This window comes from Anomaloglossus baeobatrachus, chromosome 5 (genome assembly GCF_048569485.1).
Source record: "Anomaloglossus baeobatrachus isolate aAnoBae1 chromosome 5, aAnoBae1.hap1, whole genome shotgun sequence".
NCBI lineage: Eukaryota > Metazoa > Chordata > Amphibia > Anura > Aromobatidae > Anomaloglossus > Anomaloglossus baeobatrachus.
This window is the reverse complement of record NC_134357.1, coordinates 366,671,621-366,743,709: the sequence shown is the minus strand read 5'-3', so window position 1 is coordinate 366,743,709 and position 72,089 is coordinate 366,671,621. Positions and strand designations below refer to the sequence as shown.

At 44.8% G+C, this 72,089-nt stretch overlaps 1 protein-coding gene across 2 annotated transcripts; it reads right to left on the bottom strand.

The window, feature by feature from the left end:
* Positions 1-19,532: 19,532 nt before the first annotated feature.
* Positions 19,533-70,423, bottom strand: CCDC200 (coiled-coil domain containing 200). 2 transcript variants are annotated; one of them, XM_075347597.1, is made up of 5 exons: positions 70,374-70,423; positions 44,412-44,499; positions 29,847-29,925; positions 29,657-29,754; positions 19,533-19,645 (listed from the first exon to the last, which is right to left on the bottom strand). In XM_075347597.1, exons 1-5 carry the CDS (start codon positions 70,400-70,402, stop codon positions 19,619-19,621), a joined length of 321 nt encoding a protein of 106 aa, XP_075203712.1. In that variant the 5' UTR covers positions 70,403-70,423; the 3' UTR covers positions 19,533-19,618. The 2 variants fall into 2 exon arrangements, with proteins under 2 accessions (XP_075203712.1, XP_075203713.1); XM_075347598.1 differs by lacking the exon at positions 70,374-70,423 and adding an exon at positions 44,647-44,723.
* Between the last annotated feature and the right edge of the window lie 1,666 nt (positions 70,424-72,089).

Genomic DNA, 72,089 nt, shown 5'->3' with positions numbered 1-72,089 from the left:
AGTAATCACGCACCCCTCATTACTATGCTGGCAGCAGAGCGCAATGGCATCAGGCGGTATTTATCTTGAAATGTCTTGGAAATAAGAGTCACACAGCGGCTGAGTTGTGGGCAGCTCTGGAGACTGAGTTTGGTAAATGGTTGTCTCCACTCAACCTGCAGCCTGGTAAGGCCGTGTGTGACAATGCTGCAAACCTGGGTGTGGCCCTTCGCATGGGCAAGGTGCCACACGTGCCTTGTATGGCTCACGTGTTGAACCTTGTTGTCCAGCAATTTTTAACACACTATCCCGGCCTAGATGGCCTTCTGAACAGGGCACGAAAACTGTCTGCTCACTTCCGCCGTTCAACCGCCGCAGCTAAGCGACTTGCATCGCTCCAGAAGTCTTTCGGCCTTCCGGTTCATCACCTGAAATGCGATGTGCCGACACGCTGGAATGCACTGGTCAATACGTCATGACGTATAGCCTGGGCCAACGAGATGCAGAGGTGGGGCAGATCACCCTGATGGGGTGGTCTCAGATCAAGGACCTATGCACCCTTCTGCACAGTTTCGACATGGCGATGAATATGTTTAGCGCTGACAATGCCATTATCAGCATGACAATTCCAGTCATTTACATGCTGGAGCACACGCTAAACACTATTCGGAGTCAGGGGGTGGGACAACAGGAAGGGGAACTACAGGAGGATTCATATGCGCAAGGGACAACAACATCACCAAGGTCCAGACGTTCATCATCACCAACGCGGCAGGCATGGGACCATGGGGGACAGGGATCAACAAGGGTGCATGGTAGCAGGCGAAATGTTGAGGATGGTGCGGGAGAACATGAAGAAATGGAGGACGAACTGTCCATGGACATGGAAGACTCAGCGGATGAGGGAGACCTTGGTCAAATTTCAGTTGAAAGAGGTTGGGGGGAGATGTCAGAGAAAGAAAGAACGGTTAGCACCTCTATGCCACAAACACAGTGTGGACTTGATCCGCATGGCTGCGCAAGACACATGAGCACCTTCTTGCTGCACTACCTCCAACATGACCCTCGTATTGTCAAAATTAGAAGTGATGATGACTACTGGCTTGCCACACTATTAGATCCCCGGTACAAGTCCAAATTTTGTGGCATAATTCCAGCCATAGAAAGGGACGCACGTATGCAGGAGTATCAGCAAAAGCTGTTACTCGATCTTATCTCGGCTTTTCCACCAAACAACCGTGCAGGTGCAGGGAGTGAATCTCCCAGTTGTAACTTGACAAACATGGGACGGTCTCGTCATCTTCAACAGTCTACCCGTACCAGCAGCACCGTATCTGGTGCTGGTAACAGCAATTTTATTGAATCTTTTCATAATTTTTTTAGACCATCCTTTGCAAGGCCACCAGAGACAACAAGTCTGACACATAGTCAACGGCTGGAGAGGATGATACAGGAGTATCGCCAAATGAACATCGATGCCATGACTTTGCAAATTGAGCCTTGCTCATTTTGGGCTTCAAATCTTGAAAAATGGCCAGAGCTCTCCACTTACGCCTTGGAGATCTTGTCGTGTCCAGCTTCCAGCGTTGTCTCTGAACGTGTCTTCAGTGCTGCTGGGTGTGTGCTGACAGATAAGCGCACGCGTCTGTCCAGTGACAATGTGGACAGACTATCGTTCATCAAAATGAACAAGTCATGGATCCACAAGGAATTTACTACCCCTGTGTCATCATGGGGATAGTAAATGCTTGTGGATTTTGAATGTGCTTGATGCAAATCTACCTGTGAAGTGTACAACTGGGGCACAAGTGCTGCCACTGAAGGGGTGTCTGTGTGGCCCAATTTTTGGAAAAAAGGGAGACTCCGCTTTGAGTCACCTTGCGGTGTTTTACATCATTTTAGAAGGGCATGCCATGCCTATATCTGTGTCTCCTACTCTTTTTCCTTGTCCAGCTCTTTTGTTTTTGCATGAGTATATGTCCTTGTCACTTTCTCATGTGTTTGTGTTGTGTTGTGAGTTGTTTGTCACCTTTTGGACACCTTTGAGGGTGTTCTATAGGTGTTGTTATGTGTTTGTGATTGCCTCCCATTGTTTTCTATGAGTTCGAGTGGTTCGCTGAACCGGACTCGAAGTAGACCTCCGTTCGACGAACCAAGCTCGAGCCGAACCGCGACCGGTTCGCTCATCTCTAATTATAACATATGGAGGGCTATAGAGGCTGCATTATAATATATGGAGGATTATGCGGGCTGCATTATAATATATGGAGAACAGTGGGGTGAATTATAATACATAAAGGACTATGGGGTACAGTATAATATATGGAGAATTATGGGGTGCAGTATAATATATGGAGGACTATGGGGTGAATTATAATACACAGAGAACTATGGGTGCAGTATAATACATGGAGGACTATAGGGGTACATTATAAAACATGCAGGACTATGGGGGCTGCGTTATAATATATGGAAGACTATGAGGTGAATTATAATACATGGAGGACTATGGGGGTGCATTCTAATATATGAAGGGTTATGTGCAGGGGTGGGATTCAGCCGGTTCTGTCCGGTTCGGGCGAACCGGTTGTTAAAATAGCAGCCGTTTCCCCGAACCGGCAGGAAACAGCTCCGGCGATCCGGTTCTCTGTATTCATTTGTGTTAGTGTCTTTAGGACACTAACACAAATGAATCCCCGTACCTCCGTACTCGCTCCACTTCCGGGTTCAGTGGAGCCTGTCTGCTCCCTGACCTGGCATGCAGTGATGCGCTAACGCTGCAGAGGTCACGACAGTGTGGTGAGGTAGCTCATCCTCCTGCCAGTTGCCAGCATCAGTGTACAGAGTGCCGCGAAGGAAGACAGAGGAGAGGCCGCCGGTGCTTGGAGCAGGTAAGCGCTCAGTGAGCCAAAGATGCAGGGAGAGGAACCGCATAAGATGGGAACTATATGGGAAAAGGAGCCATATGGGACAGGATCTACAGGGGAAAAGGAGCACATGGGATGAGATCTGCAGGAGAAAAAGGCCATAATGGGATGGGATCTGCAGGGCAAAGAGGCCATAATGGGATGGGATCTGCAGGGGAAAGAGGCCATAATGGGATGGGATCTGCAGGGGAAAGAAACCATAATGGGATGGGATCTGCAGGGGGAAAGGAGTCACATGGGATGGGATCTGCAGGGGAAAGAGACCACATAGGATGGGATCTGTAGGGGAAAGGAGCCACATGGGACGAGATCTGCAGGGAAGATGAGGCTGCATAAGATGGGAACATTATGGGAAAAGGAGCCATATGGCACAGGATCTGCAGGGGAAGAGGAGCATATGGGATGAGATCTGCAGGAGAAAGAGGCAATAATGGGATGGGATCTGATGGGGAAAGAGGCAATAATGGGGTAGGATTTGCAAGGGAAAGAGGCCATAATGGGATAGGATCTGCAGGGGAAAGAGGCCATAATGGGATGGGATCTGCAGAGGAAAGAGGCCATAATGGGATGGGATCTGCAGGGGAAAGAGGCCATAATGGGATGGTATCTGCAGGGGAAAGAGGCCATAATGGGATGGGATCTGCAGGGGAAAGAGGCCATAATGGGATGGAATCTGCAGGAGAAAGAGGCCATAATGGGATGGGATCTGCAGGGGAAAGAGGCCATAATGGGATGAGATCTGCAGGGGAAAGAGGCCATAATGGGATGGGATCTTCAGGGGAAAGAGGTCGTAATGGGATAGGATCTTCAGGGGAAAGAGGCCATAATGGGATGGGATCTTCAGGGGAAAGAGGCCATAATGGGATAGGATCTGCAAGGAAAAGAGGCCATAATGGGATGGGATCTGCAAGGGAAAGAGGCCATAAAAGGATGGGATCTGCAAGGGAAAGAGACCACATGGGATGGTATCTGTAGAAGGAAAGGAGCCACATGGGATGGGATCTGCAGGGGAAAGAGACCACATGGAATGGGATCTGTAGGGGGAAAGGAGCCACATGGGATGAGATCTGTATGGGGAAGGTCATCTGTTCCAATTTTATTAGGGCTCCTTTAGTAATATTTTTTAAAAATTGTAGAAAAACCGTTTAATATAATATGACTGACAGTGACTGGAACAATTGGTACTGAACAGGAGAGTGAAGGTATAAGCGGGTAAGAAGAGATTTTACTTTAAATTATTTGTATTTTTTGGTTGAGGAAAATGTGTGAAAATGGGTGTGGTTTTGAAATGGGCGGGGTTTACAGAGAACCTGTTAAAAATGTGAATCCCACCCCTGGTTATGTGAGACCCCTTATACTATATGGAGTGGTATGTGGGGGCCATTATAGTATTTGCAAAGCTATATACGAGGGGGGGGACAAAGATACAAGCATGGGATGGGAACGTTTTGAGGGTTCTTCCCTCAGCACCCAGCTTTCCCATGCTCTGCTATACATCTTTCCCTCAGCACCCAGCTTTCCCATGCTCTGATATCATGGGAAAGCTGGGTGCTGACAGAAAAAGGGATTTCAGATCATGGGAAACCTGGGTGCTGAGGGAAAAAGCCCAGTGTCAGCCACACTATCCCATACCCCGAGTGTCAGTGCCATTATCCCCTACCCCGGGTGTTGGTGTACGGTTGGGGGGGGGAGGTGAAGGTCCAAACTTTGCATCAGGGACCATCAAACTCTAGTTACGCCACTGGTACTATGGCAACGATCTGCACCTGCGATTATCATTGCAGGTGGCCGATCCAGCCAAAGGGGGTCTTTTAACCCATTTTAACCTCTTAAATACAGCTGTCGTGATTGACAGCAATGTTTAAGGGGTTAATCAGCCCCGGTCAGTTCCAAACCAGTCAGGGCTCATGCCCGTGGGTGTCAGCTGACATGTATAGCTGTCAACAGTGGGCGGCGCTATTCACTTATTCCTTACTGTCGTTTTAATATAGCAAAAAAGTAACCCAACAGCCACTGACTTAACATGTATTTGTGGTCGCTAAAGGGTTAAATAACAGCTGCTGCTCCTGCTGATGGTCACGGAATGTTGAGGTTTATGACATCACACATGCATTATGACATCACACACATTGTATAAGGAGCTGCAGGGCCCACATTCCATTTCAGCTTTGTTCCTAGGGAAGAAAGGTAGGTCTGCTCCATGTCTCCTCCTGTTGTGTCTTTCATTCTCTTCTATCATCCATTTCTCTTTTCTTTTTATTCATTAAGGAGTCTTTATTCTATGTAATACAAGCAGGGCCAAACAAATAGTGACACCCTGAGATTAGGCCACATCCGAATCTTACAGCAATTCTATCAATAGTAAAGAGATAAATCCCGTCACATCCTGTATATCCGAGTGCAGCAATGACAATCATTTACCAATTCTCCATCTCATTTTATTGGTTTCTGCAATCCCATCAAGTTAGGTCCACCAGCCCTGAATCTGTCTCTTCCCATCCTACCCCTGGTATATGGGCAGAGCCATCTACCCCCGGGGGAGGGCGAATTTATTGTGGAGTGAACGGTAAACCCCTGATCACTCCAAAAAATAAACCAAGAAGAGACGGGATGACAGAGGCACCATCACACCTCAGGCCTCTGCCCATGCTGGACAGGTTGGAGAGCTGAACTAGCAAATAAAGAAATCAGTTACTAGAATGGATGGAATAGTTAATAAAACAATTCATGCTCTTTATGAGGCGGTTGCTCACGTTATGGAGGCAGCCCTTCAGGACAGAGTGGCTCTTTCCCTGTTAGCCATTGAAGGTGGAACTTGTGCTGTTCTAGGTGAGGAGTGCGGCTCCGGGGAGTGATGGATCCCTTCTCCTGGATGCTCTGTCACAGTTTGGTTACACAATATACTCTCAACTTTGCTAAAGCCCAATGATTGTATTGTATTGATTTTGATTGCTTGAAAAATATTAATGTTCTATGTTTCTCATTGCAGAAAATGAATTACACATTGGAACCACAGGAAGAATGACAGCACAGCTACAGAGTCGACGTCTGGACACGCACATACATTTATTCACGTACAGTCATATAACAATCTAGATCATCAATATAACTCTACAAACCCTGTGTGTGTCACCAGGTGTTTGTATCTATCCATCTATCTATCTATCTATCTATCTATCCATCTATTATCTCTCAGTCCACACACACGCACATACATTTATTCAACTATAGTCATATTGCAACATCAACATAACTCTACAAACCCTGTGTGTGTCACCAGGTGTTTGTATCTATCTATCTATCTATCTATCTATCTATCTATCCATCTATTATCTCTCAGTCCACACACACGCACATACATTTATTCACATTGGAACCACAGGAAGAATGACAGTACAGCTACAGAGACGACGTCTGACAGCAGAGTTCCACTACTCATCTCATAATAGGTGGGATGCAGGTCTGGACAGCAGTCATCATCCTATTAGATATACACGAATGAATGTATGTGTGACTGTGTATGTATGCTTTATTAAAGATGGGGCGAATGCCCAGGGGTCTCAGGGCTGGGTTGAGTTATGGTAAGGACTTACCTTAGATAACAAATGTCCACGGAGTGGTTCTTGTGATAGGACCCACGACTGGACAGCTGTACTCACCCTATTAGATATATAGATAAGAATGAATGTATGTACCGTGTTGCTCCAAAAGATGGATGACGGCTTATTTTCAGGGGTTGGTTTAACTGCAATCCGCAATTATTCTTGAACCAAAAAAAATATCAACATTTATTCAACTATAGTCATATTGAAAACTGGAACATCAACATAACTCTACAAACCCTGTGTGTGTCACCAGGTGTTTGTATCTATCTATCTATCCATCTATTATCTCTCAGTCCACACACACGCACATACATTTATTCAACTATAGTCATAGTGCAACATCAACATAACTTCACAAACCCTGTGTGTGTCACCAGGTGTTTGTATCTATCTATCTATCTATCTATCTATCTATCTATCTATCCATCCATTATCTCTCAGTCCACACACACGCACATACATTTATTCAACTATAGTCATAGTGCAACATCAACATAACTTCACAAACCCTGTGTGTGTCACCAGGTGTTTGTATCTATCTCTCTATCGATAGTACTACATCTTTGTATATGTGTTCTCTGGATCAGGTTTTCAGGTGGCTGGAGAGATGGCGGGTTTGGCCACCTACATACCCTGCCCATGGGTGTGTCACATGACAGGTCACATCTTCTAAAATGTAGATTGTCTGCTATATGGTTCAGTGTCAGGAGGTTGTTCCACCTACATACCCTGCCCATCTGTGTATGGGTGTGTCACATGACAGGTCACATGTTCTAAAATGTAGATTTTCTGGCATATGGTTTAGTGTCAGGAGGTTGTTCCACCTACATATCCTGCCCATCTGTGTATGGGTGTGTCACATGACAGGTCACATGTTCTAAAATGTAGATTGTCTGTTTGGCATATGGTTCAGTGTCAGGAGGCTGTTTGTGTCTGAATCCTCTAGGAAGAATCCTCTGTGTGAAGAAAGGATTTGAGAGGCCTGAGCTGGGCCATTTGGAGAGGCTTGAAACCTCTAGTAGGGACCTTCTGAGGGAAGTGATGGTTCACTTCATCTGAGTGGAGTGAGACCCCGCCACGGTTGTGCGGGTTATGATGTGGTTTTAACCAACTGCTGGACTGGTAATGAAGTGTGTTCTTGTGTGCTACCTCAAAGACGCAGCAAAGTGAGGACCCTCATCAGGTGAGGACCCCCATCAAGTGAGCAGGCAAACTCTCACACTATCCTCTAGGTATAATCTATTTCATTCTCAATCTATAATCTATCTTTCACCTATCTAGCTACTATCTATTCCACTTTCTATCTATTAGCTATCTATTACCTATTTATCCACACACACACTGTATACTTATAGCCTGACTCCTCTTCAGCCTTAGACTCCTGTAGTCATGTTAGGGCTTATTTTCAGGGTGGGTCTTATTTTCGGGGAAACACGGTATAGGTATGTATGTGTATGTATGTGTATGTTTGATTAAAGATAGTGTGAATGCTTAGATGAAGTGGCCACTATGAGGCAGCCAGGAATGGATGTGATATCCCATGATCTGTGCAGACTAGCTGTACATGTCGTGATATATGGGCTGTCTTCAGGGGTCATTTCACAATAGACAGGAACATAGATAGATAGATAAGAATGAGTGTTTGTGTGTGTGTGTGTGTATGCAGCGATGAAGTGGCCACTATGATGCAGCCAGGAATGGATGTGACATCCCATGATCTGTGTAGACTAGCTGTACACTTCGTGAACTACGGGCTGTTGAGCGGTCATTTCATGATAGGCAGGAACATACAGAGGCACCAGGCACCTATGAGGCAGCCAGGAACGGATGTCTGACATCCCATGATCTGTGCAGACTAGCTGTACACGTCATGAAGTATGGGCTGTCCTAAGGGGTCATTTCACGATAGGCAGGAACATAGATAGCGGATTACTCTGGGGAGTGATTCCTGTGATGGGATGCAGGTCTGAACAGATGATGTCATCCTATTAGATAGATAACAATGAATGTATGTGTGTATGCTTATGTATGTGTGTAGATGAAGTGGCAACTAAAATGCAGCCAGTAATGGATGTCTGACATCCGATGATCTGTGCAGACTAGCTGTACATAGGGCGTTGGTCCAGGGAACTAGTCTGATTGCCGTATGTGGAGTCAGGAAGGAATTTTTTCCCCATGGGGTTTTTCGCCTTCCTCTGGATCAACATGTTAGGTCATGGAGCCATTTCACAATAGGTAGAACATAGGTAGCTAGGTGACATAATGTGTAATAATGAAATTATATTGGAATATTAATCAGAAATAAATTTTCTGTTTAATAACAAAATGCTTTTCTGACTCATTCATGAACAATGTGCTAAAGAAGAGGCACGGCCATCGGCCAGCTGAGCCAAGCTGCTTTGCATCCAATCTCACTGAGAAGAATGGGCCAAAATGTCAGCCTCTTTGTGTGCAAAACTGGTAAAGGCATCCCCCAAAAGACTTGCAGCAGTAATTGCAGCAAAAGGTGGTCGTACCAAGTATTAATTCAGGAGGGCTGAACACAGGGGCATAACGACCGTGGTCACCATTGCAACCAGGCCCGGCAAGTTAGGGGTCTGCTCTGCAGATTAGCAGCCAGCTCCTTTCTGTGAGAGTAGCTGCATTGTGTTCTGTGCAGGGGCGTAACGATCGCGGTCGCAGAGGTCGCCACTGCGACCGGGCCCGCAGGGTTATAGGGGCCCGGCAGCCGCTCTGCAGAGCCGGCTGCCGGGCCCCTATGTGTAGTGCCGCTGTGTAGTGGCCGACTGTGCGACCGTTAGGGGGCCGGCCTGTGAGTCAGGGGGGCCCAGTGTCTGCAGGGGGCAGAGGGGCCCCTGACCTGGAGAGGCCACCAGGCGTTCCTGACCTGCTGCAGAGGAGAGGTGCTCCTGCACGGCAGACGGAATCCATCCCTACCAGGACCTGCGATGACGTCACGCCCATGTGACTGTGTGGGAGGAGACAGGAGGCCGGGGAGAAAGCAGGAGAAGATACTTCGAACACATGAGTGGTAATGAGAAAAGAGGGGACATGAGGGGAGGGGCTGCAGGGTGAGGGGCATGTGAGGGCTGCAGACTGTGACAGAAGTATGTGAAGGGTGCAGGGTGTTTGAGAGGGGTAAGTTGGGGTACGGGCAGGGTGAGATATGTGGGTCAGGGTGTGTGTGTGATATGGGGGTGCAGGCTGTATAGGGAGCAGAGTGTGTGACATATGGGGGCAGGGGCATAACTACCGCAGTCGCAGGGGTCAGAAGGAGCTGAGAGGTACTTGTTTTTTTATTTTGCTGGCTGCATGACACATATAGGCCCGGGGAAGCTGCCTGCATGATACATGGAGGCCCTGGTGGGGCTGGCTGGCAGGCTGCATTACACATAGAAGCCCTGGGGGCTGGCTGCATGACACATGGAGGCCCTGGGGGGGCTGGCTGCATGACACATGGAGGCCCTGGGGGGGCTGGCTGCATGACACCTGGGGGGGCGCTGGCTGCATGACACATGGAGGCCCTGGGGGGGCTGGCTGCATGACACATGGAGGCCCTGGGGGGGCTGGCTGCATGACACCTGGGGGGGGCAGGCTGCATGACACATGGAGGCCCTGGTGGGGCTGGCGGCATGACACATGGAGGCCCTGGGGGGGCTGGCTGCATGACACATATAGGCCCGGGGAAGCTAACTGCATGATACATGGAAACCCTGGTGGGGCTGGCTGGCAGGCTGCATTACACATAGAAGCCCAGGGGGCTGGCTGCATGACACATGGAGGCCCTGGGGGGGCTGGCTGCATGACACATGGAGGCCCTGTGGGGGGCTGGCTGCATGACACATGGAGGCCCTGGGGGGGGCTGGCTGCATGACACATGGAGGCCCTGGGGGGGATGGCTGCATGACACATGGAGGCCCTGGGGGGATGGCTGCATGACACATGGAGGCCCTGGGGGGGCTGGCTGCATGACACATGGAGGCCCTGGGGGGGCCAGCTGCATGACACATGGAGGTCCTGGGGAAGCTGGCTGCATGACACATGGAGGCCCTGGGGGGGCTGGCTGCATGACACATGGAGACCCTGGAGGGGCTGGCTGCATGACACATAGAGGCCCTGGGGGGGGCTGGCTGCATGACGCATAGAGGCCCTGGGGGGGGCTGGCTGCATGACGCATAGAGGCCCTGGGGGGGCTGTCTGCATGACGCATAGAGGCACTGGGGGGGCTGGCTGCATGACACATATAGGCCCGGGGGAAGCTGGCTGCATTACACATGGAGGCCCTGGTGGGGCTGGCTGCATGACACCTGGTGGGGCTGGCTGCATGACACATGGAGGCCCTGGTGGGACTGGCTGCATAATACATGGAGGCCTGGGGGTGTGGCTGCATGATACATGGAGGTCTATGGGACTGCATAATAAACATGAAGGACACCTTATACATAGACTATAGCAGCGCATTATACATGGTGGTCTATGGGGCTGCATTATAATACATATAGGACTATGGGGGCTACATTATAATATATGGAGGACTATGGAGGCTACCTTACACATGGTCTGTGGGGGTGCATTATAAAGCATGGGGGACTGTGGTGCAGTATAAAATATGGAGAACTATGGGAAATGCATTATAATACATGGAGGACTATGGGGGTGCATTCTAATATATAAAGGGTTATGTGGGACCCTTTATACTATATGGAAGGCTATGTGGGGGCCATTATAGTATTTGGAGAACTATATATGAGGGAGGAAAAAGATACAAGTATGGGATGGGAATGTTTTGTGCTGAGGGAAAAGGGCTCTTTCCCATGCTCTGCTATACATCTCTCAGCACCCAGCTTTCCCATGCTCTGCTATACATCTCTCAGCACCCAGCTTTCCCATGCTCTGCTATACATCTCTCAGCACCCAGCTTTCCCATGCTCTGCTATACATCTCTCAGCACCCAGCTTTCCCATGCTCTGCTATACATCTCTCAGCACCCAGCTTTCCCATGCTCTGATATGGGAAAGCTGGGTGCTGAGGGAAAGATGTATGACAGAGCATGGGAAAGCAGGGTGCTGATAGAGGGATTTTAGATCATGGGAAACCTGGGTGCTGTGGGTAAAAGCCAAGTGTCAGCATCATTATCCCGTACCCTAAGTGTTGTGTACATGGAGGGGGGCCCCGGTCCAAAGTTTGCACCAGGGCCCATCAAACTCTAGTTACGCCACTGGATGGGAGTAACATTTACATGCTAATCACAACAGATTGTGGTGGCGTGGAGAGACAAAAACTGCAAGCAATTGCCTCGATAGTGCAGCAACTGGGTCCATGCTACAATATAAAGTATGGCCAGCTATAATGTCACAAAGACTATGGGATAACCGGGAACCGGGGCTGCTAAGCTGTGCCTCAAGCTAGGGAGTCCTATGTTATCCCTAAGCTCAGGGATACTCCTTAAGGCCTGAGTCTCCTTCCTGGCCCTGCATCTGACCATTCCTGATATGATTAACCCTCCCTTCCCTCCAGGATGGGGCAGGAGTGTGTTGAAAACCACAGATAAAGACAGACAACGGAAAACCAAAACTCTGTCACAGAGTATGCAGTAACAAAGGTAAGGACAATAAGAGATTCAGGAGGAAAAACAAGTGTAGAAAGGAAGTATAAAACAACAGGGGTAAACTGCACAACCGTTCCAAGCAATAGGCACACCTGAAGCACAACTTTCTCCAGAGTGTATGGGACACCGCACCTCACAGACCAGCCCAGAAAAACTACATCTGGAATGGGTAGAAGGATTCAACCAGCATGGGGAGCAGATGTGATATTTCCACCCCAACATGTGATTAAAAGAGCAAGGAGACTAGCAGAGATTAACTGTTGCTAGCCTGCCTATTTATCAGCACACAGCAGGCTAACGCTCAAGTTTGCCTGTGTTGATCCCAGACACCAGAGAAACAATCAGGTTGAGTGTCCGAATCTGCAATCTGAACAGAGCCCAATGCCACCATGACAGGCGACAAAGTTTGTGCAAATTTCCGTGTGACAGTGACAGCCCCTTCCAGTTATATATGCTGCCTATCCAGGGCCCTTTTCAGTTGTATATGTCCACCATCCTGGGCCCTTCCCACGTATATTTGTTGCCCATCCAAGGCCTTTTTCAGGTATATATTTCCCCCATCCTGGGCCCCTTCCAGGTATACTTCTCCCCCATCCTGGTATATATGTCATCCATCCTGGGCCCCTTTCTTGTATATATGTCACCTGTTCTGTCGCTGTTCTCTAAAGGCCACTTTACACGCTGCGATCTCGCTAGCGAGATCGCTAGCGTGCGTACTCGTCCCCATCGGTTGTGCGTCAAGGGCAAATCGCTGCCCGTGGCGCACATAATCGCTCGGACCCTTCACACTACTTACCTGCCTAGCGATGGCACAGTGACCGGCGAACCGCCTCCTTTCTAAGCGGCCGCCCAATAGAAGCGGAGATGAGCGGAACGTAACATCCCGCCCATCTCCTTCCTTATTGCCGGCGGCCGCAGGTAAGGTGAGGTTCCTCGTTCCTGCGGTGTCACACATAGCGATGTGTGCTGCCGCAGGAACAACGAACAACATCGTACCTGTAGCAGCAACGATATTTGGGAACTGGACAGCATGTCAACGAGCAACGATAAGGTGAGTATTTTTGCTCGTTAGCGGTCGCCCATACGTGTCACACGCAATGACGTCGCTAACAAGGCCGGATGTGCGTCACAAATTCCGTGACCCCAACGACATCACGTTAGCGATGTCGTTGCGTGTAAAGCCCCCTTTACACATAAAAAACTCCAGACATTCTTCTCACCTTCCCCCCGCTCCTATGATGCATGTTGCCCTCTTCTGTAGCCAGCTTAGAAGCGAGCAGCTATGGGCGACACATGATATCATTGCCATGTAACCCCAATGCCTGCCGCGCTAACTTCAGCTGCAGGCTTCTGATTGGCCAGAGGCGTGTATTGCGCTGCAATGCATTTCAGTTGAATATGTGTCCTCAGGTGCGCATCCTGCTGATATAGGAGCTGACAGACCCCCTCCAGCACATACCTGGTCACGGTCGCTCTCTCTATGACCGCTATCGTTAGGCCACTGTCTACAACACTATTATAGTATCATTGAACAGCTGTATTTTAATGATCTCAGGTTTATGCCTTGTGCAACTCACTATCATAAAGCACCACCCTATTTCTTCAATCATCCTGAATAATAGACTAATGCGGGCGTCACACGAGACGATCTATCGTGCGATATGTCGTCGGGGTCACGGTTTTCGTGATGCACATCCGGCATCGTTTGCGACGTCGTTTTGTGTGACACCTCTGAGCGACTTTGAATGTTCGCAAATCGGTTACAAATCGTGTATCGTTGACATGTCGCTCATTTTTAAAAAGTCGTTTATTTTTCTTTGCGCCGGATGTTCATTGTATCCGGGGCAGCACACATCGCTCCGTGTGACACCCCGGGAACGATGAACACAGCTTACCTGCGTCCCGCGCTCCCACCGACTATGCGGAAGGAAGGAGGTGGGCGGGATGTTTACGTCCCGCTCATTTCCGCCCCTCCGCTTCTATTGGCCGGCCGCTGTGTGACGTCACTGTGATGCTGAATGTCCCACCCCCTTCAGGAAGTGGATGTTCGTCGCCCACAGCGACGTCGCTCAGCAGGTAACTACATTTTACAGCGGTTTAACGACTTTGTGCGCCACGGGCAACTAATTGCCCGTGACGCACAAACGACGGGGGCGGGTACAATCGCTCGTGTGATCGCACGATAGATCGTACCGTGTGACGCCCGCATTAGGGAAGGATAGGAAAAGCCTTCATGAAGCAGAGGAGCTACGAAAGCATAATAACGGGTGCCAACCTCCGTGTTGTTAGGGATTAGGGTGTTATTCTGACCCCACTGATCAACAGGTCACCTGTTACGTGAATAGGTTTTAAATGTTTTCACCAGACAACCTTTTGTAGGGTTGCATCTGTAAAGTGGTGTGAGGCAGTAGTTAAGGGCGAGGTACTGATTCTGGACGCGCTGGCACACTACATAAATCCTGGTCCTGGCTGGGTATGTGGACTTTGACCATGTGGAATGGGAACCCCTGCAGGCCGTATACTGCCACTGGTGTCAGCTGGCTAGGACTGGATGATGACTAACACACAGAAGCAGACCAACTATTCACGTTATGCTTGTAGGTGCTTGCGGGAGTGAACACAATGACCACAATATGGCTCGACCTGAGGGCCGTAACTAGGCAACTATCTCATCTTCAGTACAGCCTCTGATGGTGATGATAGGCTTGTGCTGGAAGGCAGCTGCTAGGTGCCACTGTCACAGGTGTGTCACGGTTGACAGACAGTCCTGTGGTGTCGAGCTATAGAAGGTCACATAATTTGGCTGCTCCCTGACATTCTATTATTTCTGGTTGTTTTTCATCACTTTCCCTTTAGGACTCTGCGGAGTTCCTCAGCCTGTCAGCTGCATTTCATCACCACTCCCTTTGGTGTCTTTATATACCTTCACTTTCTATTACTCTGTGCTGGTGATAATTCTTATACCCTTTACAAGGCTTCAGTGTAGGCAGTTGGCTTGCATACATCTGGAGAATCTTTTTGGCTGTTGCAGTTCCTCTCCCTGAAACATCTGGAGATAATTGTTTGTTTACTTCCCAATTGTTTTTTATCCCTGTATCTTCTTTAGTGCTTAGTGGGGTTGACTAAGCGCTCATCCAATCCTGACTAGGGCCTACTTCAGGGTCAGCCAGGGTCAGGTATCTGGCTTGGCGCACAGGTATGGAACACAGTGGTATGCTTGGTCAGGGGTCACCATCTTCTACTTCCCTAGACACAGGGTTTTCCTTTTACTGTTCACTTAGTAATTCCCCATACATAGCGTGACAGCTACTCAGGGAGACACGGCACTCTGAGAGGTGACCCCAGTGGTATGGAATTCAAGCACAGGCACAGATGCAAGCAGGAACAGTCTCTGTTGGCTGATGCAGACTGAACAGCTGGTTTAGGTAGGTTAGTATGGAGGGTACGGCTGATACGGCAAGTGCCGGATGTTATACACTGGGAGGAGCGAGGGGCCGGATGTTATACACCAGGGGGTGAGGGGTCAGATGTTATACACCAGGTGGAGCGAGGGGCCGGATGTTATACACCAGGGGGCAAGGGGGCCGGATGTTATACACAGGAGGCGAGGGGCCAGATGTTATTCGTAGGGGTCGAGGGGCTGAATGTTATACACTGGGGGTTGGATGTCATATGTTGGAGGGGGTCAAGGGATCGGATATTTTACACGGGGGGGCTGGATGTTATTGCAGCACTCCACAGGTCAGGGGGTTAGCCTACTCGTAGCCGGGCCGTTGAGGGTCAGGTCTGGTGGCCTTGCCCGGTTACGTTGCCCCGAAGCGTGCACAAATGGAGGGGAAAGTTGGGTGATGGGGGATGGTTTGTCATGACGCCACCTGTGGTACGCGGCCAGGTATTTAGCCGCCGCTACAGGGATCCTCGCTGGGGCCGGTGTTAATGCAGCCGAGGTGTTGTCGCTCCCCACAGGTGGAATGGGCCCCAGGAGGACACTGGAGGATGGCAGTGGTGCAATGGGGAATGGTAGTCCATGGGAGCGCCGAAGTGCGGCGCGACGGCGTCGGTAATCAGAGTCTCAGTCAGCAGCTGCGATTCCAGGTTTCTTTACTCACTGATTGGATGCTGCACCCCGGGTACTGGTCTCTGTCATCACGAGCTCCGGTCAATCCCGGGTCCGTTGGAGGCCGCGGTACACAGTGGGCCCTTCCTCATAGCACTACTTGTTGCAGGTCCCTTTGGCGTGGAAAGAAAAAAGAAAGAAAAAAAGGGGAGAGAAAAGGTGAGCGAATGAAGAAAAGGATCAGAAAAAGAGTAAAAAAACGCCTGGAAGGACTACGAGATATATCAGATTAAGTAAGTCTTTTTACTCTTTTTCTGATCCTTTTCTTCATTCTCTCACCTTTTCTCTCCCCTTTTTTTCTTTCTTTTTTCTTTCTTTGGTCGGTCTTCCATTCAAATCAACCACTATCACATGAGCACTAATCTAGTGATTTCCCAGAGTATACAGAGCATATCCATACCACTATGTAATATATGTTCTATATGTATTGTATTATATGAATAGAGGGTGACTGTATCCTCTAATCACAATGTTGTATTAAAATATGATATAGCATGTCTCTACTCCACCATGATGTCATTCGTGTGTTAACATTGTAACATGTTGTTGGAAATTGTTTTTCATGCTGTCAATTATGTATATATGATATTGATTTGTGTTTTTGTTCATCATGTTCAGATAAAGTCCAGTCTGACGAAGGCCTACAGCCGAAACGTCGACTTAATTGGACGAACCAGAAATTCATTATTTGCAGCACAAAATAAAAATAAATTTTTGCATTATGAACAGTTGCATGATTTTCTTCATTTGGGAGTAATAGTGTGCCGGGATACTCTTTAATCTGTTTTCTGCATTTAGGTAGAAAAAATACTTTAATCCATTTTCTCTATAATTTAGGAAAAATAGAAGAGGATCTAGTATGCAAATGCTCAATATCTACTTCAGAGAGATGACTAGTTGGTATTTTGAGATGAACCTGTTCCTGTCCGTCTGCCTGTGCTGGAATCAATGTCTACGACAGGCATAGGAAGGCCACGCAGGCAGACAGGTGCGGGAATAAGTAGCAAGAGCCGACCCACATATTCCCTCCCTGTTGCACCTGTCAATCAAATAGTGCATTGCTGGAACTTTACTTGCACATATTTCTGAAATAAAACCTCCAATCTCAGAAGAAAAGGTATGGTTACATTCAGTATCCTAGTGCCAGTATAGCACTGGCTTTACTTTATATATGAAAATCCTGGTGGTAGGTTCCCTTTAAGTAAAAGTGAAGCTCCTGAGTGGTCTTTCAAGAGGCTATATAAAGTGCTGCAAATGCAAACTCAATGATCTTCTGTCAATGTTTATGCCAATTATCTTGCTCTGTTCAAGTTGTTGTCAATTGAAAGAATGTTTATAACCACTAAGCATGTTGCCGTAAGATACTGTAACGATAAGGCTACTTTCACACTTGCGTTGAACGGCATTGCGCTGTGTGACAGATGCAACGGATGTGTTGCATTTAGTGGCACAACGGATTCAACGGATCGTACAAAACAACGGAATCTTTTTTTTTTTTTTCTTTCATTTTACCGGCGGCAGACTATTGTGAATGATCAGCTGATTGCTAACAGCAGCCGGTCGCCGGGTGATCAGCTGATCACTCACAGCAGCCAGTCGCCGGGTGATCAGCTGATCGTTCGGCTGCCGAAAATGTGTGAGGGGGGCGGAGTGCGGGGGCGGAGTGCGGGGTTTGTGGAGCAGAGCGAGACCATGGCACTAAGGACGTCAGTGCAGCGAGGAATGCAAGGCTGGGGACAGGTGAGTGTGTCTGTGTGTGCGTGCGTGTGTACACATGGAGTGAAGTGCAGGAGGGGGCGGAGTCGAGCGGGAAAGTGTCGGGCTCCCTGCACCCGTAGCCAGGGTAAATATTGGGTAACTAGGGAAAGCGCATTGCTTAGTAACCCGATGTTTACCCTGGTTACGAGTGCAGGGAGCCAGAGAGAGCATGCGCAGCGAAATCCTACGGATTGCGCTGCTCAAAAAACGTTACATGCAGCGTTCCCTCCATCCGACGCAGCGTCAAAATAACGACGCTGCGTCGTGCAGCGGATGCAACGCAAGACCATCCGTTGCTATTCGTAGCTAATAGAAGTCTATGAGTAATATAACGGTTTCCTGCAACGGTTACCGTAATTCCTCAAGGCTGCGGATAGCAACGGAAGACGTTCAACGCAAGTGTGAAAGTAGCCTAAGATTGTTACCTCTTTATGAGTAGTTTCTGAGAACTGTCACCTGTGTACATCTGTATTCCTTCTGCCATTCTTGGGTGGGGAAACGCTACCAACAAAGGTTATTGCATCCTAAATTTAAAGGGGACAGCAACCAACATGTACCTAAGCCTCTCGTACATGCTTGCATGCATTTCACCTCGGTACAACTTAGTAGATGTCATTATTAAATATCTAGTGAAAAACTGAATTCAAGTTAAACCTCCCCAGAGCACTATAACTACACGTTGGTCTACTCTTTACCGTTAGTTCACTTGTATCAGTCTTGATTTGCTTGGTCAAGCTCTATTCATTTTTACTCTGGGGGCTCAATTTGTGCCAATGGGGTCTACTAAAATGGCTAAAATGGCATGATCTGGCACTGCATTGTGAAAGCCATGACCCAGTTGTGAGCAAACCCTTAGAGCGGCGTTACACGGTACGATATATCGTGCAATATTTCGCCGGGGTCACGGAATTCGTGACGCATATCTGGCATTGTTAGAGATGTCATACCGTGTGACACCTCCGAATGACTGTTAATGAGCAAAAATACTCACCTTATCGTTGCTCGTTGACACGTTGTTCATTTCCATAATGTTGTACCTCCTTCTGCGCTCCGATTGTTCGTTGTTCCCGTGGCAGCACACATCGCTATGTGTGACACCCCGGGAACAACGAACAACAACTTACCTGCGTCCACTGGCAATGCGGAAGGAAGGAGGTGGGCGGGATGTTACGTCCCGCTCATCTCCGGCCCTACGCTTCTATTGGGCGGCCGCTGTGTGACGTCGCTGGACGCCAAACGTCCCTCCCCCTTCAGGAAGAGGAGGTTCGCTGCCCACAGCGACGTCGTTAGGGAGGTAAGTACGTGTGATGGGGGTTTAACGACTTTGTGAGTTACGGGCAATAAATTGCCTGTGATGCACAAACGATGGCGGCGGGTGCGATCGCTCATGCGATTGCTCGATATATCGTCTCATGTAACGCCACCCTTATTCTAGCATTTTAGTAAGATCATTCACCTATCTGGGAAATAACAACTATCCCATAGAAATCACGATGGATTCTTTTCATATAATTTAATGTAATGCAGATTATGGTCTATTTATTGTTTATAGGTAATATGCAGAAATTACAATGTTTGTGTGTTCTTTGAACATACAAAATGGTCCGGATCCAGTCTTCTCTCTTCACCACTGCTGGTTATACTGCATAGACTGTAAAAGAAGAGCAGGAGGTTAGATCATAAAGGACACATATAAAAGACCCACAGTGTGACTCCAGTTACTGGTTAACCTCCTGAGTTGGAATGTAATGAGACTTTAATAAATGATGAGTTGTAGAGACTGCATTTCATGGCCCTACACTACCACATATACACCAACCATAGTAAGCAAGGGGCATATCTTGGCTGGGGGGTGCGCATGGAGCATTTGCCTCCTTAGACGCTATATTTTGCCATCCTCTGTAATGAGATTCGTTCTTTCCCTGAGCCGACTGTCAAGCAGATAGCTGGCTTAGATGAGGTGTAGTGCACCGGTACAAGCAATCAATTGTACTCACGTCTGTTAGCTTGCAGTTCCGGGTCATGGCTATGTGTATGTGGACCTGAATGACAGTATTTATTGGAATTTTTTTACTTTTTCATTTTTTACATATTAATACATATATATTAATATGTAGTATTTATTTATTTATTGTCTATACTTACTGAGCTATTTGCACATATACAGCATATCGGTGTAGGAGACTAAAATTCAAAATCATATTTCCAGGGGTTAAAACTTCAGTATTAGGATTTTGCCTAGACTCTATATCTTTGCTAACGAGCGCTCACGTGTGCTTCACATTTTGCCTGTTCTGCCAACGCGTCCTTTATTGTCTGGGAGACATCAGTCCCCTATTTTCAGTGACGTGTTCCAGGCGAGTCACTGGGGGTGTGCCTCCTGTACAATGGACGTTGAGCTTGATTTGGCATGAGTGTGACTGCGCACGTGATTGCTATTTCCGGTAGCGCGCGCACTGGGAGGTAGCTGATTGGCTTAGTATCATTTAAAAAGACCTGCCATTTATCTCTCATGTCACGCTCCTTCTGAGGAAGCTACGACGGTGAAACGCGCGTCAAGGGGGTCGCTACGGTAATGGCCTTGATTATATTTACTTTTGTATAACTTACAGTACAGACCAAACGTTTGGACACACTTTCTCATTCAAAGAGTTTTCTTTATTTTCATGACTCTGAAAATTGTAGATTTCACATTGAAGGCATCAAAACTATGAATTAACACATGTGGAATAAAATACTTAACAAAAAAGTGTGAAACAACTGAAAATATGTCTTATATTCTAGGTTCTTCAAAGTAGTCACCTTTTACTTTGATTACTGCTTTGCACACTCTTGGCATTCTCTTGATTAGCTTCAAGAGGTAGTCACCGGAAATGGTTTTCACTTCACAGGTGTGCCCTGTCAGGTTTAATAAGTGAGGAGACAAACTGTGGACAAGAAAGCGCAATAGAGTCTTAACTGATAAACAGTATGGAAAAGAAGGTAATGGAAAAACTCACCTATAGGGGTTGTGCCAGTCACAACTCCTATATTGGTGTGATCACAGGGTGAATCAGCTGCAGCCCTGAAATTTATGGGTATATGTGGTTGTAGAGAAGACCGGGTTTAATGCCGCGCATTTCACCAGTTCCAGGAGGCAGATAGGATTAATCCATGTCTTTTTATTCAAACAAGACCTGTTCTTGTTTAAATAAAAAGACATGGATTAACCCTATCTGCCTCCTGGAATTGGTTAAAAGCGCAGCATTAAACCCGGTCTTCTCTACAACCACATATAGGTTTAATAAGTGGGATTTCTTGCCTTATAAATGGGGTTGGGACCATCAGTTGTGTTGTGCAGAAGTCTGGTGGATACACAGCTAATAGTCTTACTGAATAGACTGTTAGCTGCTTTTTTCTTGCCATAATACAAATTCTAAGTAAAGAAAAACAAGTGGCCATCATTACTTTAAGAAATGAAGGTCAGTCAGTCCAAAAAATTGGGAAAACTTTGAAAGTGTCACCAAGTGCAGTGGTAAAAACCATCAAACGCTCCAAAGAAACTGGCTCACGTGAGTACCGCACCAGGAAAGGAAAACCATGAGTCACCTCTGCTGCGGAGCATAAGTTTATCCAAGTCACCAGCCTCAGAAATCGTAAGTTAACAGCAGCTCAGATTAGAGACCAGGTCAATGCCACACAGAGTTCTAGCAGCAGACACATCTCTAGAACAACTGTTAAGAGAAGACTTTGTGCAGCAGTCCTTCATGGTAAAATAGCTGCGAGGAAACCACTGCTAAGGACAGGCAGAAGAGACTTGTTTGGGATAAAGAACACAAGGAATGGACATTAGCCCAGTGGAAATCTGTGCTTTGGTCTGATGAGTCCAAATTTGAGATCTTTGGATCCAACCACAGTGTCTTTGTGTGATGCAGAAAAGATGAACGGATAGACTCTACATGCCTGGTTCCCACCGTGAAGCATGGAGGAGGAGGGGTGATGGTGTGGGGGTGCTTTGCTGGTGACACTGTTGGGGATTTATTGAAAAGTGAAGGAATACTGAACCTGCATGGCTACCACAGCATGTTGCAGCGGCATTCTATTCCATCCGGTTTGCATTTGTTGGACCATCATTTATTTTTCAACAGGACAATGACCCGAAACACACCTCCAGGCTGTGTAAGGGCTATTTGACTAACAAACAGAGTGATGGGTTGCTATGCCATTTGACCTGGCCTCCACAGTCACCAGACCTGAACCCAGTCGAGATGGTTTGGGGTGAGCTGGACCGCAGAGTGAAGGCAAAAGGGCTAACAAGTGCTAAGCATCTCTGGAAACTCCTTCAAGACTGTTGGAAGACCATTTCCAGTGACTACCTCTTGAAGCTCATCAAGAGAATGCCAAGAGTGTGCAAAGCAGTAATCAAAGCAAAAGGTGGCTACTTTGAAGAACCTAGAATATAAGACATATTTTCAGTTGTTTCACACTTTTTTGTTAAGTATTTCATTCCACATGTTTTCATTCATATTTTTGATTCCTTCAATGTGAATCTACAATTTTCAGAGTCATGAAAATAAAGAAAACTCTTTGAATGAGAAGGTGTGTCCAAACTTTTGGTCTGCACTGTATTTACACCATGAGGTCCATTGGCATCCGTGCTCATTGATGCTTTTATGCAATTTAAATCTTTGGGCATTCGTTACACGATCTATCCAACACTGCTACTATACACGGCAATGTTGTCAAAATAGTCTACTCTACTGCCATCTATTGTTGAGTTCTGGATATTGCAGCTTGCATATAATATTGATGTCCTCTTTATTAGCTTACTTTACTACTATCTATTGCCTACCCTCTGTTAATATAACATATAATGTTTAAAAACTTAATAAGTATTTTTCAGTGTGGGCAATAATTAATTATATATCTATATTATGACTATTTTGTAAACATATGCTGGTTGAACTTAATGTTGGTTTATTAATACTACTTTGCATTGTGGTGCTGTTCTACTGTCTTACAAAAGAGAAACATTTTTTAACCTTGAGTACATCTATTATTTGATATTCTTAAATGAAATGTTTGTAGAGATAATATGAATTTTTTGTAACTCATTACTGTAGCGCCCCATGGGGCCTAAGGGATTACTAGTCACCGGGCCAGTGATATTTGGGGTTGCTGCTGTGACTGTCCTGACCCGGCTCCGTGGCCCCATCGGCTACATGTAAATGACAAACAAACATATGCAAGGTGTAGAGAGGGGGATGGAAGGAGGCGAAGAGTCCCTGGGAAACGTGTCACGAGTTGCAGCGGTGACTGGGGTCTCGGCCTCCTCCGCCGCAGGCCCTTCCTGCGACTTTTCCTCTTCCAGGGGCGGTGTTCAATGGGAATGAGGGATACTTTGCAGCGCCACCCGTGGTGTGCGGCCAGGTATTAGCCGCTGCTGCGAGATGTTGCTCTCCTCTGGGGCTGATGTTAACGCAGCTCAGATAGTTCAGCTCCGCACAGGTGGAACGAGCCCCAGGGACGATGAGGACGATGGGGACGGCTGATGGCGCCGAAGTGCGGGGCGGTGGCACTGGCAATGACCAGGACAACACAGAGGGCTGCGGTTCAAAGTTCTGTTTACTCACAGTTCTTAAGGTGCCCCGGAGGTGCTGCTCTCCGCCACCATGGATGGACTCCAGCCAGTCCCAGGTGAATCAGTGGCAATCACTGATGTCTGTAGAAATTTGTGAGACCTTCCTCCGTGCGCTGACACATGGTTCCCCGCAGCCTGAAGCAATTTGGGGACCCCGCTGTTGGTGTTAAGTGTCCCATCCCATTTGCAGGTGACGCGGGTCCTCGCCATGGGGTCCGACCGTAGCCCTGACCCCGGATCTTATATGTCACTGTGCTCCGGGAATTGGGTAGTGGATGATGGGACATGAAATCTCCATCTCCTGCAGATTTGTTGGAGTCCGTGAAGGTGTCCCCAACTGAGGGTCCTGCACCCCGACACGTTGGCACTGTGGGAACGGTTGGGCTCGACCTCAGCTACCATCTTCTGTTGTCCCAACATCTCCACCGGCTGCCTCTGTCTCTCACCCTCTTTCAGTCTCTTTCCTGCGGACTCAGTGTGGTGTTGTGGGCCCTGGCCCTGGAATTATCTACACCTATCTTCCGTCCCAGGGCCAGTGTAACTGACAGGAACAAAAAAAAACCAGAACAAAATGGACTGAAAACCTGTGACAAAGCAGGGATTTATGCAACTGTAACTGAGTATCTGGAAGCCGCTGATTGACTGGTAGCAGAGATGCAGGTTGGTGGAGTCAGGTAACAGGATGACAGATGACTGCTGGCAGACAGGTGGAAAGATGACTGGTGATAGAAGGTCTAAAATTCAGGGCAAGTTGCAGACATAACTCTAGAGTCCACATAAGCTATAAAGCAGAACATCAAAGTCCAGCTCAGTCCCACAAGCAAGGTTTGTCTCCACCAATGAATACTAGAGTACAGGTGTCCTCAAAGCCCTTAAATAGGCCCAAGCAGTTCATTCAAATGGAGAATGACAGGGTGTCTGCAAAGGCTGATGTGGAGCAGACCCAAACATGTGGAGTGTTACAATGGCCATGTCTTGGTAGATTTGCAGTTGTCCTATACGCCTTCCATTTTTGGATGATCGAACAGTGCTCCATGAAATGTTTATATGACGCCCTGGCGCCGCCAGGTGGTCACAGAGGTACACAACACCCCACATAACACCTTCCCACACAAGGTCCCATCAGCCACAAAATCCTAGCCACCCCCCTCAGGGTAGGAAGGACACACCAGTGGGCAGGACAAGGCGGATTGGGAGCGCCCACCTAGGGGTCTTGAGGATCCGGGGGCGGGAACAAGTTATTCAAGTCGAAGTCTGAGTGTGGAGTTGGAAGTTGGAGGTCAAGTGGAGAGGAGTGATAGTGACGGTAAGCTGAGCCTAGTGGAGAGTAGACAGGGTAGTGGCCCTGGTCTACTGGCTAGATGGCAAGCAGTGGACCGTGTCCAAAGGCGACGGGAATACGGTCGCGGGAGATCCAGAGTGGACTGGGACAGGGTTGGAGCCAACAGCGGAGATCCAGTCCGGAAACCGTGCACAGGCAGGGTACCTGGACCCTAGTTAGAAGACGGTTGCAAGCCCCTTCTCTAATTCACCAGGCCGAGGGCAGGTTTCAAGCCTAGCTCCAGAAGTGTTAGCCCAGATAGAGTGAAACGGCAGCCCACCGCGGGGGATGGGGTATCCGCAAACACCCACTGAAATCCCAAGGGTCAGTTTTTGCGGGCACGTTTCCCAACCAAAATATACCGGGAGTGGACTTCCCCGTTCCAGACGGAGTCGTCCAAAAGTGAGGAAAATTACAGAGTGCCGGAGGAAGGGACATCGGTACACCAGCCGGGTGTGGGACCCGAGTACACCCGGACGCGGCAGTCGGCCACTGACACCTTGGTTTACCAACGGACTTGTGTGCAATTATTCCACAGTGAGTACACCAACACTCCCCGGTCCGGCCAGGCGCGCCATCTCCGGTCTACATCACTCCCCGAGTTCTGGACACTGAGCCCTGGGGCAACTATTCCTACCCACGGAGGAGTTAACATCCAGCTGCTATCCCATCACCCCCAGGTGCTCCCCAACAGCAGCGGTGGTACCACATCTTGCCACACACCGTGGGTGGCGTCAAAGTATTTACAGCAATCCCCGTACATATACGTGCCCTTTTATTAGAGTGTCGGCGTGACCCCTGGGTCCGGAAATCCCTCGAGCCACTGCGGATCTGGATCCGAGCAGCCCGACTGCTGGCGTGGGGAGTCTGGGGATGGCACATTTAGAGCTTGGGCTATTTTTTTTTATAACCTAAACCTGCTTTTCTTTTCTCCACAACTTTATCCCTGGTGTGTTCCTTAGTTTTTATAATGCTGTTTGATCCCCAATGCTCTGAAACAAACCTCCAATGCCATTACAGAATAGAACAAATTACTCACAGGTGGACTCAATTTACTAATTAGGGGAGTTGTGGAGGCAATTGATCACTAAGGGTTTTATTTACTGGTATCAAACAGTTAATTTATTTCAGTAATTCAATACAAAAAGGGAAATACATATATTATATAGAGTCATTACAAACAGAGTGATCTATTTGAAGTGATTATTTCTGTTATGGTTGATGATTATGGCTTACAGCCAGTGAAAACCCAAAAGTCATTAAATTTGAATATTATATAAGACGAACTGAAAAAATGAGTTTAAACTCAGAAATGTTGACCTACTGAAAGTATGTACAGTAAATGCACTCAATACTTGGTCGGGGCTCCTTTTGCATGATGGTGACAGTTATAGTCCTGCTCTGCAGCGTGCTCGCCTGGTCCCTGTAAGTGCTCTAGATTCTGTCCATTACCTCCCCCGAACTTTCCTGACCTCCCTGACATCTGTTCTGCCTGACCTCCCTCACTTCTGTCCTTCCTGACCTCCCTTTCTTCCATCCCCTCAGTCTTGTCTTACCTTCCGTGCTTCCCTCCTGCTCCCTGTTTGTTGTCCTGTCCCTGCGCCCCCTCCTTCGGCTTGCTCTCCCAGTTACAGACTTCTGGCTTGTCCCTGACCCCGCCTCCTGTCTTGTACTTCACTCCCTCTCGGCTCTGACCCGGCTAGTATGATTACTCTTAGCAACCACTTAGTTACCTGGGACGCCGTGCACCTTGGCTCCCTATAGTGGTTGTTCTCATTACAGACTGCTCTGGTTCCCTCCTTCTTGTGGTTGATCTCGTCACACACGTACTGTGTGCTGACTTCCCCTAGTGGTGACATCACAGCTTCCTTCTAAGATGGTAACTATGCAGACCAATTTGATGCAGTGTGCGCTGGTGTATGGTCTCAGTGATATGTCATTGGGGAGGGAAAAAGGCTAATTGAGTGCCATTTAGCCATTTTCACTTAGGGGTGTAACCACTTTAGTTGCTAGCGGTTTAGACAGTAAAGAGGGCACACAAAATTTACACTCTTATGCAAGCTGTATACTGACTACTTTACATTGTATCAAAGTGTCATATCTTCAGTGTTGTCTCATGAAATAATAATAAAATATTTACAAAACTGTGAGGGTGTACTATCTTTATAATAGTGTGGTCATATTTGTTAGTTTTGTATTGGCTTATAAAGAATGCTCAGATTATTTTATTATTGCCTCATTTATAATAAAGTTTGTAGACAGATATTCCTTGCCAATTTTCCTGTTGCTCTGATTTGATTAGTGTTGATGCCTTAGGCCTCTTTCACACATCTTTTTTTGGCATCAGGCACAATCCGGCGAATTGCGGATAAAACTAATCCGGCATATGATGCCGCCGGATCCGTTTTTTTTCCTCATAGACTTGTTTTAGCGCCGAATTGTGCCACATGGCCATGTGTTTCATTCGGCGTGCGCCGGATCCAGGGAAATTTGTTTGTCCAGCTGCCGGAAACGACGCACAATGGAACGTTTTTTGGCAATGGCTAAAAAACAGCTGTACAATGGAAGCCAACGGATCTGTCGTAATGCGGTAAAACGCATTACAGCGACGGATCCAGTTTTTTAAACTGAGCATGCTCAGATGTGTAAATTCCTTTCTGGTTAAAAAATATCTCTCTCTCTCTTTGTCTGTCGGTCTCTGTCTGTTGGTTGGTCTCTCTCTGTCGATGTCGGTCTCTCTCTCTGTTGGTCTGTCGGTCTCCCCTCTCACCCCCTCTCTCATACTCACCGATCACCGACACGGCATGGCGCTGCACAGCTGTCACACTGCTCCCGCGGCTTCTCCTGCTTTGAAAATGCCGGCCGCTCATTATTCCATCTCGTATTCACTGCTTCCCCCGCCCACCGGCGCCTATGAATGGTTGCAGTCAGACGAGCCCCCACGCTGAATGACAGCTGTCTCACTGCAACCAATCACAGCCGCCGGTGGGTGGGTCTATATCTTGCAGTAAAATAAATAAATAATTTAAAAAAACGGCGTGCAGTCCCCCCCAATTTTGATACCAGTCAAGGTAAAGCCACTCAGCTGAGGGTTGGTATTTTCAGGATGGGGAGCCCCATGTTATGGGGAGCCCCCCACCCTCAAAATATCAGCCAGCAGCCACCCAGAAATGTCGCATCCATTAGATGCAATCGGGGTAATAAGGAGTTAATGGCAGCCCATAGATGCCACTAAGTCCTAGCTTAGTAATGGCAGGTGTCTATGAGACATCCCCCATCACTAAACTGTAGTGAAAGTAAATAAACACAAACACCGAAAAATCCTTTATTTGAAATAAAAGACAAAAAAACACCCTCTTTCACCACTTTATTAATCCCCAAATAGCCATCCAGGTCCTACGTAATCCACACGAGGTCCCATGTTGCTTTCAGCTCTGCTACATCGGAAGCTGTATAATAGCAGATCTGCCAAGCAGAGAGGTAATGCCCAATAGTCCAAGTAACGTAATCAATAATAATAGCAGGGACTAAAACATAACTTTTAATCTAACAATAGATAAAATCAGTACTAAAGTGCTTGTGCATAAATAGTGCAAAGAACAAAATGCCACATGGCAACATATAGGTTTGATCTCACCCAAGCTTTATCCATGGGCTGGACTGCACACTGGTCCCAGAATGAGAGGTCACAGGCTGGAAGAATAGGGTAGACAAGTGTGGTAAATAACCCCTGTCATGCCCCGTGGATGGACTTCCGCCTTGACAAGGGCAGCACCCAAATGAGATGTCTGCCGTAATCAATAATAATAGCAGGGACTAAAACATAACTTTTAAGTCGGAAGCTGACAGGAGCGTCCGTAGAGCACCGCCGTAGAGCGGTAGAGCAACTGATGTGAATCGCTCTGTCAGCGGTGACGTCACTCAGGTACCCGCGGCCACAGCAGCTGGATTCTTGGTACAAACTGCTACAACGGATCCGTTTTTTTAACGGATCCAACTCATCAGTTGTACCACAATCTGCGACAGATCCATTGCATCAGTCACAAACCGGAGTGTGCCTATTGGCAAAAACTGATGTGTGAAAGTAGCCTTAGATAACCAACCTCTGAGAATCTTATTTCCCATTTATTTTGTGTATGTGAGAGAACAGAATCTTGTGGTTTCCACCTTGTCTATTAGCTTATGATGTCATAGTGATCAAGTGACACTGATGGGTGGTCTTTAGTTCCACTGATGGGTGGGGAAGTTTCATATTTCTATTCACGCCCCTATTGTTCCTATTGCATAGTTCAGAGGGATCTTGTCCTTTGTCTGTGACCTTATTTTACCTGGTCACAAGTGCTAATAAAGTAGAATTATTTTACACCATACTAGGTTGTGTACTGTATTGATTTCCCGAGCGTTCGTAAAACAAATCTTATTAATTTGGCATTCAAGAGCCATAGAAGGAGTGTATTTCACACACAGTATGAGTTGCTGCTGTCTGTAGATTTCTGCAGGATCCATTCATCCTGAGCATGTATTCAGTTAGTGATCACATAAACAGAACCTAAGGGGCCATTAAAGGTTCTTCTTCTGATTAACATTGTTGTCACATTCAATGGTCACTTAGTGCCCATATCAGATCGAGCCCAGCAGAAATATAAAGTACATGACCACCCCTATCCATATGTCCCAGAGCATTATAAACTAATTGTTAGAACTATAGGCATCATACTCACATTATATCGGCTTTGCAGCTTTGCTGAGTAATCATCATCATCAGAGGTTGTCCGTGGTTGGTAAGTTCCTTGGGAGCAATGCTTACATTTCTTCTCTGCTGCAAAAACAATCCATAGTTCTTGTATTATTAATCCTGATCGTGCTGGTCCCAGACACTATTCTGCACTGGATGGTATATGGTTTACCTACCTGGAATTCTTGTGTACAGTTGAACAGTAATTTTCTCTTGTTTGGAGGAATTTGAAGGAGGCTGGACTGTATTTTCCACCTGTTAAATATAGTTATTGTCTGTCAAATGTCACATATAAGCTAATATAAAACATTTGATTACAATACTAGTTGATGGCAATTCTAGAGATAAAAGGCAAATGTCCTTTTGCATGTGTACACTTCTTGTAATACCAAGAAGAAAAAGTAGCAGAATTGTGGAAATCACAAAATGGATAGGCATGCTAATGATATGCAAATGATGAAAAGATGAAAACAAATGTTTTAAATATCTTGATTTACTCAGTATAGAGTATAAGCACCACATGGAGATATACAGTACAAGCAGTTACATGCTTTGGCATGCAATCACAGGTTATTAATGGTTATCTAAGGGAATGGTCTGCCATGCCGAATGCACTTCAGCACACAAATCATCAAGATCCAATGCCAACAGCTCCTTTAGTAATTGCCGACCAATGACATCCCAAAAATGAACGATGTGAGATAAGTCCGGAGACACTGCAAGGCCAAAGTAACACATTTAGGCCACAAACGTTGTCACAGTTGCACGAGCAACATGCAGCAAGGCATTGTCATGTTGAATAATGGCTCCTGAGACACTTGAGGTTTGGATACATTATGCCACCCCACTTCTTCATGGTACTGCCCATCATGGTCTCTAGACCAATCTTCAGCTATCATTGCATCTAAGACAAGAGTGGAACTCAGAATTCTCTTCCATTCTAGCCTCCATTGCCGTCTTTCTCAGCACCATGATAACCTGTGAGAGCAGTTGTTTGAGGTTAATGGAACACCTGTAGCTGAAGATCTGGCTCGTAGTCCACTATTGTGCAATAGTTTTCTGATGGATTGTGTAGGCACTGTTTAACACCTTAAGGCCCTGTCACACATAAAGATAAATCTGCGGCAGATCTGTGGTTGCAGTGAAATTGTGGACAATCAGTGTCAGGTTTGTGGCTGTGTAGAAATGAAACAATATGTCCATGATTTCACTGCAACCACAGATCTGCCAAAGATTTATCTCTGTGTGTGACGGGGCCTTTAGGCTTGGTATGTGATGTTTAATTTAACTTCCACCACATTCTTCTAATACGATGATCTGTTGTCATGAGGTTACCTAGCCTGAAAACTGAACTAGTGAGCTGAGGACCTAGAAGTCGATTTAGGAGCCATAGCCAGAAATTACTGCATGGAAGTTGTGTGTTTTCCCTTCCTTTAAACCCATGTCAGTTTATCTCACTTGTCCGTTCCCCTTTACTCCTTACTGTAGTTTGGAGTGCCTTGTACTATTGTGCTGTTTCTTTTACCCTGTCTGTCTAACCCTCACCATATCTTTAATCCCTTAATGACAGCGGGCAGTAATATTACATCCCTACGTTTATAGTGTTAATCCCCAACTGCTGCTGCGGGCTGTAGGTGGGGATCCGTGCACATGTCAGTTGTTTTGTACAGCTGACATGTGTGCCTCACAGGTATGAGTGGAATCACTATCCACCTGTACCTGTTACCCCCTTAAATAGCGCTGTCAAGATGTGACAGCGCCATTTTAACATCGATCGCGGTAGAAATTTACTCACCACCCAATACCGGAAGTCACGTGAGTGATCACGTGGATCTGGTGGTTGTCATGGTAGCACAGGGTCATGTGATGATTCTTGTAGCTCACATGACTCAGGTCCTTTAACCAGCAGCCGAGTACTGGAGGTTATGAGAGATGATCATTTCTCCCGATCTGAGTGGTGCTGCTCTAATCAGGAGAAATGATTGAGCGATCAGACTGCTGATCCATATAGTCCCCTAAAGGTACAAGTAAAAAAGAAAAAAGAAGTTTTAAAAAAAAAAGTTTTGAAAAATAAAAAAAAAAATAAAAAAGCATAAAAGCTCAAATCCTCCCTCCCTTCTGAGCCCCACAGTGTACCTAAACCACAGTTAATGTCTAATGTCTATGATTGGCATTCTTGTAGTGTATGGAGTGTGTGTTTACAAAAGCAAGAGCTGGGCACAATGTACAGGCAGTACAATGTTCTGGGCACTGCAAGGGCTTATTTGCAATTTTTAATTCTGCAACTTTCACTGCATTTGACTCCATGGGTGTTTTCCAGAGACAGAATTGTCACTACACTCATAGATGAATTCCCAGAGGGCTGTAATTTCCAAAATCTGGTCACTCAAGGGGGTTTCCGCTTTTCTGGAACTTAGTTTCTGTGAATGGAGTTTGAAAACTATTGTAGGAAAATCTGTGCTCCAAAAATCAAGTGGTGCTCCTTCCCTCCCAAGCCATGTTCTTCAGCCAAACAGTTCTGAATTGTTGCATGTGGGGTATTGCAACTTTCTGGAGAAATTGGGTAACACATTATGGGGCTTTTTTATTTACTTATTCCCCTTGTGAAAATTGGAAATCTGTGGTTAAAATAACATTTTAGTGGTAAAAATGCAATTATTTTTTCTTCACCGCCCAATATTATAAAATTTTGTGACATACCTGGGGTGTCAATATCCTTACTGCACCGCTAAATGAATTCATTGAGGATTGTGAAAAATTGGGTAACTTGTGCTGGATTTCTGCTATTCTAGCACCTCAGGAGCACTGCCAATGTGACATGGCACTCGCAAACTATTTCAACTAAATATGGACTTCAATATGGCGCTCCTTCCCATCTGAGTTTGCACTGTGCCTCAAAAGTAGTTTTAGACCTTGTATGGGGTATTGGCTTACTCAGGAGAAATTGTGTAACAAAATCTTTGGTGCATTTTCTCCTATTATCCTTTTTAAAAATTAAAACTTTGGGGCCAAAGCAACAACTAAGTGCAAAAAATTATTTTTTTTTTCACACTCCAATGTTATACAATTCAGTGAATCACCTAGGGGTTAAAATTGCCCACTACACTCTGAGATGAATTCCTTGAGAGGTGTAGTTTCTAGAATGGGTTCACTTGTGGGGGTTATGCTTCTTTGGAACGTCAGGGACTCTTCAAATATGACATGGCGATCGCAATCTATTTCAGCCAAAATGGCACTCCAAAATTCACGTAGCACTCCATCCCTTCCAAGCCCTGCCGTGTACCTAAACTGTAGTTTTCCAACATATATGTTGTATTGGTGTACTCTGGAGAAATTTTACAACACATTGTATAGTGCATTTCTGCTTTTACCCTTGTGAAAATACAAAATATGGGGCTAAAACAACATTTTGGTTTGAAAAATATGATCTTTTTAATTTTTGTGGATCAATGTTATCAAATTTTGTGAAATACCTGGGGGTTCCAGGTGCTCACTACACATTTAGTTACATTTCTTGAGGTGTCTAGTTTCCAAATAGAGTCGCTTTTGTTTTGTTTTTTTATGGTTTAGGTACATCAGGGGCGTTGCAAACGCGACATGGCATCCGCTATCCGTTCCAGGCAATTTTGTGTTCTAAAAGTCGAATGGCGCTCGTTCCCTTCCAAGCCTTGCGGAACGCCTAAACAGTAGTTTTCCACCACATATGAGGTATCTGTGTACTCAGGAGAAATTGCACAACTAATTGTATGGTTCATTTTCTCTTGTTTGCTTTGTGAAAATGCAAAATTTGAGGCTAAAGTAACATTTTTGTGGAAAAACGCAAAATTTTCATTTTTTTCCCTTCCACATTGCTTTAGTTCCTGTAAAGCACTTGACGGGTCAATAAAGTTTTTGAATGTGGCTTTAAGCACTTATAGGAAGTTCAATTTTTAGAATGGTGTCACTTTTGGGTATTTTTCTTTTACAGAGGCTCCTCAAAGCCACTTCAAATGTGTTGTGGTCAGTGAAAGAATGATTTTGTAAAATTTATTGGAAAAAAAATAGAAATTGCTGATAAACTTTAACCCTTCTAAAAAGATTTGCTTAAAACATGTTATTGATGTAAAGTAAGCATGTAGTAAATGTTATTTATTAACTATTTTGTGTGATATAACTTACTTTGGCATAAGAGCATAAAAATTCAAAGTTTGAAAATTGCTAAATTTTCAACATTTCCACCAAATTTCTGATATTTTCACAAAAAACACCCCCCAAAAATATTGTTGTTCCAGAGTTATTACCTTATAAAGTGACACTGGTCAGAATTATTATATTTGGCCTGGTGAACCCCTTCATCACAGGGGTTGATCTTTAATATAGGGGCCCCTTTTCTCTAGCCAGGCCAGTGAATTTATATGTATTACTTAACAGATTCCCTTTATAATATGGGAAATGTTGTTTTTCCTTCTGGTGCTAAGAATCTATTCTGCATGAATTACTTTTAAATGTACCAAGGATATTTCCAGTGTCGATGAATTATGAGTATTGTTCTTATTCACACAGCCTATCACAGCTCTTGGAAAATGATATTGCTCCTGTATTGTATGTCATAGTGGATTGTTTGCTGTGGAGGCTAGGTGCTATATTGGAACAATGACTGTAAGTAGCACGGCTTGTAATTTCTTTTCATGTAACTGTAACATAATTCCTGCACTTATTTTGGCATGAATCATCTTACACCAACAATTGTCATTGATACCGAGAACAGCCAGGGTAAATCAGCTACAAGAAGTGCCATCTTTATGTATATTTCACTGGTGTTTCTACAAATTCTGAATGTGTTGTGGTATGATGTAGAGTTCATGTAGTTGTACATGTACAGTAGTGTACCATATACTGTGGTATACAAGTGTATTTCAATAGATTAGAATATCTTCAAAAAGTTAATTTATTTCAGTAATTCAATACAAAATGGGAAACGCATATATTATATAGAGTCATTACACACAGAGTGATCTATTTCAAGTGTGTATTTCTGTTAATGTTGATGGTTATGGCGTGCAGCCAATGAAAACCCAAAAGTCATTATCTCAGAAAATTGGAATAAGTACCACAAAACACCTGCGAAGGCTTCCTAAGTGTTTAAAATGGTCCCTTAGTCTGGTTCTGTAGGCTACACAATCATGGGGAAGACTGCTGACTTGACAGATGTCCAGAAGGCAGTCAATGACACACTACACAAGGAGAGTATGCCACAAAAGAAGCTGTCTGTTCATATAGTGCTGTATCCAATCATATTAATAGAAATTTGAGTGGAAGGAAAAAGTGGGGCAGAAAAAGGTGCACAAGCAACCGGCATAACCGCAGCCTTGATAGAATTCTTAAGGAAAAACGCCATTCAAAAATTTGTAGAGATTCACAAAGAGTGCCCTGCTGCTGGAGTCAGTGCTTCAAGAGCAACCACACAAAAACATATCCAGTACATGGGCTACAACTGTCACATTCCTTGTGTCAAGCTACTCATGACCAATAGATAACGCCAGAAGCATCTTACCTGGGCCAATGAGAAAAAGACAAAGGACGTAGGAGGAGGGACCCAGCACCGATTTAAAAGTTATAAAGATACAAAAGTTTTATGATATACGCCAAAAGATGGTTAATTCGGGTGAGCTGAAAGTTTTTTTCTATTCTACATACAACGAGAAAAAGAACTGGACTGTTGCTCAGTCGTCCAAGGTGTTGTTTTCAGATGAAAGTAAGTTTTGCATTTTATTTGAAAATCAAGGTCCCAGATTCTGGAGAAAGAGTGGAGAGGCCACAATCCAAGCTGCTTGAGGTCTAGAGTGAAGTTTCCACAATCAGTGATGGTTTGGGGAGCCATGTCATCTGCTGGTGTAGCTCCACTGTGTTTTATCAAGACCAAAGTCAATGCAGCCATCTACCAGGAAATTTTAGAGCACTTTATGCTTCCCTCTGCCGACAAGCTTTTTGAAGATGGAAATTTCATTTTCCAGCAGGAATTGGCACCTGTTCACACTGCCAAAAGTACCAATACCTGGTTTAATAACCACAGTATTACTGTGCTTGATTGGCAGCAAACTCACATGACCTAAACCCCATAAAGAATCTATGGTATATTGTCAAGAGGAAAATGAGAGACACCAGACCCAACAATGCAGACGAGCTGAAGGCTGCTATCAAAGCAACCTGGGCTTCCATAACTCCTCAGCAGTGCCATTGGCTGATCGCCTTCATGCCACGACGCATTGATGCAGTAATTCATGGAAAAGGAGCCCCGACCAAGTATTGAGTGCATTTACAGTACAGACTTTAACGTAGGCCAACATTTCTGAGTTTTTAAACTCATTTTTTCAGTTGGTCTTATATAATATTCTAATTTGCTGAGATACTGACTTTTGGGTTTTCATTGGCTGTAAGCCATAATCATCAACATTCAAAGAAATAAACACTTGAAATAGATCCCACTGTGTGTAATGACTCTATATAATATATGCGTTTCCCAGTTTGTATTGAATTACTGAAATAAGTTAACTTTTTGAGGATATTCTAATTTATTGAGATGCACTTGTATATGGCATCCCCCAGCATTTACTAGTGTAGGATATAATAGGCTCAGGAAAGTACACTCCAGTGAGCTATGCGTTATATTTCCTCATGCCAAGGGGCTCTCTACCAGCACAATGAGGGTCCATACATCGCTACTGCAGCTCATTCACATTTAGCCCTTTAATGGCAAGGGAATTTTTCATTTTTGCAGTTTTCTTTTTTTCTTTGCCTTCTTCCAAGGGCCATAATTTTTTTTATACTTTCAGTCGACATAGCCGTATGGCAGCTTGAATTTTTTGCAGGACAAATGGTAGTTTTTAATGGCATCGTTCATTTTACCACATTATGTACTGAAAAACAGGAAAAAAATCCAAGTGGAATAAAATGGTGAAAAAATACAATTCCATCATTGTTTTTTGGATGTTGCTTTCACAGCGTTCGGTGTGTGGGGGGACAAAATGACCTCAAAACATTATTTTCCAGGTGAGTTTGATTACAACGCGTTTTTAGCCCTTCCAGTCAATAGATTTGACTTAAAAAACGCATTGGGCAAAGTGTGGTAAAAATGTGGCAAAAACACATGCGTTTTTTGATTCGTTTTGCCGCGAGTGCAGTTTTTGTGCATTTTTTTGCAGCCAAAAACACTGCATCTTTGTGGTTAGCAAAGATGCACTGTGTAAACATAGCCTTAAGCGGGCTTTACGTGCAACAACATCGCTAACGAGATGTTGTTGGGGTCACGGAATTGGTGACACACATCCGGCCTCATTAGCGACGTCATTGCGTGTGAAATGCACGATCGACCGTTAACGATCAAAATTATTCACCTAATTGTTGATCGTTGTCCGGTCGTTCTAATCCCGATTATCGTTGCAGGAAACAGGTTGTTCGTCGTTCCTGCGGCAGCACACATTGCTACGTGTGACACCGCAGGAATGAGGAACATCACTGTACCTGCGGCCGCCTGCAATGAGGAAGCAAGGAGGTGGGCGGGATAAACGGCCCGCTCATCTCCGCCCCTCCGCTTCTATTGGGCGGCCGCTTAGTGACACCGCGGTGACGCCGAACGAACCGCCCTCTTAGAAAGGAGCGACGTCGCTAGGCAGGTAAGTATAGTGTGACAGGTGTAAGCGATGTTGTGCGCCATGGGCAGTGATTTGCTCGTGACGGACAACCGACGGCGACGGGTGCTTTCACCAACGACATCGATAGCGATGTCGCTGTGTGTAAAGCCCGCTTTAAGGTGCTTTCAAACTGCAATGTTCCCCACGTTCAGTTTTCTCATAGCGGTTTACTTCCTAACCCCCAGAAAAACAGGATTTGAACATACGCTGATAGGGTCATTAACTATAACGGTGCAGACGGAGTAAGTCTACTAGAGGCTGACATCTGAACACAGTAGACTGCATCTGGGTGTCCGCCTCAACTACGCATATACGTTCGCTGAAAATGGTACACAACAAAGCATCATTATATATTTAATATAGGTCACTCTCCAGCCTTGTTTGAGAATAACAGGAAACCACTATAATACTGTACTGTGAAAACCCGAGAAAAAAATTGTGGTACAATTCCAATTTTATTAAAACATAATTTTTATTGATAATTCATTAAAATATAGCAAGGAGTCCTCAGGGGGTTAACAGAGCTGTATGCAAATTAGTTCACATTAATGCAGTCAATATTCAGTGCAATCAGTGCAGAGTGATATAAAAGGTCATGCAAAAAAATTGTACACAGTGTATACACAGTTCAACAAGTATATAAGCATTAATCAGTTACAGTACGCTAAATAGCTATATACACTAATTAAAACATATATTAGGAGATGAGGGCAAGATGTGACATAAAATATTGCATCGAATGCAGACTACACCCTAATAATCAATATAGGGATAAGAGGACCAAGGGAATAGTAGTCAACGGTCATACAAAAGACCAATTCATTATAAATGACAAGAATCACTACTTTTTTGCAAAAATATAACAAATATTTATTGGGTATAATAAATAGCAAAAAAGTGACATAAGACAGTGAAGAACAACATTACACAAGGATCAGGCTCAACAAGGAGATGTCACTGACACACAAAAACCAGGAGTCCACCACTCATCAGGGGAGCAGTATCACAAAAATAGTGAGTGGGGCATGGTCTAATAAGCCTCCGGACAGTAGATTCACAATAACCCTAATGTCCCATAATGTGCACACCTATTATAGTAGGCACCAAAGGGGACAACATAAATAAGGAATCCGATGCCCGGAGGGTCAGACCATGTACCACATGTTAATCATAACACAGGCGAGTACCGATCAGAATATATGAAATTTACATTAAGTAGTCCCTGTCCCTGCGTGATTCTTGTCATTTATAATGAATTGGTCTTTTGTATGACCGTTGACTACTATTCCCTTGGTCCTCTTATCCCTATATTGATTATTAGGGTGTAGTCTGCATTCGATGCAATATTTTATGTCACATCTTGCCCTCATCTCCTAATATATGTCTCTTCTCTGTGTCTTTCACAGCAGCTTCTAGTGGGCAGATGGACTTAGGGGCACGTGAACTTGCATGGCTCCAAAAAATTGATCAGGGTTTCAAGGAGAGTGCTGTCGCTGGTTTTAATTCAGACACTGAGGCAACTATTTCAGTGACGAGCAAATTAAAATCTCTATTGAATCAAAAGACGAGGGTCTGGTGGAACAAGACCTTTATGGAGCGCTATGTGGAGAAAGGTTTGATCCCTCGGGGATTGCGTATTCAACTTTGCCCCTCCTTTGAGGTTGAGGAGGCAACCTTTAAAGAAAGATGGGAAGCAGCCTCTAATGTATGCTCTGTGACATACATGAATTTGCTGATTGAGCATAATATGAATACTCTTAGTAAACTGGAGACTGAGATTAATCTAATTTATGAGAAACTCACTCTGGCGCTATCTAGTGAGGGACTCTCCTCGTTGAATGAGGATTTGGAGAGAGATTTCGCCAAGTGGGAAAAAGAGATAATTGAAGTCAAGACGAAAAAGTATCAGAGAGATGCATCTGATTATAGCAATGGTTATGTATACAGGTGGAGACATAATCGTCCATCCAAGAAACAAGGCACACGCTCTCGTTCCGGCTCTTTTTCTTCAATTTCCTCAACAGAAGATATGCAGCCTGTGGGAAACAAGGCTAATAAATTCCTTGAAAGATTCCACTTACCAATAAGAACGGAAAATCGGGGGGGAAGAGGCCCCAATCAGAAACGGAAATTGACCCCTCCACAATAACTTGATAAGAAAAGTAAAAACGATCTTCAGGTGATCAATTTATCTAATATTTCTTTGAGTAAAGATCAGGTGGAGGTTCTTAAGTTGGGGCTTACTTTCTCTCCCGATTCTAATGTTGATTCTTTCACAGTGATCAAAGATCTTCACTTATTTTCGAGGAAGCTAGTTCTCCACAAGCTGCACTCTCGAGGCAATGCTGATTCCCAACAGTTTACATCTAGAGAATTGGAGGCAATTGCCACTTTGGAGGAATTGGAGGAGGAGTCTATGGGTACCCCCACAGGTAAATTTCCACCTAAGGTGTATCCTAAATCAACCACGTTCCCTCCTATTGCCCTTTGCCCGCAGGTAGAGATTTTTAACAAACTAGTGATGGAAGATTTGAAAAAACTTGATAGATCAAGCCACCATCACAACCTCTCCATAAAACAGAGAAACGCCTTGAGCGAATTGAGATCTATGGAGGGGATTGTAATCAAACCTGCGGACAAAGGCGGGAACGTGGTCATCTGGCCAGTCCAGATGTACGAGCGTGAAGCCTTTAAACAGCTGAGAGATCAGGAGGCATATACCCCATTGTCTTACAACCCCACTGGTGAATTTATGGCTGAATTGGTTGGTGTTCTGGACATGGCTCTGTCCCGGGGAATCATTACTAAGAAAGTTTATGAGGGTCTCCATATCAAATTTCCAGTTACTCCAACTTTTTATCTGCTGCCCAAGATACATAAGAACCCCCGTTGTCCCCCAGGGCGTCCCATTGTCTCTGGCATAGGAGGGCTATGCGACCCAATTTGTAAATTTATAGAATACTATCTGCATCCATTGGTTGAAACGCTCCCCTCCTATGTCAGAGATACGTCAGACGTCCTGAGGCGGATTGACGGATTGTATCTGGACCATGGCTCTATCTTGGTGGCAGCAGATGTGGAGTCCCTCTATTCCTGTATCCAGCATAAGGATGGGCTGCTGGCGGCCAAGTTCTTTCTATGAATGAGCCGCTGGGAGACATCTATGCAGGATTTGGTCCTCGAACTCCTGGAGTTCATCCTGACACGGAATTTTTTTCTTTTCAAGGATCGGTTCTTCCTCCAGAAGCGTGGCACTGCAATGGGCGCGGCGTGCGCGCCGTCGTACGCAAATCTCTTTCTCGGCTTTTGGGAGAGGGAGATTTTCGGCGACGGCGCCTGCGCCGCTTCCCATTTGCAGTGCTGGTTAAGATACATCGATGACGTGCTCATTATCTGGGGGGGAACCGACCTTGAATTATCATCTTTTATTTCTGTTTTAAATTCCAATGATCGCAATGTCAGGATGACCTTCAGGAGTGATTCGGAGACCATGGACTTTTTGGATATTAACATCTTTATTCAACCTGACAGACGTTTTCCGGAAGGAGACGTCAGTGAACAGTCTGCTACATGCATCATCCTCCCACCTTCCCTCAACCATCAGGGCAATCCCTGTGGGACAGTTTTTAAGGATTAGGAGGATATGCTCTTCCAATCAGTCCTTTGATACACAGGCCGGGGATCTGTCCCAGCGGTTCAGGAATAGAGGATACAGTGCACGGAGTATAAAACGAGCTCACTCCAGGGCCAGAGCCACTTCCAGACACCAACTTTTATCTGTACCCAATAAAACGGAGCCTGGTACTGGACCAATACGGTTCATATCCACTTTTAATAACCAGTGGGGTGAGATAAGACGCATTCTTGACAAACATTGGCCTGTTCTAAAAACGGAACCTTCATTGGCGAGGGCTCTCTCTGATCATCCCCTCATGACGGCAAGGAGGGGTAAGAATTTGCGAGACATCTTGGTGCACAGCCACTATGTGCATCGAGATGTCCTTCCTTTTAACATTGGGAAACCAAGATGGGGTTGTTTTCCCTGTGGTTCGTGTGTTGCTTGTAAGAACATTGATAGGGCCTCCTCGTTTTCATCAGTGGATGGGACAAGAGAGTTCACAATCAGACATTACATCTCTTGCAACACAGATCATATAATCTACCTGGCAAAATGCGGATGTAATCTGCTGTATGTCGGTTTGACAACTCGACAATTTCGTGTGCGTACACGCGAACATGTCAGAGACATTATAGCGGCAAGGGATGTTGAGGATTTGAGCTCTCTCCGTACCATCCCTCGACATTATAAGATGCATCATGACTGCAATCCTGCATCTTTTAGAGTGAAGGCTATTGACAAGTTACATCTTGGTTCAAGGGGCGGCAATTACCAGCAGGCATTGTCGCGTCTTGAATGCAGATGGATTGTCATTTTAGGCACCATGACACCTGGGGGACTCAATGAGAAGTTGTCCTTCGTTCCCTTTCTATGAGGTCTTGCTCCGCCGTTTGTGTTTTCCACCCGACTCAGCTCTGTCTGATTCATGTAATTTGTGATGTTTTAGTCACTTGCCTCAGTGTCCTGGTTTTAAAACCCTTTTTTACTAATGTTGGTGTTTTGTCTATTGTTTTGGTCTGTCCCTTTCTACAGGCTCTATTTGCTGCGTTTTGAACTTCTACCGTCTCATAATTATCTGCCAATGAAATATTGGTACATCTACTATCATAAGAGATACTTTTGGCTGCATCGAATATATTTACATCTATGGACCCATGTCATAGGCTGATGATACATCTTGTCTCCAACTAATTTATGGTGTGAAGATTGAAATGAGGGAGACGAAGATGGCAAAAAGGAAAAGGGCATTGAAGAGGGAATTGTGCATGTTCCCATATATATTGTTGCATAGAATGGATATATGCACTTGGAGTTTATCCATATCATCATGCAGAGTATATGGTCGCACTTAATTAATCAGGGTAGTTACCCATTGGACATCTGCATGGATATTCTAAACGATCTCTATGTCTTCTTTCGACCACTGATTATTATTATACACACCGGTTCTCACTGAGTTTATATCTGTCTCTGTGCAGGTTTATAACTGTAACCGTTACTATCAGTGGACGTCATGATCTGCTCTTTGTGCTTATGCTTTGTTTGGGGTAATGTAAAATGGGACGGTTCCCTTACATACAGTTCTCTCATTTCCAAATATTGGGCTGTATGAATGTATATATATTCTTTCTCCACTTCTATTTTGCCCTCTTTCTTGCCCACTCTTCTAATGGCCGCGGCTGTGGAGCGCGTGCGCGCTGTGACTCCGGGCATGTTCGCGTCAGCCGGCTTCCGTACGGAGTGACGCGTGCGCTCTGTGTGACGACACAGGAAGTGCCCGCGTCAGTTCCGGGAATGCCCTATGACGCGGCCCACTGCCGGAGTCCCACCCCGCACGCGACCAATCGCTGCCCGGCCAGGCAAGGAAGCGGTCTATTTAAACGCAGTTACACTATGCGGCAGTACACCACGGCCCCCCGAAGAAGACATCGAAACGTGCGCGTCGGGGCACGTTTTACTCGGGTTCCACTTCCATCATTATGGGTGAGTGCAGTACAGGGACTACTTAATGTAAATTTCATATATTCTGATCGGTACTCGCCTGTGTTATGATTAACATGTGGTACATGGTCTGACCCTCCGGGCATCGGATTCCTTATTTATGTTGTCCCCTTTGGTGCCTACTATAATAGGTGTGCACATTCTGGGACATTAGGGTTATTGTGAATCTACTGTCCGGAGGCTTATTAGACCATGCCCCACTCACTATTTTTGTGATACTGCTCCCCTGATGAGTGGTGGACTCCTGGTTTTTGTGTGTCAGTGACATCTCCTTGTTGAGCCTGATCCTTGTGTAATGTTGTTCTTCACTGTCTTATGTCACTTTTTTGCTATTTATTATACCCAATAAATATTTGTTATATTTTTGCAAAAAAGTAGTGATTCTTGTCATTTATAATGAATTGGTCTTTTGTATGACCGTTGACTACTAATTAAAACATGCATGACCTAGTTCACTTCTGCCCATGTATTCAGGTGCTTGACCACCAATTCTACACTAAGTACATTTTAGTACCCAGGAAAGAGCCCTATATTCACAGCCCGTAACGTACATCTAATTATTTGCTGTGAGCGAGGCTCAGTCACAGTTATTATAGTTAATGTGGTACAGTACTAACCAATCTTGCAACCAGCTCCGGACACCCCGCCAATCCCTACGCGCATTTCACCTCTTCTTCAGGGGACGTATGAAGAAGATACGTCTAATTAATCGATTAATGCTTATATACTTGTTGAACTGTGTATACACTGTGTACAATTTTTTTGCATGATCTTTTATACCACTCTGCACTGATTGCACTGAATATTGACTGCATTAATGTAAACTAATTCGCATACAGCTCTGTTAACCCCCTGAGGACTCCTTGCTATATTTTAATGAATTATCAATAAAAATTATGTTTTAATAAAATTGGAATTGTACCACAATTTTTTTCTTGGGTTTTCAAAGCACCATTATAGTCAATGGCCCCTTTAACACATATGTCCAAATCCCTTTTTGTGGGGAGTTTGGACATAAGCCCCAATTTGACCACTCAATATAGGGAACAATTCAATGTGAAAGCACCATTATTCCTTCCAAATACCTTACAAAGGACCAAGGGGCATTCCTTACGTGTGGAGGAAAAGGCATTCCAGCAGCTAAATAGGAAAATATTCTTTAACGTTACAGCAGTCAGGCTGTGGAATGCCCTACCACAAGAGGTAGTAATGCCAGACACCACAACAGCTTTAAAAAATAGGTGGAAGCTTTTCTCATAACAAATGGCATTTTGGGTTAAAAATAATCTAGCGATACAGCATTTATAACTGCTGGAGAAAGACTGAACTTGATATACCCGTATCTTTTTTCATTCTATATAACTATGTAACAATGGTTGTATACTGTTTATGTGACTTTATGTTCATATGCAATGATAAAACTGTATCAATTACTGGAGCAGATCACTCACCGTTTCCTCAAGATTGGATCTTCTCCTGTCCAGAACATGCTGCCTCCTTCTCGCCTCCCAATGATAAGCTGACATAGTGTTTAGTGTCCTGTAACAGAAGATACTGCCTTACATCAAGAACGATCATGCATAAATAGCAGCTAATGTAATAATTAAAAAAACAAAAAAAAAACAAAAACTAAAATCCGAAAATGTTCAGATCTTCAACTCTTACAACCGGCGTGAGCATAATTACCTGAAGAGCTGAGTCTATAGGAGCTCATTAGAGAACAGTGTGATAGACATGAGTTTGCTGACTGGTGAATGTCACCCTACCCTCCCCTGCCACAGGCTGATCTCCTTGTAATTAACATCACAATGCAGTGTCCAAGCAACAGGACACAATGAGTAAGCTTCCCCAGGAGATAGCATGTGCTGCTGGAAAGGAATACAAACCAACACGCAAAGGAACTAACTTTTCCTAAAGCAAATAAAATATTTATTCTAATGTCTGTCTAGTGACTGTAAAATATGACAAATGCAGATATTGATGACTCTGGAGTATTAGATTGTAAGTTCTTGTGAACAGGGCTCACTCCTAGTACTTTTGTCAAGGGTGGGAATTCATTAAAATCAGCCTATGTAGCTAATATGAGACTTAAGGGGGCTTTACACGCTACAATATCGTTAATGTTTTATCCCCGGGGTCACGTCGTTAGTGACGCACGTCCGGCGTCCCCACGATCAGTGTTTGCAGCGTTTTGGATTCAGCGCGCTTCAGCTGCATCCAAAACGCTGCGTTGTACAGTACAAGCATAGTGGATGGAGTTCTAGAAATCCCGGACCCACTATGCTTGTTTTTTCCACAGCAAACACTAACCTGCGGTGCGGCTTTCCAAGAGAACATAGAGAGAAGAGAGAACACAGCAAGAGACCGGCACGCACTGAACCCTGATCGCGGGTAGTAGCAGCTGCAGTCTCCTGTGTACTCCTGCAGAGGAGACTCGCGGTCCTGCAGGTCAGGACTTGCTGCATCCAGGACGCAGTGAGTCCTGATCGTGGGCACATATCCTTAGTCTGATCAGAATGCTAAACTAAGAATGTCAAATTCAATTTTGTAATGTTTTCTTATCCGCAATAGATCAACATATGCTTTGTGGATGTCCGGTCTATGTCTTTTTCTATAGCTATACTGTATTATATGGTCTGGACCCTCACTTTTTTGTTTTACTTGTACCAGCACTCCTCCCATTTGAACAAGGTGTATTTAATTAGCAGGAGACTGCATGATGGGTTCCACTGATTTTTCTTCTCAGCTTGTAGACCGTGCACTGAGGCGGGTTCTTCAGATTATAGTGAAACCATGAACGAGGAAAATGGTCCAATACCAAGCTCGCCAAAAGAAAGAACTCTTTACTAAAGAACGTGAATAAACACATTTCCAATAACAAAAAAAAAAGATCTCAAATGGATTCACATACACCTAGTAAATTTTGACCAGGACCATGTGCTGCACAACACAAAAGGGCCAGATGTAGTCACTACATTACTATAATTTACCTAAGAGAACACCCACCTAGTGCAGTAGCCGAGAAATGTATCTAGTATAAAGGAGTAATCAAATGGATGTCACGGATGGCCTATTGGTGGTGCAGTACGGCAGTTCACAAACTTAACAAAAACTCTAAATACCCCTTTCTTCCCACCCCGTAGGTAATTAATCTAAGAAATGTTTGATATGGGATTGTGTACACTTTCCTGTTACATAGTTACATAGTTACTTAGGTTGAAAGAAGACCTAGGTCCATCTAGTTCAACCTTCTTCCACCAGTTCTACATTTTGTCCCTAAGTCACTTATAATCAACAATGTTGTGTACTGAGGAAATCATCCAGGCCTTTTTTAAAAGATGTTATAGTATCTGCCATTACTACCTCTTGTGGTAGGGCATTCCACAGTCTGACTGCTCTAACTGTAAAGAACCCTTTCCTATTTAGCTGTCGGAATCGCTTTTCTTCCACTCGCAGTGAGTGCCCCCTGGTCCTTAGTATTGTCTTTGGAAGAAATAAGTCATGTGCCAGTCCTTTATATTGACCACACATGTATTTATACATATAAATGAGATCTCCTCTGAGACGCCTCTTTTCTAAGCTAAACATATCTAACTTTTTCAACCTGTCATCATATGGGAAGCCTTGCATTCCTTGTAATAGTCTAGTTAGCCGTCTTTGAACTGTCTCTAACTTCTGAATGTCCTTTTTAAAATGTGGAGCCCAAAACTGGATCCCATATTCCAGATGTGGCCTTACAAGTGATTTATAGAGGGGTAATAATACGTTGGGATCGCGGGATCTAATCTCTCTTTTTATACACCCTAAAATCTTGTTTTCTTTAGCAGCTGCTGCTTGACATTGAGTGCTGCTGCTCAGCTTATTTGTAATAAGAATCGGCAATTCCTTCTCCTGTTCTGTAGTCCCGAGTTTACTTCCATTTAATGTATAAGTAGCTATAGGATTACTCCGTCCTAGGTGCATTACTTTACATTTATCAACATTAAATCTCATTTGCCAAGTATCTGCCCATTCTGACATCTTAGGGTACTTTCACACTTGCATTCAGCGGAGTCCGTCACTATGGAGAATAGCGCAGTCTGTTAACGCACTGCACTATTCTCCATAGACTTGTATGGATGACGCACTGTAACGCAAGTGTCAGCATTGCATCCGCTGGACGACGCAGCGTCGTTATTTTGATGCTGCGTCGGGCGGAAGGAACGCAGCATGTAACTTTTTTTGAGCAGCGGAATCCTTTGGATTTCACTGTGCATGCTCTCTCTGGCTCCCTCCACCCGTAACCAGGGTACACATCGGGTAACCAAGGAACCCTGGTTACGTGTGCCGGGAGCCTGACACTTCCCCGCTGGGCTCCGCCTCCTCCCGCACTCAGTATGTATACACACAAACACACACACACACAATCGTGCGCACACACACATACACACAATCGCGCGCGCACACACACACTCACCTGTCCCTCAGCGATGCAGTCCTCGCGGCACTGACGTCCTCAGCCATGGCCCCGCTCGGCTCCACCCACTTCGCACTCCGCCCCCAGCTCTCGCCCCCCGCACACATTGTCGGCGACCGAACGATCAGCTGATCACCCGGCGGCCGGCTTCTGTGAGTGATCAGCTGATCACCCGGCGGCCGGCTACTGTGAGTGATCGGCTGATCACCCGGCGGCCGGCTACTGTGAGTGATCGGCTGATCAACCGGCGGCCGGCTACTGTGAGTGATCGGCTGATCACCCGGCGGCCGGCTACTGTGAGTGATCAGCTGATAGTTCACAATAATAAGGAATAACGTTTGGAACACCATTCTAAGTCTGAACTGGGTGCAAAAACCTAAAAAAACATCACTATGGGGAGATAAGGTATGCACACCAGTGACTATGTAAGGGGAATACATGAAATAGCAGAAACTGCTGTGTGAACACTGACTTGAAAAATCCAATAGCCATATGTAAGAGTGAAAATGTGAAAAATGGAATCTGCATTACTGCCATGAACATATGAATCAAGAGAAATTTAGCTACTGAATTGATCAATGCAATAGAGCCCCAACACTACGCCAAAGTATTTCTCTACGTTGGGGTCCCTAGCTTGTGTGTGTCCTCTCATGCAGTTAAAAAACTTACCGTATATGGGAAGCTGAGACCCAGGCTATTTATGCGTATGATATGGATTGGCAATAGGTGTGGTTGGGGAGGGTTCACAAACGTTTGGAACACCATTCTAAGTCTGAACTGGGTGCAAAAACCTAAAAAAACATCACTTTTTTTAGGTTTTTGCACCCAGTTCAGACTTAGAATGGTGTTCCAAACGTTATTCCTTATTGTTAGTAGTTTTTCGTTTGTGAACCCTCCCCAACCACACCTATTGCCAATCCATATCATACGCATAAATAGCCTGGGTCTCAGCTTCCCATACACGGTAAGTTTTTTAACTGCATGAGAGGACACACACAAGCTAGGGACCCCAACGTAGAGAAATACTTTGGCGTAGTGTTGGGGCTCTATTGCATTGATCAATTCAGTAGCTAAATTTCTCTTGATTCATATGTTCATGGCAGTAATGCAGATTCCATTTTTCACATTTTCACTCTTACATATGGCTATTGGATTTTTCAAGTCAGTGTTCACACAGCAGTTTCTGCTATTTCATGTATTCCCCTTACATAGTCACTGGTGTGCATACCTTATCTCCCCATAGTGATGTTTTTTTAGGTTTTTGCACCCAGTTCAGACTTAGAATGGTGTTCCAAACGTTATTCCTTATTGTTAGTAGTTTTTCGTTTGTGAACCCTCCCCAACCACACCAATTGCCAATCCATATCATACGCATAAATAGCCTGGGTCTCAGCTTCCCATACACGGTAAGTTTTTTAACTGCATGAGAGGACACACACAAGCTAGGGACCCCAACGTAGAGAAATACTTTGGCGTAGTGTTGGGGCTCTATTGTATTGATCAATTCAGTAGCTAAATTTCTCTTGATTCATATGTTCATGGCAGTAATGCAGATTCCATTTTTCACATTTTCACTCTTACATATGGCTATTGGATTTTTCAAGTCAGTATTCACACAGCAGTTTCTGCTATTTCATGTATTCCCCTTACATAGTCACTGGTGTGCATACCTTATCTCCCCATAGATAGTTCACAATAGTCTGCCAACGGTAAAACTGTAAAAAAAAACAGAAAAAAACAAAACGGATTGCGTTGTTTTGCAGCATCCGTTGTGCCTCTATATGCAACACATCCATTGCATCCGTCACACAACACAAGGCAAAAGATACCGTTCAACGCAAGTGTGCACGTAGCCTTATCCAGATCTTTTTATAATATTGTACTATCAAGGTCAGTTTTTAATATCCTACATAGTTTGGTGTCATCAGTAAAGACTGACACTTTACTATCAATCCCATCCACAAGGTCATTAATAAAGAGATTAAAAAGAATCGGTTCTAGCAAAGATCCCTGCGGCACCCCACTGTGTGTTGACTATAGCCCATTTAGAGAATGTACAATTTATGACTACTCTTTGTTTCCTAGCTTTTAGCCAATTCCTTACTCAGTTGCATATAGGTTCCCTTAGTCCTTGCTTCTAGAGCTTTAGTATAAGGCTATTATGTGCTACAGTATCAAATGCGTTTGCAAAGTCCAAATAAATCAGTGTTAGGTTGACCTAACGGTCACAGCTGTTGCCAGCGATATCCGAATGCAGAGAGGGTACCAGTGTCCCCCCCCTCTGCTATTCCGTCTCAATGAAAACAAGCAGACGCTGTTATACACATAAGACTGGAGATGTGCGGCTCCAAATAGAAAGTGTATTATTTTGTTTACATTACAAGGTTATACAAAGTTGATTAGGGCGTAACTATGCAACATACATATTCATTAATCTACATTCATAAAGGTGTGGATTACATATTCCCAGCAAGAGAAATTAACATAATGACTTATACTCCCATAACAATCTATAACGTTCTTCTTTTTCCATAACAAGATGTTTTTCAGTCGTCTCTAAGTCAAAACATTCTGCGTCCTTGAGGTTGGTCTCATAGTTTATTACGTAAATAAGTCTGGTTTGGTCTTGCAAGGGAGAATGAATTTCTATTATTTTTCTAAGTCAGTGAAAAAGGTTAACTCTTTCCTCACATCAGCTGCATTACCAATATCCAGGTTTGTACTTACCCCCTCGTAGAACCCCAACAGGTTGGTTAGACACGACTTATCTTTCATGAATCTATGCTTTTTGTCCGTTATTATAATATTTTCTGCAATATATTTTTGCATGTCATCCCTTAAAATGCCCTCAAAAACTTTGCATAGTACTGATGTCAGGATTACTGGATGGTAGTTGCCTGGATCTATCCTCTTACCTTTCTTAAATATTGGTACCACATCAGCAATCCTCCAATCCTGAGGCACCAACCCTGTTACAAGCGAGTCTAAAAAGATGAGATACAGCGGTCTGTTGATTACGGAGCTCAATTCCCTCAATATTCGTGGATGAATGTCATCTGGCCCGGGGGATTTGTCAATGTTTAATTTACTCAGACGCAGGCGTACTTCTTCTTGTGTTAAATTAATTATATCGGGTGGTGAACTTTGATTTTTCACTTGTTGAATGATCCAGGGTACAGTCAGTTCCTTGGTGAACACTGATGAGAAGTGCCTGTTTAATATCTCAGTCTTTTGTTTGTCCTCTATAACTAACTTGTTATTATATTTTAAGGGGCTGATACTATCCTTTGTTTTCCTTTTGGCATTAATGTATTTATAAAAGATTTTGGGATTTATTTTAATGTTGTTGGCGATTTTTTGTTTCAGTAGCTAATTTTGCTAGCTTGATTTCTTTTTTACATTTCCTATTGATATCTCTATACTTCTGAAATGCTATTTCTGTATTCTCAGCCTTCAAGATTTTAAACGCCCTTTGTTTTTGTTTTATTATACTTTGTACTGTCTTATTTATCCAAAGTGGTTTCTTTTTATTCCTGTACATTTTATTACCAGAGGGTATACGTTTTTTTTTACAGAACTCTAGGAGTATATCCTTAAACTTAGTTCCCTGTAATCATTTTTAAGGACCTTCTACCTGCCTCTAACTTTGTCATTAGTACCAATGTGCACCACGACTGCTAGGATTTCCCCAGCCCCACCCAGCAATCTGTCTATCTGATCCATAATATGCCGAACCCAAGCACCCGGCAGACAACACACTGTTCGGCATTCACGGTCTCAGCGACAGATGACCCTGTCTGTCCGCTTAATTATACAGTCCCCTACCACCAACATCTGTCTGGGCTTTTCTGCCCTCCTATTTCCCTCCTTACTACAGCAGTCATTTTCCTGGTTGCTAGGTGCAACGTCCTGCTGTAGGGATCCTAGTTTTGGCCCTTCATTCCTAATATCAGCCAAACGGGCATATTTACTAGGTTGTGCCAGATCAGGACACTTTTTCCCCTACCTCTTCTTCTAACTGTTACCCAGCTACCTACCTCTGGGTCCTGACCTTCCCCATCTCCACCCTTCTCCATATCACTGGCCCCAAAAAAATTACAGGTCTGTGAGAGCCAGAATTCTTGCTGGTTGGTAGGTGATAAAATATTTATTACATGCAATAAAATGTAAATGAATTATTTAAAAATCATACAATGTGATTTTATGGATTCTGTCTGTCACAAAAAGTTAAAGTGTAGCTACGATACAAATTACAGACATCTCCATTTATTATAGGTGGCAAAACTTGCTTGATAACAGACACATGGCTGAAATCTATGTTTTAACCCCTACAGTGTGTTGTCCTCAGTTTACATGGCAAAAAGCTGCTGACAATTTCCCTTTAATGAACATAATTGGGTTTATATAGTACATATGCTGACATATTGTGTACAGATTTATTTGTCTGTGAAATGCAAAACAAAGAAAAGAACAAACAATGATTTTAATATTGTGTCAGGCACATTTTCATTCATGCTGTTAATCTAAGAATTTCAGTAATTTCTCCCCAGTAGTGTTGCCAAACAATAAACTAATCAGAAAAGATATGCCCAGTGTTTAACAAGGTGCTAATGAAGCCGGCAAACTGAATGTGCCAGTCGCCATTGTTAGAAGAACAACCTAGAGAATGTCAAATCTGTGATATCAGATTAGAGATTAGTCCTGTCTACTGGTACACAGTATCACTATGGCATCATTTAGCTTTCTTCTTAATGTTTTAGGCCACATTGTCTACATCTTAATTCCCCTCAGCAGAAAGAACTACTGTCCCTGTTATGTTATCTCCACTTCTGCAGGGTGTAAAGATGAACACAATCTTTAAGGGTACCTTCACACTTAGCGATGCAGCAGCGATCCGACCAGCGATCTGACCTGGTCAGGATTGCTGCTGCATCGCTACATGGTCGCTGGTGAGCTGTCAAACAGGCAGATCTCACCAGCGACCAGTGAACAGCCCCCAGCCAGCAGCGACGTGCAAGCGACGCTGCGCTTGCACGGAGCTGCCGTCTGGAAGCTGCGGAGACTGGTAACTAAGGTAAACATCGGGTATGGTTACCCGATGTTTACATTAGTTACCAGCGCACAGCTGTGTGTGCAGGGAGCAGGGAGCCGCGCACACTGAGCGCTGGCTCCTTGCTCTCCTACCATAGCTACAGTACACATCGGGTTAATTAACCCGATGTGTAATGCAGCTACATGTTCAGAGAGCAGGGAGCCACGCACACTGCTTAGCGCTGGCTCCTTGCTCTCCTAGCTGCTGTACACATCGGGTTAATTAACCTGATGTGTACAGCAGCTACAAGTGCAGAGAGCCGGAGCCGGCAGCACAGGCAGCGTGAGAGCTGCAGAGGCTCGTAACTAAGGTAAATATCGGGTAACCACCTTGGTTACCCGATGTTTATCTTGGATACAGCTTACCTCAGCTGTCAGATGCCGGCTCCTGCTCACTTCATTTGTCGCTCTCTCGCTGTCACACACAGCGATCTGTGTGTCACAGCGGGAGAGCGGCTTTGAAGAAAACGAACCAGGGCTGTGTGTAACGAGCAGCGATCTCGCAGCAGGGGCCAGATCGCTGCTCATTGTCACACACAGCGAGATCGCTAATGAGGTCACTGCTGCGTCACAAAAAGCGTGACTCAGCAGCGATCTCGGCAGCGAGCTCGCTGTGTGTGAAGCACCCCTTAAGTCCATCGAATTAAACCCATGACCTAAGCTAACATGTATATTCAGAGAAAGGACAAAACCGCATAGTGCAGACAGTACGCACCATATTAAGGGAAAAATTCCTTTCCGACTCCACATACGGCAATCAGACTAGTTCCCTAGAACAATGTCCAATAACATAATCTAGTACACATAACCAGCAATATTAAATTTTTCAAGAATGGCATCCAGGTCTCTCTTTTTCTTGAAATCCCGTGCCCACTGTGCTTCTTTTTTACGCAGCGAACACTGGCCTACTGTGTGGCTTTCCAAGCCGCAGCATGTCAATTGTTTGCTGCAAATTCGCATGCGTCCTCCGTAGGGAGAACACAAGCAAGAGACCGCAGCACACTGAACCCTGATCGTGGGTACAAGAAGCTGCAGTCTCCTGCGTTCTCCTGCGGAGGAGACTCGCGGCCCCGCAGTTCAGGACCCGCTGTGTCCTGGACACAGTGAGCCCTGATCCTGGGCACATACCCTTACAGTAAAGAATCTGCGTCTGTGATTATGATTAAACCTCCTTTTCTCTAACCCTTGTGGCTTGCCCATTATTATGGTCAGAGGCCTAGGTGTAAAAAGATCATTAGACATGTCTCTGTGCAGTCCCCTTATATATTTGTACAGAAGAATAGATAATTATCATTATTATTCCATCCATATGCTTTTATATCCCTGTGTCATCTGTTTTTATACATTAGCAATTAATGAAATTATTAAAATATATAAAGCCAAATTCAGTTTTCTAGGTTAATAATGGCAATTTATCTGTAAAAATAGGATGACGTACAGATGTTATGAGATATGATTTTTGTTTTTTATTTTTTTGCGCACTCTCAGACTTGAACAGACAAGTCTCATTCAAAATACAAAGACATTCGTGCATGATGCGATTTCTTTCCTATGGACTGAGTCATGTAAGTGTCCATGTATAAAAAAAGAGTAATAGGAAAAAGCTACTGCCATATAATGACATCTCTTCCCTGAAAAGAAAAAGATTGGTCATTGGAATTTCAATGGAAGAGTTCTTTTCTCCACCAACAATAGCTGTCGGAGGAGAGCCGGGATGCACCCATAGTAAATATTTCTGAGTTTAAAATAATTTTTTCAGTTGGTCTTATATAATATTCTAATTTTCTGAAATAATGAGTCTTGGGTTTTCATTGGCTGTAAGCCATAATCATCAACATTAGCAGAAATGAACACTTGAAATAGATCACTCTGTGTGTAATGACTCAATATAATATATGTGTTTCCCTTTTTCTATTGAAATACTGAAATTTAACTTTCTTGATGTTATTCTAATTTATTGAAATATAAATAAATATATATATATATATATATATATATATACAGTATACATACTGTGTGTATATATATATATACAAGCTATAATACCTGATGTTGCCCGGGATAGTAACTGTCTCTCTGTCTCTCTCCCTCTCTATCGCTCTAAAGGGTGCTTTACATGCTGCGACATCGCTAGCGACAGCTAGCGATGTCGTGCGCGATAGCACTCTTCCCAGTCGTTCGTGCGACATTTGGTGATCGCTGCCATAGCGAACATTATCGCTACGGCAGCATCACACGCACATACCTGTTTAGCAACATCGCTGTGACTGCCGAACAATCCCTTCTTCAAGGGGGAGGTGCGTTCGGCGTCATAGCGACGTCACTGCGGCGTCACTAAGCGGCCACCCAATAGCAGACGAGGGGCGGAGATGAGCGGCTGGAATATCCCGCCCACCTCCTTCCTTCCTCCTTTCCGGTGGACGCAGGTAAGGAGATGTTCGTTGTTTCTGCGGTGTCACACATAGCGATGTGTGATGCCGCAGGAACGACGAACAACATCGTACCTGCAGCAGCAGCGATATTATGAAAAGGAGCAACGTGTCAACGATCAACAATTTTTGACGCTTTTGGGATCGTTGATCGTTGCTCCTTGGTGTCACATGCTGCGATGTTGCTAACGGCGCTGGATGTGCGTCACTAACGACGTGACCGCGACGATATATCGTTAGCGATGTCGCAGCGTGTAAAGCACCCTTAAGTCTCTGTAGAGAAAAACTGACCTAGTCAATGATATATAATCATTATTAATAAAGGCGAATACCCAAGAGTTTTGCAAAAATACAAAAAATATTTATTTAATTTTATTAGTGACCGCAACACACAGAGACATACACAGAAGAGTGATTTAAAATCAACACAGCAGAGCGGTGTGATACAGGTGGAGACTCACTTGTATGTGATATGGTTACATGAGGTATATAATATATATAGATATGAGCTCTCAGGAGAGGTAAATAGCTGCTCTAGGAAATTTCAAATGATTAATTTACATAGTTGAAAAATATATAGAAACACCTGCAGTAAGTAGAAGGTTTAAATATAATGCCATAACGTCACAATAATGATCAGCAGACATATAAAGAGTCATGTATTGATATTAACATTCAAGGGAAAATGCCCATTTGTACATAGTGCTACAATCTGTCAGATAATAAACACAGGTTTTAAAAGGCACCAACTGATCTAAAAATGATGCAAACGTCAATGCAGGTGCTAAAAAACCTTATATTTGTGGCAGCAAATGGTTAAATAGCAGCAGTGCCATTGATACTGAAATCATATAAGGCTGCTATAATGGCAAGACAATGGCCCACAGCACCGCTGCTACCGCTAGCCAATAACCTGAGATGGTAACTGGAGAGACTCAGAGAGTAATACCAACCACAGTGGAGTCACCAAAAGAACACACCGCCCCCACCTCGACGCGCGTTTCGCAACACCTCCCAATGAAGCTGTTGCGAAACGCGCATCGAGGTGGGGGCGGTGTGTTCTTTTGGTGACTCCACTGTGGTTGGTATTAATCTCTGAGTCTCTCCGGTTACCATCTCAGGTTATTGGCTAGCGGTAGCAGCGGTGCTGTGGGCCATTGTCTTGCCATTATAGCAGCCTTATATGATTTCAGTATCAATGGCACTGCTGCTATTTAACCATTTGCTGCCACGAATATAAGGTTTTTTAGCACCTGCATTGAAGTTTGCATCATTTTTAGATCAGTTGGTGCCTTTTAAAACCTGTGTTTATTATCTGACAGATTGTAGCACTATGTACAAATGGGCATTTTCCCTTGAATGTTAATATCAATACATGACTCTTTATATGTCTGCTGATCATTATTGTGACGTTATGGCATTATATTTAAACCTTCTACTTACTGCAGGTGTTTCTATATATTTTTCAACTATGTAAATTAATCATTTGAAATTTCCTAGAGCAGCTATTTACCTCTCCTGAGAGCTCATATCTATATATATTATATACCTCATGTAACCATATCACATACAAGTGAGTCTCCACCTGTATCACACCGCTCTGCTGTGTTGATTTTAAATCACTCTTCTGTGTATGTCTCTGTGTGTTGCGGTCACTAATAAAATTAAATAAATATTTTTTGTATTTTTGCAAAACTCTTGGGTATTCGCCTTTATTAATAATGATTATATATCATTGACTAGGTCAGTTTTTCTCTACATACCTGATATGGTGACTTTGGTCATAGTGACTTGCTAATATGGTTATTAAAGCCTGCTTTACACACTTCAATAGATCTTTCAATCCGTCGTCGGGGTCAAGTTGTAAGTGACGCACATCCGGCATCGTTCGTGACGTGTTTGCGTATGAAACCTACATGCGATCGATATTGAACGAAAATACGGTGATCGCATACACGTCGTTTATTCCTCATACATTGGACGTTTGGTAGTACGAAACTAGTGAATTGTAACGTGTGACATCCCTCATACGATTTTGGTGTCTGATGCTATGTGCGCAGGTGTGCGCTCTGCACCGCAGCTTAAAAAAGGTCTGCTTCAGAGCGCAGCTGAAAAGCTGCGTTCTGAAGCGCCTCACAATGTCTGTCATGCACTAATCTCTGTCAGTCCGTCACTATCTCTGTCCCTCTCTCTCTGTCCATGTCAGTCTATCCCTCTTACCCCCTCTCTCATATACTCACCGATCCCCGATCTCCAGCGCAGCGCTGCACGGCATTCACACTGCTCCGGCGGCTTTTACTGTTTTGAAAAAGCCGGCCGCCCATTAAACAATCTCGTATTCCCTGCTTACCCCGCCCACCGGCGCCTATGATTGGTTACAGTGAGACACGCCCCCACGCTGAGTGACAGGTGTCACACTGCACCCAATCACAGCAGCCGGTGGGCGTGTCTATACTGTGTATTGAAATAAATAATTAAATAATTAAAAAAAACGGCGTGCGGTCCCCCCCAATTTTAAAACCAGCCAGATAAAGCCATACGGCTGAAAGCTGGTATTCTCAGGATGGGGAGCTCCACGTTATGGGGAGCCCCCCAGCCTAACAATATCAGCCAACAGCCGCCCAGAATTGCCGCATACATTATATGCGACAGTTCTGGGACAGTACCCGGCTCTTCCCGATTTGCCCTGGTGCGTTGGCAAATCGGGGTAATAAGGAGTTAATGGCAGCCCATAGCTGCCAATAAGTCCTAGATTAATCATGTCAGGCGTCTATGAGACACCTTCCATGATTAATCTGTAAGTGACAGTAAAAAAACACACACACCCGAAAAAATCCTTTATTAGAAATAAAAAACACAAACAAATTCCCTCATTACCAATTTATTAACCCCGACAAACCCTCCATGTCCGGCGTACTCCACAGTCCTCCAGCGTCGCGTCCAGCTCTGCTGCATGGAGGTGACAGGAGCAGCAGAAGACACCGCCGCTCCGGTCACCTCCACGCAGGTAATGAAGACAGCCGCGCGATCAGCTGCTGTCACTGAGGTTACCCGCTGTCACTGGATCCAGCGGTGGATGCAGCGGTGGCCGCGGGTAACCTCAGTGACAGCTCAGCTGATCGCGCTACTCACCTCAGTTGCTGCGTGGAGGTGATAGCAGCGGCGGTGAGTAGCGCGATCAGCTGAGCTGTCACTGAGGTTACCCGCGGCCACCGCTGGATCCAGTGACAGCGGGTAACCTCAGTGACAGCAGCTGATCGCGCGGCTGTCTTCATTACCTGCGTGGAGGTGACCGGAGCGGCGGTGTCTTCTGCTGCTCCTGTCACCTCCATGCAGCAGAGCTGGACGCGACGCTGGAGGACTGTGGAGTACGCCGGACATGGAGGGTTTGTCGGGGTTAATAAATTGGTAATGAGGGAATTTGTTTGTGTTTTTTATTTCTAATAAAGGATTTTTTTCGGGTGTGTGTGTTTTTTTACTGTCACAGATTAATCATGGAAGGTATCTCGGGGAGACGCCTGACATGATTAATCTAGGACTTATTGGCAGCTATGGGCTGCCAATAACTCCTTATTACCCCGATTTGCCAACGCACCAGGGCAAATCGGGAAGAGCCGGGTACTGTCCCAGAACTGTCGCATATAATGTATGCGGCAATTCTGGGCGGCTGTTGGCTGATATTGTTAGGCTGGGGGGCTCCCCATAACGTGGAGCTCCCCATCCTGAGAATACCAGCCTTCAGCCGTATGGCTTTATCTGGCTGGTTTTAAAATTGGGGGGGACCGCACGCCGTTTTTTTTAATTATTTAATTATTTATTTCAATACACAGTATAGACACGCCCACTGGCTGCTGTGATTGGGTGCAGTGTGACACCTGTCACTCAGCGTGGGGGGCGTGTCTCACTGTAACCAATCACAGGCGCCGGTGGGCGGGGTAAGCAGGGAATACGAGATTGTTTAATGGGCGGCCGGCTTTTTCAAAACAGTAAAAGCCGCCGGAGCAGTGTGAATGCCGTGCAGCGCCGGGGATCGGGGATCGGTGAGTATGAGAGAGGGCTGCTCACTTCAGTTACTCAGGAGTTTAGCGGTCACCGGTGAGTCCTTCACTGGTGACCGCTAATCAGGGCGCGACACAGACAGAGCCGCAGCATGACCATGAAGTCGGGTGAAGTTCACCCGAGTTCATTCTGACAGTGCGGCTCTGTCTGTGTCTGCTGTCATCTGCCATTCAGCTCTGCTACATGGCTGTCTGTGTCTGCTGTTAGCGGCCATGTAGCAGAGCTGAATGGCAGATGACATAGTAAAAACGCATCCCTACACATTACACACGCTTGTCAAGTGAATAAATAAAAAAAAAAAAGGGTGCTCAATGCATACGTCACAGAACACATGATCTAAAGGATCGCACACAAAATTGATCAATTTAACATAGGCTACTAACGCTCGTGTGACAGCAAATGAACGACCTATGTGCAATCTCATTAGATTGCATATGCGACCTGGGCGTGTCACATCGCATACGAGATCGCATCCCTAATTGTAAGGTGTAAAGCTGGCTTAAGTCCTGTATTCTGTTGTTTCTAACATACCACCCTTAAGTCTCTGTCTATCTGTCTCTGTCTGTCTCTCTAGCTCCCTGTCTGTCTGTTTCTCTCTCTATATCTTTCTGTCTGTCTCTTGGTTTGTCTCTTTGGATGCCTGGTCGTCTGTCTCTTTCCTTGTCTGTCTCTTTCTCTGTTTGTTTGTCTCTGTCTATCTGTCTGTCTCTTTCCCTCTCTGTCTGTTTGTTTGTCTGTCTGTATCTTTCCTTGTCTGATTCTTTCCCTGTCTGTCTCTTTCCTTCTTTCCTAAAAAGTCTGTGGAGCCTCTGTTAGGAGTCTCGACACAGAATGATGAGGGGCAATACCCCGAAACAGCTGTCTGTGGATGGATGCCTGGCCTTGGTATTTCCCTTGTCATATCTTTAAACTTGTCAAAGAGTTGGATATTGACTAAAAGGGCCACTTAATATGGTGGTTATGGTGGTCTCCTAAAAAGAGGCACTCCTTGGCTAGGTCCTTCCCAGAGGGATCTGGCTAGTTTCTGTGTCGAGACTCCTAACAGAGACTCCACAGACTGTTTTGATTTGCATATTTCCCAGGGGGCAATGCACCTAGGATTTCACTGTGTTGAGCGTCCTCGTTGGCTGCTGGCAGTGTTTTCTCTGGCTGGTCTCCTCGAGATCGGTGATTATTTTGTCTTTCCTTGTTTGTCTCTTTCCTTGTTTGTCTGTTTCTGTCTGTCTCTCTGTCTGGTTCTGTCTGTGTCTGTCTCTGTCTGTCTCTCTCCCTGTCTCTTTCCCTGTCTGTCTCTTTTCCTGTCTGTCTCATTCCCTGTCTGTCTCATTCCCCTGTCTGTCTCTCTCTCCATCTTTCTCTTTCCCTGTTTGTCTCTGTCTGTCTGTATATTTCCATGTCTGTCTCTTTTCCTGTCTTTCTCTTTCCCTTTCTTTTTTGTCTGTCTCTCTCCCTGTCTATATTTCTCCCTGTCCTTCTCTTTCCCTGTTTGTCTCTGTCTGTCTGTCTCTGTCTGACTGTCTCTTTCCCTGTCTGTCTCTTTCCCTGTCTGTCTCTTTCCCTTTCTGTCTCTTTTCCTGTCTGTCTCTTAACCCGTTTGTCTCTTTCCCTGTCTGCCTCTATCTGTTTCTTCCTCTGTCTCTGTCTGTCTGTCTCTTTCCCTGTCTGTCTGTATCTTTCCCTGTCTCTCTTTTCCTTTCTGTCTGTCTCTTTACCTGTCTCTTTCTCTGTCTGTCTCTTTCCCTGTCTACCTCCGTCTTTCTGTGTCTGTCCCTGTTTGTCTGTCTGATTCTTTCCCTGTTTGCCAACTACCCTGTCTGTTTCTTTCCCTGTCTGTCTGACTCTCTCTTTCCATGTCTGCCACTTTCCCTGTCTGTCTGTCTCTGTCTCTTTTCCTGTCTGTGTGCCTCTGTCTGACTCTTTCCCTGTCTGTCTCTTTCTCTGTCTGCCTCTGTCTGTCTCTTTCCCTGTCTGTCTGTGTCTCTTTCCCTGTCTGCCTCATTCCCTGTTTGTCTCTGTCTGTCTGTCTCTGTCTGACTCTTTCCCTGTCTGTCTCTTTCCCTGTCTGTCTCTTTCCCTGTCTGTCTCTTTCCCTTTCTGTCTCTTTCCCTTTCTGTCTCTTTCTCTGTCTTTCTCTTTCCCTGTTTGTCTTTTAACCTGTTTGTCTCTTTCCGTTTGTATCTTTCCCTGTCTGCCTATATCTGTCTCTTCGTCTGTCTCTGTTTGTCTCTTTCCCTGTCTGTCTGTATCTTTCCCTGTCTCTCTTTCAATTTTTTTACCTGTCTCTTTCCCTGTCTACATCTGTCTTTGTGTGTCTGTCTCTGTTTGTCTGTCTGATTCTTTAGCTGTCTGTCTCTTTCCCTGTCTGTCTGACTCTCTCTTTCCATGTCTGCCACTTTCCCTGTCTGTCTGTCTCTTTCCCTGTCTATGTGCCTTTTCTGTCTCTTTCCCTGTCTGTCTCTTTCTCTGTCTTTGTCTGTCTCTTTCCCTGTCTGTCTCTTTTTCTTTCCCTGTCTTCTCTGTCTGTCTGCCTTTTTCCCTGTTTGTCTCTGTCTGTTTCTTTCCCTGTCTGACTCTTTTCCTGTCTGTGTCCTTCTATCTCTCTATCCGTCTCTCCACCATCATAATATTACCTCACACATAAGCTTCTTATACTAAGAATGTCCTTCGTTGCCTATAGCAACCAATCACAGCTCATATTAATGACCTGTAGCTCCCAGCTCCATTGGCTTAAATGTAAGCAGGTTTTTTGGCGAATAACTGTAAAGCACAGGGTTAAATTTTCCCCCCAAAACATAGTCTATGATGTTCCCTGAGTCACATGAGGCGGCTGTGCAAAATTTTGTGATTGTAAATGCGACGGTTCGGATTCCTTTAGCGGACATATATACACACACAAACACACATACAGTGCTTACAAGTAGTATTCAACCCCCTGCAGATTTAGCAGGTTTACACATTCGGCATTAACTTGGCATTGTGACATTTGGACTATAGATCAGCCTGGAAGTGTGAAATGCACTGCAGCAAAAAAGAATGTTATTTCTTTTTTTATTTTTTTTTTTTTAAATTGTGAAAAGTTTATTCAGAGGGTCATTTATTATTCAACCCCTCAAACCACAAGAATTCTGTTTGGTTCCCCTAAAGTATTAAGAAGTATTTCAGGCACAAAGAACAATGAGCTTCACATGTTTGGATTAATTATCTCTTTTTCCAGCCTTTTCTGACTAATTAAGACCCTCCCCAAACTTGTGAACAGCACTCATACTTGGTCAACATGGGAAAGACAAAGGAGCATTCCAAGGCCATCAGAGACAAGATCGTGGAGGGTCACAAGGCTGGCAAGGGGTACAAAACCCTTTCCAAGGAGTTGGGCCTACCTGTCTCCACTGTTGGGAGCATCATCCAGAAGTGGAAGGCTTATGGAACTACTGTTAGCCTTCCACGGCCTGGACAGCCTTTGAAAGTTTCCACCCGTGCCGAGGCCAGGCTTGTCCGAAGAGTCAAGGCTAACCCAAGGACAACAAGGAAGGAGCTCCGAAAAGATCTCATGGCAGTGGGGACATTGGTTTCAGTCAATACCATAAGTAACGTACTCCACCGCAATGGTATCCGTTCCAGACGAGCCCGTAAGGTACCTTTACTTTCAAAGCGTCATGTCAAGGCTCGTCTACAGTTTGCTCATGATCACTTGGAGGACTCTGAGACAGACTGGTTCAAGGTTCTCTGGTCTGATGAGACTTAAGGTATCCTTCCCCTTAGGAATGTGCCTGTGCAATGTGTTTTGTCAGTTAGTCTGTGCATTAGCTAATTGTCAGGTCCCTCTTACTTGTTCCTGTATCCTAGTTCCTGAGTTTGTTTCAGTCCTGCAAACCCATACCAGTTATCCTGCCAGTGTCTGCCATCCAGTCTGTACCAGCTGTCCTATCAATAGCTGCCATCTAGTCTATACCAGGCATCCTGTCTGTACCTTAGTTCATATCTGCATTTCTGACACATGGGGTCAGCTGTTGCAGAACCTGTGGACTACCCTGGAGTGGTACCTGACGGCTACCTTCCATCACAAGCCTATCCTCATCCTCAGAGGCTCTAGTGAAGACAAGGTAGTCACTTAGTCGTGCCCCTCCAGGGTAAGCACAGACCCATGGTGCAGTGGGTCCACACCCACGAGTGTGTCACATCGCCAGCTCTTAGTACTCAGCACCCGCTGACCTGTGCTTATGTCTTAATGACTACAAGCGTTTGCGCCTGACAGTGCTGGTCTTTTAACTCTATTACATTACTGTCATAAAATATGGCTAAGTGCTAGAATGTACCATAACATTAGATTCAGTGGGGTTTGACCTTTAGAACTTCCAGCAATCTGGAGAAGAAAGAGCAAGTAATTGTCCAATCGGAGTAAGCTGTGGTTCTGCCATCCCTTAATTTTAAGGATTCATGGAGACGGTCTGGCAGCCAATGCTCCATTTTCCACATTGCATTTTTTCAGCAGAAAATCTGCATACAACTTTTTCAGCAAAATGAATAATATTCCTTGATAAAAAATTGTTTAAAAGAACCGAAGTCCTCAGTGGTTGATACCTTTTAATGGCTAACTGAAAAGATAGTAATAATAGCAAGCTTTCGAGACTACTCAGGTCTCTTCATCAGGCATGGTATTGAGGTATGATATTCAGGCATGATATTCCTTGAAAACTCACTCTGAGTGGGCATTTAGTAATACCGCTGAATTGTGTGGTTTTTGCTAGGCTTTTACTATATATATATATATATATATATATATATATATATACAGTGCCTACAAGTAGTATTCAACCCCCTGCAGATTTAGCAGGTTTACACATTCGGAATTAACTTGGCATTGTGACATTTGGACTGTAGATCAGCCTGGAAGTGTGAAATGCACTGTAGCAAAAAAGAATGTTATTTCTTTTTTTTTTTTTTTACATTGTGAAAAGTTCATTCAGAGGGTCATTTATTATTCAACCCCTCAAACCACCAGAATTCTGTTTGGTTCCCCTAAAGTATTAAGAAGTATTTCAGGCACAAAGAACAATGAGCTTCACATGTTTGGATTAATTATCTCTTTTTCCAGCCTTTTCTGACTAATTAAGACCCTCCCCAAACTTGTGAACAGCACTCATACTTGGTCAACATGGGAAAGACAAAGGAGCATTCCAAGGCCATCAGAGACAAGATGGTGGAGGGTCACAAGGCTGGCAAGGGGTACAAAACCCTTTCCAAGGAGTTGGGCCTACCTGTCTCCACTGTTGGGAGCATCATCCGGAAGTGGAAGGCTTATGGAACTACTGTTAGCCTTCCACGGCCTGGACAGCCCTTGAAAGTTTCCACCCGTGCTGAGGCCAGGCTTGTCCGAAGAGTCAAGGCTAACCCAAGGACAACAAGGAAGGAGCTCCAGGAAGATCTCATGGCAGTGGGGACATTGGTTTCAGTCAATACCATAAGTAACGTACTCCACCGCAATGGTCTCCGTTCCAGACGAGCCCGTAAGGTACCTTTACTTTCAAAGCGTCATGTCAAGGCTCGTCTACAGTTTGCTCATGATCACTTGGAGGACTCTGAGACAGACTGGTTCAAGGTTCTCTGGTCTGATGAGACCAAGATTGAGATCTTTGGTGCCAACCACACACGTGACGTTTGGAGACTGGATGGCACTGCATACGACCCCAAGAATACCATCCCTACAGTCAAGCATGGTGGTGGCAGCATCATGCTGTGGGGCTGTTTCTCAGCCAAGGGGCCTGGCCATTTGGTACGCATCCATGGGAAGATGGATAGCACGGCCTACCTGGAGATTTTGGCCAAGAACCTCCGCTCCTCCATCAAGGATCTTAAGATGGGTCGTCATTTCATCTTCCAACAAGACAACGACCTAAAGCACACAGCCAAGAAAACCAAGGCCTGGTTCAAGAGGGAAAAAATCAAGGTGTTGCAGTGGCCTAGTCAGTCTCCTGACCTTAACCCAATTGAAAACTTGTGGAAGGAGCTCAAGATTAAAGTCCACATGAGACACCCAAAGAACCTAGATAACTTGGAGAAGATCTGCATGGAGGAGTGGGCCAAGATAACTCCAGAGACCTGTGCCAGCCTTATCAGGTCTTATAAAAGACGATTATTAGCTGTAATTGCAAACAAGGGTTATTCCACAAAATATTAAACCTAGGGGTTGAATAATAATTGACCCACACTTTTATGTTGAAAATTTATTAAAATTTAACTGAGCAAGATAACTTGTTGGTTTGTAAGATTTATGCATCTGTTAATAAATCCTGCTCTTGTTTGAAGTTTGCAGGCTCTAACTTATTTGCATCTTATCAAACCTGCTAAATCTGCACGGGGTTGAATACTACTTGTAGGCACTGTACATATGACACGCCCGCACCAGGGCCGTGGGGCACTCGTTACCAGGCCGTGGCTCTGTTTCTGGGACACTGTGGTGGTGGCAAGGCCTGGTTCTGTGACTCCAGCGGTGTCAGTAAAAAGGTAGGTAATAGTTTGTGACGCCACCTGTAGTATGCGGCAAGTTAGGTGCCGCCACTGCGGGATGGGGACCTCTGAGGCAGATGGTGACACAGCTTGGTTGGTATAGCTCTCCACAGCTAGAGCTGGACCCCAGGGCCGATGGGAGTAGTAGTGGGTGATGGCGTGGGAGCAGGCCTAGAGGCGCAGGTGAATAACGGAGCGACAGAGATGTCAAAGTTAAGGCACAAAAGTTGAGCAAGGAGAGCCAACCAAGAGGTAGAGTAAAAGTGTCACTTTTGTTTGTGTGAAACATTTCTTCTGGCATGAACTACTGTAAACTACAATGTCCTATATAGGCTGATATCATAGAACTAATAGACAGGGTTATTAAAGGGGTTATTCACATTTCAGGCAATTTTTTTTCTCTTAAATTCATGTTTGATGATCTCCTCATAGCTGACTTATGACCACAGGCCACATTAAAGTTGAATGTGCAGAGAAATAAAGAGCCTGTACAAATTATTATATTTGACCCAAAACATGCATTTAAGTAAATAAGAAGTCTCCTCAAGTTGGCCAACTTCTGCCCTGTAGTATGCTAAATTTTGAATGACAGGAGTTAGTGTATGACGTTTGATCGAGCAGGTAACAGCATACTATTTTGTGTACCCTGTTACCATAGTAATACTAGTCTCGGGTACACTCCTCTGCTGCAGCACATAATTAATGACAATTCCCTGTGGTGAGGAAACAAAGAAACATTCAGTGCAGCACATTGTGTTTAAGGCAGTGTAAAGTGCAAGGAGAATTAGCAACTAATGTAAATGAATAGCAAGTCAACAAAAGCATAAAATGTTAAATAAACTACACACAAATGATAATGTAATGTAGTTATAGTGACACTATCATTACATAAAACTATATTCATCCCTAGTATAAGTAGCCAGGAACGGCTAACTGTCTATTGTGTATGGGGGCCTCACAAATCTTCTGCAACATATGTCAGTACAAAGAAGGATCAGACACGTAGAATTTCAGGAAATATAGAGGTCACAAGAGGTGAGAAAGCTATTTTCTCACCATTGAAAATACATATACACTCAACTCAGCCCCTGTGCCTATGATTATGTTGAGGTCAGGAGGACAGCTGTCGGAATAGCTTCTATCTCTCTACTGTGGGGAAAATAAGTATTTGATACCCAGCCAATATTGCAAGTTTTCCCACCTACAAATAATGGAGAGGTCTGTAATTTGTATCATAGGTACACTTCAACTGTGACCAACAGAATCCCCTCCCCAGAAAATCACATTTTATGACTTTTAAAATATTTAATTTGCATTTTATTGCATGAAATAAGTATTTGATACAATAGAAAAACAGAGCTTAATATTTGGTGCAGAAACCTTTGTTTGCAATTACAGAGATCAGACGTTGCCTGTAGTTCTTGACCAGGTTTGCACACACTGCACCAGGGATTTTCCCCCACTCCTCCACACAGATCTTCTCCAGATCTTTCAGGTTTCGGGGCTGTCACTTGGCAACATTGAATTTCAGCTCCCTCCAAAGATTTCCCATTGGGTTTACGTCTGGAGACTGGGTAGGCCACTCCGGGATCTTGAAATGCTTCTTATGGAGCCACTCCTTAGTTGCCCTAGCTGTGTGTTTCTGGTCATTGCCATGCTGGAAGACCCAGTTATGACCAATCTTCAATGCTCTTCAATGGCATCCCCGTACAACACGAGCGGCACTGTCAGTGTCACAGGGCTGGCGTGGTTGGGTTGTTCTGGATGTGGCGATACCAAATATGTGTACTTTTTTTATAATCTTGTTTTCACATAACTATATGCATTTATTGGTATGATTGTTAATTTTTTTTGTTCTTTATTTCTACTTTGTTTTTTATACTTTTACAATTTTTTTTACATTTTACATTTTTTACTTAGTCCCTATATGGGACATTAACTTTTAATATTCTGATCACTGATAAAATGTATTGCAATACACCAGCATTGGAATACATCATACCTGTCACTGCTGCACTGACGCATGCCTCTCAGATCATGCACCTGGCATGATCTCAGAGGCTTGCCATATTTGGCTGACCTAGATGTTGCCATGCCAACCTTGGGTTGTCATGGCAACAATTAGGCCCCTGTGATCACGTCGCAGGGAACCCGATTGGGTGGGAGAGGGAGCACACTCCCTCTTCCAGCCCCAAAATCGCTATTGATTGCATCATTCAGGGGGTTAAACAGCCCGAAGTAGTTCTGGCACCGCTCCTGACTGTGAGAGCCAGGCTCGGCTGTCATGTAAGCCAAGCTCCAGGCGGCATTCATGTGAGCACAGGCCTTGTTCTCCGCACAATCGCCATGATGAACAAATACATCATAGAATGTAAACCCCTTCCTAACCAGGAAGTATGAAGGCGTCATAGGTCATGGGGTAAATCCCTGAACATTGCGGGAAGCTGCAAAAATCATTTTTTACCATTCAACGCAGGGCTAGCTCCGCGTCATCGCTAACTACAGAAGACACATCCACTATCTCCAAATCCTTGGAAGCCGATAAGTCAGAAGAGAACAGGTGCCCCAGCAGCTTAGTAACATTGGCTTCATCGTCCTTTACCAACCCTCCACATGGGATCTCTTCAAGGATACCTTTTTCAACCCCTTCCTTCAAAGATCATCCCTCACACTTCATTTTCTCCTGTCCAAAGGAAAGACCCTGCAACATGGAATGTGAGGGTGAAGGCAACTCTACAGCTAAGGCTCTTTGCTTCCTCCCCACCTTACTTTCTTTTCTTTCTTCTGCTTCTATCATTGTTTTTCTTTTGTACTCTCCTCCTTGTAAAAGATTGTGCTTCCTCTGGTCTACTTGTCGTATGACCTGCTGTCACCTTCTGCACATATTTCCCAGGGGCTTTTACCATGGTTTTCCTTTCTTCGCTCTTCTTTTCCTCCTCCAATTTCCCTGTTTATTTCTTCTAACATCATTTTTTCTACCTCCAACTTCTTTTTTTCTTCATTTTTCCTCTACTCTTCCTCTTTCTTCTTTTCTTCTCTCTTCCTCTTCTCCTCCTCTTCTTTCTACATTTCTTTTTTTCCCCTCATTTCCTCCTCCTTCTTTTTCTCCTCCATCCTTCTGCTCTCCTCATCTAGTTTTCTTTCCTTCAGTTTTTTCTTTTCCTACTTCTCCTCTCTTTCCACCTCCACCGCCTTTTCCAACATTTCCTCTTTCTTCTCCTCCTCATCATCAGCAGCTGTAATTTGTTGCTCATTTGTGAAGGATGTATCCATTGCTTCTGTATACTCTTCCTTCTTTTTCAGGCAGTCAAATTTTTGGTACACCAAAAACACCAGTCACACTTCTCATCAGAGTGTCCATATTTCCAACATTATCTGCAGTAATTGGGCATCCCTGAAAAAATAAATACCCACAATTTTTATTAATCTGCACCATCAGCGGGGCCTCATTACTCCTCCTTCTTCTGATTCTTCTTGAAAGACACAAGATAATTTGTCTTACCATTCTAGATCCTAAAACTAGTCTTCCCCTCATTCTTTATGATCACCTTTTGACAGGTACGAAGAGGCGAAAGACATTACCTCATCAACCCCAATAAAAGGACTAAACATGTGTATTATTAGCAGTTTCAACTAAAACTAAAAGGAGGGCACCACTTTCGCTCCATCCGAGACATTAATTCTCTTTATTTGCTTCATAAAGAGAAAAAGTCCTCTCACATATAGCATTGTTCATTAAAGATACATCAAAAATACCCCTTGAAAATAAGAGGAAAAGTAGAACAATTCTTTTTTCTCTACCTAATAATAATAATCTTGCAAAGGATATGCACATAAAGAAAGTCATCACTGGGGTAACAACAGAGTGATCTGGTGTAGTGTGCACCAAACAAAATAAATGAAAAAACTCTGTTCTCCCTCCTCCGGAAGTGATCTGTTTATGGCTGGTTGTATGTGGGCGGAGACCCGAATTGGACAGACAGGCTTGTATAAGTTGCCACTCACACCATTATGTGAGATGCACTACTGTCTGGATGATAGCCTACTATTAGATTAGGCAGGCTGCCCAACACACCACATGACAGACATCCCACATTGAAGGGGACACAGACTGATGGCTGTATATATCACATTGGGGACACAGCTGGTTGTATATAGTAGATACACAGCACTATACTGTTCACACAAATCCACACTATATACGTATAGCATATACTGTAAAAACGGGGCAGGGGTAAAAACAACATTTTCGGAATGCACTGTTTATGACTAACTGTATGTTGGTGTAGAGCTGAACTGCCACATCAGTGACTTCCAATCAAGTTCGAGGTCCAGGGTAAAGTTCAGGTTAAGTCTGGGTCCCGATCTGAATTTTATCTCAAGTCCAGCTGAATGCTAACTTCCATGAGTCCGCTTAGAGATAACTGAACATGAACTGTAAAGTTCGGTGATCGTACCGATAATGGACTTTGCAAAAAATCAGTGTGCGAGTTCGGAGTTCGGCTACCCAAATCGAGAGGGTACCTAAAGAAAAAACAAAAAAAATGAGCCAGAGTGTGAATTGGTACACATGCACATTATAAGTGCATGTTCACACTGGCCATGAAACAAAGAAAAAACAAGATTAAAATAATATGAACATATACTGTACATATTTGTTTGGTTTACCCATTAGATCGAGCATTGGTGTGCTCAGGTACACTCAGTGCTTGGCCCAGTGGGAGCTGCTTGCAGTCTCTGAATGTCTCTCATTGGGGGTAAAAATGTTTTCAGTTGTGTGTACAAACTCCCAGGTGTGGAACTGAACTTTATCTAAAGTCTGACAGATAACATGGCAAGAGGGCCAACATAAAAAAAACAGGCATTACCCCTACCTGTAATGGTATTTCCAGGAGTCCATCATGACAGCACCATGGGAGATTGCTCTTCATATCCTCTATAGGAACAGGAAACACAAGAGGTTAAAAGCCCCTCCCACCTCCACACTCTCAGTGATTTTGCAAGTACTACACTAGGATGGATACAACACAATTTTAATTGAATTTCCTTAAGGGTGCTTTACACGCTGCGACATCGCTAACGATATATCGTTGGGGTCACGTCGTTAGTGATGCACATCCGGCACCGTTAGCGACATCGCAGCATGTGACACCAAGGAGCGACGATCAACGATCACAAAAGCGTTAAAAATCGTTGATCGTTGACACGTCGCTCCTTTTGATAATATCATTGGTGGTGCATGCCGCTGGTTGTTCGTCGCTCCTGCGGCGTCACACATTGGTATGTGTGACACCGCAGGAACGACGAACATCTCCTTACCTGCGTCCACCGGCAATGAGGAAGGAAGGAGGTGGGCGGCATGTTCCGGCCGCTCTTCTCCGCCCCTCCTCTGCTATTGGGTGGCCACTTAGTGACGCCGCAGTGACGTCGCTTTGACGCCGAACGCACCTCCCCCTTGAAGGAGGGATTGTTCGGCGGTCACAGCGACGTCGCTGCAAAGGTATGTGCGTGTGACGCTGCCGTAGCGATAATGTTCGCTACGGCAGCGATCACCAAATGTTGCATGAACAGGCGGGTGCTATCGCGCATAACATCGCTAGCTATCGCTAGAGATTTCGCAGCGTGTAAAGAACCCTTTACACCAATGCTACAGTCACAGAAGTATAAAAACTAAGGGAGAGATATAAGGGTGCTGTCATGATGGACTTCTGGAAATACCATTACCACTAGGTGTAATTCCTGTTTTGCAGGTCGTCCCTTTATGACAACACCACCAGAGAATACCCAGTGAACCATAATAGGATGGGATAACGGCCTGAAGGACCTTCCTCCCAAACGCAATATACTGATTTAATAGATCATCTAATTTATAATGCCTACAATATGTGTGGGGACCTGACTAGGTAGCCGCTCTACAAATCTGATCTAATGAAGCCCCAGCTCTCTCTGCCCAGGATGTAGACACTGCTTTAGTGGAATGTCCTTTAATAAGATCTGGTGGGGATCTACCGCCCAAAGAATAGGCTGAAGAGATGGATGGCCTAACCCATCTAGCCAAGGTTTACTTTGAGGCCTTCCTACCCATATTTTTCCTGCAAAACTGGACAAAGAGGTTTGAATCCACTGTTCGTCTAACATCCAAGGAATTCAGACAGGTTTCCTTCTGGTTCTTTGGGTCTTAGCAAAAAGCTGGTAGGATGACTTCCTGATTCAAATTTTCTGCAGAGATGACCTATGGTAACAATGTCGGATCCAGTATCAGAACTAGATGGTCATCGAGGACCCTCATGTAGGAATCTTCCACGAAAATAGCCCGAATCTCCCCTATTCTCTTAGCCATTGGGATGGCTATTAAGAAAACTGTCTTGCTCGAGAGCTTCCCAATCTCGAGCTATATTCCATCAGTTTGTAGAAGGGATCACATAAAGCATTTAAAACTAAGTTTTAATCCCATGGGGGAATCCTGCTGTGCAGGGCAGATCTCAATCTCTGCACTGCCCTGATGAACCTGATGACCCATGGCTGAGAGGTTAATGGCGAATCGAAGAAGACACTCAGTGCCGAGACCTGTCCCTTCAGAGTATTTGGAC

Bases quoted from the DNA above. Each gene is read 5' to 3' on its own strand.
- CCDC200 (XM_075347597.1), bottom strand. From the start codon at position 70,402: ATGATGGACTCCTGGAAATACCATTACAG. The intron at 44,500-70,373 runs GTAGGGGTAATG...CTTCTGTTACAG, and splicing joins TCCTGGAAATACCATTACAG to GACACTAAACACTATGTCAG. The intron at 29,755-29,846 runs GTAGGTAAACCA...TTGTTTTTGCAG, and splicing joins ACTGTACACAAGAATTCCAG to CAGAGAAGAAATGTAAGCAT.